The sequence below is a fragment of the Hydra vulgaris genome, chromosome 12 (genome assembly GCF_038396675.1).
Source record: "Hydra vulgaris chromosome 12, alternate assembly HydraT2T_AEP".
Lineage (NCBI taxonomy): Eukaryota > Metazoa > Cnidaria > Hydrozoa > Anthoathecata > Hydridae > Hydra > Hydra vulgaris.
In genome coordinates this window covers 38959432-39022500 of record NC_088931.1, presented here as the reverse complement: position 1 = coordinate 39022500, position 63069 = coordinate 38959432, and the positions used below count along the sequence as shown (strand labels likewise).

The following is a 63069-nucleotide window of genomic DNA, read 5'->3' as shown; positions in this document are numbered from 1 at the left end:
CCGTAGCCATTATTAAAATTCTAAATTATTTTTAACTCTACTGCGCTTGCGTATAATAACTTTCCATATATTTCTCAAGTCTAAACGACCGTGTGTGGCATTGAAGTTTGTCTGTGGCAATGTTTTCCAGGAATTATGTTATCATAATTCCTGGAAAACAACCTTTTTTTTTTAAATCTATAAACACTAGTGGTGTTTCTCAAACAGGGAAAACTATTGTTGAAGGTATTTTAAAGTTTGTAGAAGAATTAGGAAGTGATAAATGTGTTTCAATTATAACTGATAATACAAGTTTAATGAGAAGTGCATGGGATATTATTGAATGTAAGTTTCCTTAAATTTTTGCTAATGGATGTGCTGCTCACGTTATTAATCTACTCATAAAAGATATAATTTCTTTGGATTATTTTAAAGAAACAATGACATCTGCTTTACAAGTTGTCTTATTTATCAAAAGAATACAACTGCTTTCATATAGGTTTAATGAATTAAAAAAACAGTATAGAATTCAAAATACCTTAGTGATTCCTGTTGACACTCGTTGGTATACTCATTATAATTGTTTATCAAAATTAATGAACGCTAAATTTATTATTGAACTCTTAATTGAGGATCACATTATGTCAAATATTAAAGAATCAGAGAAAAAAAAATCATTTATAAAAATTGTTTCTGATTGTGAGTTTTGGAAAAAAGTAAAAAGCCTATCAACTTGTGCATGGAATTATTACCGTTTTTCATAATTACCGGTAACGGTAAAACCCCGGTTTTTGCCATTTTTATTACCGGTAAAACCGGTAATTTAACGTTTTTTCAAAGGAATAAAAAAAGGCTTGAAATGCAGCAAACCGACTTATAATTAACACAGATTTGTATCACATAAAGTTAATCTCATATTAGGCTCAAAACAATACATCCACTTTCAGATATTACAGTTAAATATCACAAAAAAAGAGCTTAAACAGTTTAAATAAATTCAAATTCTATAGATTGACTGATATAACATTTAACACAGTTGTTAGGCATTAAATATAGAAATTACTGCTGATTGCTGAGCTTTTTTCAACAGAAAATAAGCTCGTAAAATGCATAAGGCATCAAGAGTATTATCTGAGTTTTGTAACAAAAAGACCACTGGCTGAGAAAGAACGTTCAGCTTCAACACTAGTTACTGGTATACCCATCAATGCATTATACAGCATTTCCAAGTTGTTTGTGCGAGTTTTTGTCAGCTCAAAAACGGCCATTTCCTTCAACAGTGATTTGGAACTGGTGCCCACTCTCATCTTCTTTAAACTAGAGGGACACTTCAGAGCATCCTTGATAGACTGTTCCAATTTTTCTGCCAAGGAAGATTGTCCTTCATCAATATTGGGTATTTCTTGACATTCATCTTCCGATTTATCTTGATCTTCGTAGCTCTCCTCAAACAGACGACAGAATAATTTGGCAGCAGTATTTGCAAGGGCATTTTGTTTCATTTGTGGAGTGTCAAAGACATCCGTACTTTGCCCTTGCTTGTCCGAGGCCTCTGAATCGTTTAAATAAATCAATAGATTTATTATATCAGGATTTCTTCTTTCCTTTATTCTTTTAACTAACATTTCTAATAACTCTTTGCTGAAAGTTGAATTCTGCATGCTCAATTTAAGGCAAATAAACTTCAGAATCTGATCACTTGAAACCAATGTTGCATCTCGTCTACATAAAGCTTCTGTTCCCACTTTTACTGGTTCTAGGGCTGCAATCAATTCTTCAAGTGTGTTAAATTCTCCATCGGAGAAGCTTATTTCATTAGAAATTTCAATCAAGGACATCTTGATAGGCTTCTTTAGCTTAACAAATCAAGACATCATGTCCACCAAACTGTTCCACCTAGTTTTTGAGTTAAGTATAAGTGATAATTCTTTTTTAAACTCAGCTAGAACGTGCTTTTGAAGAATATCATCGTTTTTGACATGGGACTTGCGAAACAGGCGTACACAACATCTTACTTTTGAAATAATGTGTCTCAGATCTTGACGGACTTCAGGGGGTTGATCATCTTCAATTACTACCTGAAAGTGTCAGTAATTAAGATGATTTTTTTAATAAAAATAATCTTATTTAGATGCCTTATACTTTTGAATAGATCTTTTGAAGAGATCAGGAATGACTTCTTGGACCGGAGTTGTTTTGTATAAAACATCACAGACTGCTAAGTGGATGCCATGTGCCAAGCACAATTGATGGGTTGGTAAAATAGCTTTTCCGATTTTTTTCATTACAGCAGCTCCATCAGTTGTAGCTGCCACAATATCAGAGTCCAGACAAATTCCTAATTCTTTTAGCTTTTCTCTAACAATGGTCACAGCTTTATCCGCTGGCATTGAGCCAAAAATTCTTACCATTCCCAAATTCCAATGCCGATTCTTGACATGAACATTGATATTAATAGATATTACGAGATGATGTGTATTTATCAAGAGTAATGCTAAAACAAATTTTGTCTTTCTTCATTTCTTCAAACTGCTTTTTATAAATGTCTTTAACCTCAAGACAGTGCTTCATAATAATTGCTTTGATCGATTTTGCATCTTTTGGCAAGTGGTATCCTTGAGCTCCCAATGCCGCTCTTAAACGTTGACTTTTTGCCAGTACTCGAATTGGTAATCCATCAATGGCGACTAACTCGGACAAGACAACTGCCAAGGAATCTTTTTGGGTCACGAAGAAGTGATCAATTTTTCCAACTTTTTGTTCAACTTTGGCTGATACTTGTTTCATAGCATCGGCCTCGATATGATGCATTAATTTGAGATGAGATCTCATACCACTGGTAGATCCGCCTTTGCACTTGATTTCTTTGCAACAAGTTTTGCACTTTGCCAGCTGCAGATCCTTGCTGTGTAAGAAGTGCTTCCATACCTCGTAATTATTGTTTCCTGCAACGAAGGTCATCTTCGTGTTTATTGCTTTTTCATCAAAGAACTGCTTTCTCTCACTGTGTTGCGTCTTTAAGGAGTTGCCAAATTAAAATGAAAGCAAAATACCAAATTATTTAATTAACAAAATACCATTTTTAAAACCGCGGTAATAGATTGAGAAAAAACCGGTAACAGTAATTTTTGGGAATAAAAATTACCGGTAAAAACCGGTTTCTCATTACCGGTTTCCATGCCCTACTATCAACCATACTTGAATTTCCAAGTAATATAATTGGAAAATTTGAAAGTGATAGTTATGATTTAGCAAACTTTTACAATGATTTTAAAAGACTCCTCTGTCATTTTGAAAAACATGGTTTAGATTCAGGAATAATTGTCAAGTTGTTATATGAAAGGTGGGCCTTTCTCTATACAGAATCTATGGGATTGGCTTTTGTTTTATCACCAATATATGCTAGTGATGACATGATTGGTTCAGATAAATTAGACACTTAGAAACAATTAAAAAAATATTTTACAACATTTTATGATTCAGAAGAAGAAATCAGTTTAGCTATTTTTAAGTTGAATAAATATTTAACACAATTTGTTTTTATGTCAGACAGTATCAGAGAAGAAGTTTTTAAAATGTCAGATTTTCAATACTGGGCAGTTGTTCGAAAAAGCAAATTTCCAAATTTATCTAAAATTGCAATCAGGTTATTCACAGTTCCGACATCTTCTGCTTCTAGTGAAAAAGTTTGGAGCACAAATAATTTCATTCATGAAAAGAGAAGAAACAGACTATTAAATGAAAATGTGGAAAAGTTAGCTTTTTTTTTCATTAATTCATCTTTATTAGACAAGGAAGATAAACAAAATTACTTATGCGATGAAAGCTATATTGAAGAAGATGAAGAAGAAATGGCTTTATTAAGCTCTTTTTACGATTTGACTTAGTGACCACCTTTTTTAGCAGAGAATATATATTCTTGAAGTTTCAAAAATTTTCTTATGTTTTATGCAACAAATTAATCTTTGAAACTATATTTAGTGTGAAAAACAGGAAAGTTTAGTTATTGAACAACAAAAAATTATAACATGTTTTTATTCACCCACTTTAGTTACTCATTTGTTATTAGATTTGTTCATTGTTTGTTACAACATTTTTTTCTTTATGATGTTATAAAACATTAATTGTTTAGTTTTTATATTATTGTTAAATAAACATTTGTTATTTATTATTCATAATTAAAGTATGCGCTGGGGGAGAATTTTGTGGCACAAAAACAAACAAAAATGGAACAGAAGTTTTGGTCAGGGTTAGGGTTTTTCCATGTTTTGTTTCAAAATATGGAAACTAGACGGAAAAAAAAGACGTTTTTGACCGTGATTTGACTTTTCCGAATATTATTGGAAAGACAATTTTCTTTTGCAGCATGGCACCAATGAAGATGATCATTTTTATATTTTTACCTGTTAAATAAATCTCACATCGAATAGTTAATACTTTAGTAAAAAAAGATTTTTCAAAGAATCTGAGCTAGTTTTTAAAAGATTTATGTCCAAAGAAAAATATAAAAACGAGGTTTAAATAAAATAATGAAATGAAATAATTGAATTACTTTAAACTAAACTCGGCGTTTAACGCTTAATTGGTACAACATGTTTAAAACTTGTTTGCATGAAATTTCGGAAACTAAACTAACTGAAATTGTATATATATATATATATATATATATATATATATATATATATATATATATATATATATATATATATATATATATATATATATATATATACATATATATATATATATATATATATATATATATATATATATATATATATATATATATATATATATATATATGTATATATATGTATATGTATATATATGCATATATAAGTTAGTAAAAACACTTATCTAATTTTTGTTTTCTTTAACACTGTGTTTCACCATCAGTAGGTTCATCAGGATGAACCTCTTCTAATAAACCTGCTGATGGTAAAACATAGTGCTGAAGAAAACAAAAATTAGATAAGTGTTTTTACTAATTTATCATTGCTCTGTTCTTTAAGAACATTGAGCACTTTGTTTGTAGAATACACTAACATAATTTATATATATATATATATATATATATATATATATATATATATATATATATATATATATATATATATATATATATATATATATATATATATATATATATATATATATATACATATATATATATATATATATATCTTTCTGGCGAGGGACTTATTTTTGACCTTTTTCTCCTTTTTTGTCACTGAAAAAGTTTTTAAATATTTGTATGCAACGACAAATGAAATCTGCGCGAGTGTTATTGGTAATGTAAATTCTTCTCACAGTTTTATCAATAATAGTTGTAAAATTTTTTTAGCTTACTTTTTTAAATTTTAAAAAAGTTACCCAATTATTTGATAAGTAGTTAAGTTACCTTAAGTTACGCTCAAGTTACCTTAAGTTATGCTCAAGTTACCTTAAGTTACCCTAAAGTTACCGCAGTTACCGGTAACTAAAAGTAACTGTTTTGGTAGTTACCGAAATAGTCGAACGCTACTCAGAACACGCAACTAAACATTTACATAAAATTATAAATACATTTGTAAAACTTACGGCAAACTTTAACGATTCAGAAACACGTGGTATACAGTCGGTTAATGGTTGGCATGGAATGCCAACAGTTAGTCAACAATAGCCAATACTGGCCCGTCAGTTGGACCAACTAAAGTGTGTTTACTGGGGCATCTCCAATCAAAACAAACAATCTATCTTATTAGTTTAAAAACAACCTTTAGGCTGGGTGGAAATAAAAAAAGCTTTTGCTTTACCTCAGCATTATTAGAGTAACTGCTCAACTTTACGTAAATAAAAATTTAGCAATTTTGCTCAAATTTTTATTCACGTAAAGCTGAGTAATTACAACAAAAGCGTTAAATAAAAGCAAATGCCTTTTTTTATTCATGCGGCTTTTTAGACAACATATCATACATGGCGTTTCAACTTTGCATGCTTGGATAAGATTTACAGAATGTGTGCATATCTTTAACAAGATGTCAAATATGAAATGCCAGGCTACGACTGAAGACGAAAAATGTATGCATTGAGAAATTTGAAATTTAGCTAGGCTGAAGTTATCTGAATGCAACTGCGAATTTGTTTCGATTGAAATAGTTAATGATAAAACCAAAAATATTTTAGTAACCTGTTGTTACAAACCGCCAAATGCGTCCACAGAAAATTTCTCAAATCATCTCCAGAATATTATTCAAAAAGTTTCTCTAGAAAAAAAAAAACTGTTTGTATTAGGTGACTTTAATATTAACGCCCTAAATTATGACAATGATATAGAAAGTCAAAACTTTTACAATGATTTATTTCGATATGGTGTGATCCCTTTAATAAACAAACCAAAAAGAATAACAAGAAATTCAGCAACATTAATAGACAATATATTAACTAACTTTTTATTTGAAAACTCGTTAAAAAAAGGAATAATTAAAACACCAATTTCAAATCACATGCCAATTTTCATATCCGCTAATACGTCAAATAAACAAAAACAAAATAAAGTCACGTTTACTAAACGCCTCCTATCATTAAACAATCAATTAGCGTTTCAAAATGAACTAGGAAATATAGACTGGTCTCCATTAGAATCACTCAATGATGCTAATTCCATGTTTAATAACTTCCATCACAATTTTTCAAACTTGTATGAAAAACACTTCCCAGAGACAGAAGTAAAAATTAAAGTTAAAACCTTAAATTCGCCATGGTTTAGTAAAGGCTTAAAAAAAGCTTCGAAGCGAAAACATCGACTGTACAATAGATATCTAAAAAATAAGTGCGTAAAGACCAAGGCAGAATATAAAAACTATAGGACTTTATTTGAGAAAGTTAAACGAACTGCAAAATCAAACTATCATAAAAAGCAACTTGAAAAGTGTCAACTAAGTTCTAGGAAAACTTTGCAAGTACTAAATGAAATAATTGGAAAACCGAAAATCAATGAATCTTTTCCGAAAATCTTACATATTAAAAATAAAACTATTGACAATGAAAACAATATAGCAAATGAATTGAACAATTTTTTTGTGAATATAGGACCTAAACTTGCGGCAAAAATTCCAAATGTAAATAAATCATTTAAGGAATACCTTCAGTGCAATAAAAATCAATTTAAAAATGAGAATGTAACCTTTAAAGAATACGAAACAGCTTTTAAAAGCTTGAAACGTAATAAGTCATCTGGAATTGATGGTATACACAGCAACATTGTCATTGACTGTTTTAATAAGTTAAAAGTGCCTTTATTTAAAATTTGTAAACGTTCTCTGAATGAGGGTATCTTTCCTGATATACTTAAATCAGCAAAAGTTAAACCTATATATAAATCAGGCGATAAAACGGATATTGGAAACTATAGACCAATATCTATACTTTCCATTTTTTCTAAGATTTTTGAGCGAATTATGTTCAATAGGTTATATGCATTTTTAAAAATAATGACTTATTCTATTCAAAACAGTTTGGATTTCAGAAAAGCACTTCAACTGAACATGCAGTACTTCACTTAATTAGTGAAATAAAAAACTCATTTGTAAACGGAGAATTTACTTTAGGCGTGTTTATTGACCTCTCCAAGGCCTTTGACACAGTGGATCATAAAATAATGATAAAAAAGCTTATGATGTACGGCATAAGAGACGTACCCTGCAGGTGGATAGCAGATTACCTGAGTAAACGTACACAGTCCATATATAACGAAAATAAAAAACTAACAAATTCATCTTTAATTTCTTGTGGAGTGCCCCAAGGATCTATTCTTGGGCCTCTACTTTTCCTAATATACGTGAATGATCTCTGGAGAGCGACAAATATATCAACAATAATGTTTGCTGACGACAGTAACTTTTTTATTTCAGGGAAAGATATACCTCAACTCTTTGTACAAATGAACAACAAGTTAGATAAAATTTCACTATGGTTCAATGCAAATAAACTTTCTATTAATTCAAGTAAATCAAAGTTCTCATTATTCCACCCTTTAAAAAAAAAAAATTCCTATTTCTTTTCCAAAACTTGTTATTGAAAACACAGAAGTTAGTCGCGAAAGAGTCACAAAATTTCTTGGTGTTCTCATTGACGAAAATATTACATGGAATAAACATATTGCCTATATTGGAATCAAAATATTATCTTACTCTTATAAAAACATAACTAGTACAACTAGTACTAGTTATGTTTTTATAAGAGTAAGAGGCATTTAAAATCGGATATGTTAAAATCCATAAGTAATAACACCTGTTTTGATTCATTTTTAAACTGATATATACTAACTTTTTTCGTATTTGCAATATTAGGAAACTTTTTCCACTAATAGGGTTCACGATATTCAATTGAATATGTAATTTGTTTTCGATTATATTTAGGGACAATGTAGTTATTATTTGAAAATTTTGTCGGGTATTTATGCACTACTTTTTTAAAATAGGACTGAAATATTTTAGGAGATAGTCCCATTTTTGTTTTTTACATGAACATTAAAACTTGGTGTAAGTTTATTTTATAGATATTTAATGCGCCCAGTATACGCAGAAGAGGCTCGCATGGTACAAATTTATCAGCTCCAAATAATATTCTGCAGGCATGTTTTTGTTTACTGTACAATTTTTTAAATTTTTTTGTTTATGCGACACAATGGTCGCAAAAAGTGACCAACGGAGCCGTCCAGTTACGTAGACCTGGGAGATGTGAAAATAAAAACAGATTGTAGGTGGTGTCATTGAATAAAAAATAAAAATCATAAGAAAATATAAAATGTGTGGCAAGACTTTGGTGAAGTAGAAAAACGAAGAATAAACGATAAGGGGGTATGGGGAGGAACAACTAACGCTCTAGTCACTCTGAGTGTTGAACATATGTAGCAAAGAACAAATATTTGATATACTGATTTTAGAGACTGTTGATGTCTACAGGTGTGATGGTGTAGTGCATTAGTATGTACCGTTTGGTCGTCTCGTATGGTGTCGTTATGTTTTCGTTCACTTTCAAATCGGGTGAATAGAAAGCTAAACACACTCACTCCTTGTGCTTATGGGCTAGCACATCAGAGCCAGACGTAAGACCTACAGAATGGATTTCAATTGATCGAATGCACACATTAGTCAACGTAGGCCACAAGCCATCGCTCTTAGTCAAAAGAGCTACTGCCCCGTGCTGGTGTGGAATGATGTGCTATGGAGTGAGATTTTAGATCCGAGGACATAGTCAGCGAGCGCTGATCCGACGTGCATTGTGGAGCTTCCGAATGAACGTGTGCGTGAGTGTTAGCGTAGCCATTAGGTTATTGAGCGCCGTAACCACATCCAGCGGGATAGCCTAATGTCTGTTTTGTCGTTGTAGTGTACATTGGAAGAAGTCGGGGCTCACCAGCCACAAAGAATAAATTTGTTTGTTTATGCGACACAATGGTCGCAAAAAGTGACCAACGGAGCCGTCCAGTCACGTAGATCTGGGAGATGTGAAAATAGTAGTAGATTGTAGATGATGTCATTGGGTGAGAATCATAAATTAATGTAAAGACTATTTTGTAGGAGGAAGAAAATTTTAGGACTCAGGGATTAGGTGAACAATAACTCACGCTCTAGTCATACTAAACAAATGATAAAACAATGGTCAATGAGTAAACAAGTCAATATCGATCCGCTGGTTCATTAAAGGCAACCATGGCTAAAATTATCGCACCATACAAAAACAATAAAATAAGTAGATAAGAAAATATAAAGTAAAATGATAAAAAATATAAGTACGAGCAATATAAAAAGAAAAAATAGGCTAGTAAATGTGCTACTATATATGGTCTAAACTCTAGATAACAAACTGAAAACTGATAATCACCTGTGTGAGATAAAAGTATATAAATGTCGTTAATGTAACAAATTCATAATATAAAGCTCACAAAGCGCTATAATACGTGGGTGTAAGAGGTAAAAAAAATGTTAGTGCCATGGTAACCAATCAGAATTAAGTAGTGGATAATGGTGATCCCCCTCCTCAGGAATGCACTGCGATCACCAATGACGTTTCGGAGAGCCCGAGACCTGCACTAACGCCACTCGTCAGGGGCGTGTCCTTGCAACAGATCTCACCGCCTGCACTCTACGTCATGCTAGTCAATATTGCAATATAACAATATAATTTTTCTAATAAAAAAATACAAATTAAATTTTTTTAAAGGGTTTTGACAACCTTGAGTTTTATTAGTGAGTAAGAAATTAATTATTTTACTTACTAGGAGTATTCATAGAAATGTAATTCAGTTGCTAAAATTATACATTTATAAAGGTTATCTGTCGGTCATAAAGGTTATCGGTCATAAAGGTTATCTGTCTGTAGAGTTACGTAGTGGCCGGGTATTCAGCGAGCATTGTAGAAGTTTGGCAGCAGGTTACATAGCGGGCTATGTAAGGGACAGGTAGCCCGCGGGCATTTTAGTAGTTGTGTGGCAAGCAATGTAACTTACAATTTAGCGTGCGGTTAACCCGCAGGCTTTGCAATAACCATGAATAGGCCATGAGTTAGTTATGTAGCGGGCTAAGTATATCGACTTATGACCTAGAAATAATAAAAAACAATCAAAACTAATAAAAAGCATCAACCAATTCTTTCCGCGATTGCGCGGGATTCCTACTGATAAATTCTATACAATCTGTCATCAGATTTGTACCTTTTAAATTTATCTGATTTGAAACTCCTTATAATTGAAAGAGAATTTCCCTATAAAGTATATGAACTGTCAGGTTAAGACCAGGATTACCATGTTACTGATATCATGAAATCCAGTGCAATCTGCCAACATTGCTTTCTTCCATCTCTGTTGTGTTTATGTGTTATTGTGTGTTAATTGCAATTGAAACTATTTTTATTATCTTCTAATAATAATACTGCTTTAAAACTTGTTTTGATGCTTCTGATGCTGTTAGTAGTAAGATTTCTTTGTAGAAGCACTCAAAGAGACTGATTCCATTAACAGCTGTTTTAAACATTAGAGTATTTATAATAACATGCAACATGTTATTAGCATTGATGCATTTTAAAGAACAAATAAAGAGTCCTTTGTTGTAGCATTAGGTCTAACCAAAAATGATTCTGCATAGCTTACTGTTGAAAGAGCACCCTAAGTAAAATATATGTTTGTTGATTTGTAAAGTACATATTTTGCTATTCATTTAATAAAATAAAATTACAAACAAATGTTGACAATAAATAAAGGTTTATAAAAACATTTAAAAAAGGTAAAAAAGACAACAAACAAATAAAAACAAATAAAGACATAAAATTCATTTAAAGATAATTATTTATCTACTTAAAAATTTTCATTTTTTGATTTCACTCTTGAACGAGATTAACGACTTTACCATATTTAAACTTTTGCTTTTTAAAAAGTGCTCCATCATTTATGTCTGCAGTATTAGAGTTGATTTTATTTATTTTTCAATATAAAAAAGCGGAGATTAAAAAATAATTTTTTTTTTAATGATTTTCTCGAAGAGGAGCTTCTCGTTGTTGTGAATGAGGAAAAGACAAAATATAGTTAAATAAGAAAAATTATAAACAATATTTTTAAAAATATTTTAAAATGAAAAAAGACTATCATTGTGCTAAATTTTAGGAAAACTTTATATTTGGTCGAAAAAATCATAATAATGATCAGATATTGATAAATTTTAAAAAATAACTTCATCTAGTCATTTTTATGCCTTTTTAGCAATTTATTTTTAATTTAGCCAGAAAACGTGACCATCGGATGCAATGTTTTTTCCTGCTTTAGCCAAATTAAAAAAATTCTTAAAGACTTTTGAAGAGGCGCATGACAAAGTATATTAATTTGTAAAGAAAAATATTTACTAGTGTCTCACTATAATTTTAAAGTTTTATTTAGAACGTAAAGTTTTGCAACATCTTGCTGAATTATCTCCAAACTTGGTATCATCATTTCTATGCCCTCTAATCTCTGATCATCATTTCTATGCCCTCTAATCTCTGATCATTATTTCTATGCCCTCTAATCTCTGATCATCATTTCTATGCCCTCTAATATCTAATCATCATTTTTATGCCCTCTAATCTCTAATCATCATTTCTATGCCTTCTAATCTCTAATCTAGTCTCTAGCACCTTTTTCACTTTTGATTTTTGTTTTTTGTCATTGTTGGAATTCAAGAGAGTCTGAATCATTCACTAAATATAAATTTCTTTAGTGTTTTCATTGTTATTGTAACTATTGAAACTTGGAATGCGTCACCTTTACATGAGACCAACAAGGATAATACACATCGACTATAACCATACACAAGGTTTCTAAGGTATTTTCTGTTAAAAATTTAAAAACAAAAAAAAAACAAAAAAACGATAATTGCATAATCAACAAAATTGGTTTCTTTTAGTATTTCTAGTATATATTTAGTATATATTTAGTATATATATATTTTAGTATATATTTAGTATTTTTTGTATTTTAGTATTTCTCCTCCTTTAAATATAGGTGTTACTTTAGTTATCTTAAGTTGATCGGGAAATATCCCTTGCTTTATTGCGTACCGAAAAATCTGAAAGAGTATAGTTTTTATTATCTCATTATCCTGATTCAAACTATTTTAATAAAGCAGATGCTTTATTGTTTTTATTTTTATAACAACGAAATAAAAGAATTTCTTGGGCGAGACCACTTTGATGTTATACATTATAACATAAGAAGTTTAAAAAATAAGTTTGAAACTTTTTGCAATAATATTGAGGAAATGTTCAATATTTTTAGCGTAATTTGCATTACAGAAACCTGCTGTAGCTCTGACGATGTTAATTCTAATTCAAATTTCTATCTTCCAGGTTTTAAAATCAAACACTTTGCACGTCATACTAATAAGCGCGGAGATGGAGTTTTATTTTACGTAAACGAAAGAATGAGGTTTATTAATAGGCCTGACATGAGTTTTTCTGATGCCGACAAAGTGGTACTAACAATTGAAATTTTAGCTAAAAACCCCAAAAATATACTTTTAAGTTGTTGCTACCGACCACCAGCTTGGGACATTAACAATTTTAATTCATTTATCAATATAAAAATAATAAAGAAAAGTACTAATGAAAAGTATTAGACTACATAATAGGTGACATTAACTTAAATCCGTTTGAGTATTACGCAAATTCCGGAATTAAAAAATATTACAACGATATATTTGAAAATGGTGCAATTCCATTGATAACATCAGCTTCATTAATAGATAACATAATAACGACAGATATATTTAATGGATCTCTTAAAAAAGGTGTAATTTAAAATGACATCTAAGATCATTTTCCAATTTTTTTCTCAATAAATGTTGAAACTAAAGCAAGTTTTCTTTAAACGCTGTTTTAATGCAGCAAATGTTACGTCGTTCAAAGAATAATTACACAGGTCAACAAAAAAAAAAATTTTTTTTGGTGCCGAGCAAACAATTTGTTTTTTGTATAGCATTTCTCATTTTGATTTCAAATATGTAACTCTTTTTTTACCATCAGGTCAAGTTCTAAAGATATTTAGGTTCAAATCTTAAGTATTTAGGGTAAAGTCCCTAATATTGTCGAATAAAAAGTTATTCAAAAGTATGTCAACCTGGGTCTCAAAAGAAGCGTATCTTCATAGAGATTTTAGAAAACATTAATAATTTTTCCTTAAAATTTATTGACAAAAAAATTATGTGAAAAAATGCTACAGACTCTTAAAAAAAAGTCAACAGAATGATATTCACCAAAAATACACAAAATACTTATTTTTATTACAAATGAATAACATTTTGAAAATCTCTATGAAAATACGCTTCTTTTGAGACCCAGGTTGACATACTTTTGAATAACTTTTTTTTCGACAATATTAGGGACTTTACCATAAATACTTAAGATTTGAACCTAAATATCTTTACAACTTGACCTGATGGTAAAAAAAGAGTTGCATATTTGAAATCAAAATGAGAAATGCTATACAAAAAACAAATTGTTTGCTCGGCACCAGAAAAAAAATTTTTTTTTGCTGACCTGTGTTATCGTTGCTTCACTGGAACCATATTAATACTTCCTTTAACGTAAATTTATGTTTTAACTCATTTTATAAAACTTTCTTTGAAAATATGGTGCAAACTTTCCTAGGAAAAAAATAACTTTAACAAATAAATTTATCAAATCACCTTGGATTACAGAAGCTCTCAGGAAATCTACTAAAATTAAACTTTATATTAGAATAAAAAAATATTATATTATATTATATCAGAATAAAAAAAACTTTATATTAGATATTTGAAATAAAAATCAGAAAAAAGTAAGTTAATTTATAAAATTTATATAAAGCAATTCGAGAGTCAAAGAAAAAACTTAAAAAAAAAAAATACTACGCAAACTTGCTAGATAAATTCAAGCATAATTCAAAGCGCACATGGCAAATTTTAAATGAAATTACAGGAAATCATAAAATAAAAACTTGCCTAAAGTTATCAAAGTTAACAATAACTTTTGATATAATCCGAATAATATAATTCTGGGACAAAAATTCGGATGTTATCGTAGAGATACCATTGTCTTTCTGGTGAGAGAAGTTTAGGTTGTAATATTTGTGGCGTGGTAATTTTTGAGATGAGTTGATGTTGCGATATTTGGAATTCTACCTACGCACTGTCCGAATCAATCTTACAAGTAATCACTCCAGGTTTATCAAATTGAAATGTGAAAGAGTGCCATTGCTTAATATTAGGAATCGTTTTAAAATTAAGTGAAAGCTGTTCTTGCCAATCATATGTTGGAACAAAATTGAATCATTCTCGTCACAGACGATGACTGATTAATTCAATTTTAAAATTGGAGTACTAGCTTCGATGCATGCAGTAAACTCTTTGACCGAAACTGCTTCACTTCGCCGAAACTTGGATTTCAGAATTCCAAATCCTGCATCTGGAGAGAATTTCATGTGACCAACAGGCAAAAACATAATAGTTATTTTTTGTTTTAATCCAACAGCTACTCTCCAAGAGAAATACTGCATTACAATGTTGTTTTTATTTTGCCCTACGCAGTTGTCAGCATGGCAATACAGGGTATCTTTGGTGGAACATTTATGTTCAGCAAGGTAGTGATGAATCATACTTAAAATACAACTTGCACCCTTTTCCGGTTAACATGTTTTCCGGTATCACATAATTGTGCTGAACACAGGCCGATTCATTTGCAATACCAAAAATCCCAACTTTAAACGGAGTTAAGAAATTGATAGGTCCAGGTTGATCAGGTAAGTTTGGTAGAAAGATTTGCTGTGCATAGTCAAAAGAAATGTGTGAAATTTCATTTTTTTCCGCCAGTTTAATACAATCATGATAAACGGAACGCTCTTTCTCAACTAACTTTAGATGTTTTAACATCTCAGTAATACGCTCTTGTTTGACTTCTACTTCTAGCTTAACCATTTCAGACATTTTTGTAGTATTATTCTGACACACACTGCATAAGTCCGAGCACGGACGTTGAATAACAATAAAAGGCAAGGTCATTCTCCAAATCTTCGAGAAAGCTATAATTTGCAGCGAATGCATTCCAGACAATTCACATGCGGATTTATATTTTTCATGTATGCTTTTTTTTGTCTCCCATGACGGAAGAAGCATCATCCGATGAAATCTTATTCCTCGAGTTTTTCCGGGTAGAAATTTATTAGTGCATTATTTTCAGCATAATTCATTATAAATTGAACAACTGCTATGGCATCTACTTTTGTACAAGTATTTTTGGGTTGTCTTCCAGTATTGCCATGTCTATGAGGAGCAATTCCAAACTTAATGCGTAGTAGACGGAGACGTTTACAACCAATCCCATGCAAAAACAGGAATGTTTTCAAATATGTCTTGTATCCGTGAAACCGATAACCCATTTGTGTTTTTAATCGAAGTTCATTTTGATCTTCTTAACGATTACAACGAATTAGCCTTTCACTCGTGTGAAGCATTTAAAGCCACTAAATCAACGACAACGGTGTGATTTATTTAAAGCCACTAAATCAACGGCAGTAATGTATGCTGCTGACACTAATCTTTTTTTGTCGAATAAAGCATTAGTGCTCTTTTTCAAGATATGAACACTGAATTAGTAAAAATCTCGAACTGTTTTAAATCTAACAAACTTTCAATTAACATTGAGAAAACAAAATAGACTCTTTTATCTAAAATCAAAAAAGAGTCTGCTACCAAGGGATTTGCCTTCAATATTTATTGATAAAATACAGATAGAGAGAGCAAGTGTAATTCCTTTCCTTAGAATTCTAATTGACAAAAACCTTACATGGGGAAATCACATAACAACTCTATGTACTAAAATCTCAAAAAATATTGGAGTAATAGACAAGAAACTTTGTTAAAAAACATAATTTAATTAATTTTATTACTCATTTATCCATTGCTATATTAACTATGCAAATATTGCTTGGGGTAGTGCTAAAAAAAGTAAGTTGAACCCCTCTATCGGCATCAGTAGAATCTTGCACGTGTAATTAATTTTAAAGATCGTTATACTCATGCAAACCCTCTCTGAACTGAAATGAATGTTCTTAATTTATACCAACAAAATGTATTTAATGTTCTTTGTTTTATGTTTAAATGTAAAGTAAGTATTACTCCGATATCATTCCATAATTTATATTTGATCAAAAAGAAAACTATATATAACTTAAGAAATGATAATTTGATTTACAAACCTTATTCACATACAAATTTTGGAAGATTCTTTATTTCATTTCGTGGCGCTTTTCTGCGGAACAAAATAGTTTCGAGTTACGCAACTTATAAAAGTAAACTAAATAAAATTATCTCGCTAGATAACATACTTGTATATTTTTAAGCTTTTTTTGTTTTTTGATAATCAATATGTTTTGTAAACGATTTTTAAATACTGTCAACGGTTCTTGAGGATTTTTAAATATTGTAAACGGTTTTCGACGACAGGACCACTAGGCCCTCTACGAGAATCCGTGTTCTTATATTTGATCTATGTATTACGATTATTTTTTATTTTTACTTGAATATATAAGAGCAAAAATGAATAATAAAAAAAAGCCAATCTGTTCTTTATTCCTTTTAAGGAGATAAAGAACAGATCCTATTTTATGGTAACACTCCAGTTCTTATGTTAATAATTTTGCTAAGTGTGAAGGCGCAAGATAAACCAACGCCGCGACGTTTATATTTGTTGCATCAAACCTCGATAATAAAAATAACAATATTATGGTTCTATTTTTAGTTTCATAAAGTTAAAAAAAATTATGATGTACCATATGGAAAAAATTCCTTGAGGTATACTTTTCTTAGGCTAAGAATAAATACCAAACTTTATGTAAATAAAACGAAATATATAAAAATTAAAATTGTTTCTCTGAAACATTCCAAGCATTAATTCATATCCTAATAATTTCTAATAAATTAACTGCTAATTACTAGTTATAAACATATTATCTTCAATAAATACCAAGTTTACACTCTTGATAAAATGAACTTCTAAAATTAGAATGTTTTTATAAATCAAAACATCTATTCCCATTTGGGAGAAGTTTTAAATAAATTTAGTCGGTATTAGGTTTAGATAACGATCTTGAGTCTCCGCGTATATATTTATAGTAAATATAAAGTATTAAGATAAACAACAAATGTAAAAAAAAATTAAAAAATAAAACCAGGATTGTATAATATTTTAATTAAACCGAAAACATTGATTTAAAGCACGAAGGTGTTTTAAAAAGTTGTTGCAATTAACTTTTTGCAACTTTTTAAAACATTCACCATACCTACTTTGTTACCTGCTTTGTTAGATATTTATTAGGCTGTTTTTCGGATCTCAGCGTTGATGACTAATATGCTCTGATTTGGTAAATACTTTACGTAAATTAACAATGAAGACTTTATTGTTAACTTTTTAATTAAGTTTTATTTTCCAGAATATTTCCAATGAACCGCATTTTACTATGGTATCGTAACTATAGAACCGTTGCAATTTAGCAATATACAATAAAGTATGAATTTTGTAGGCTTTTTTTTTTTAATTGTTTAGTTATTATTCCCCCCCCCCACCCCCCGAGAATTCATTTGAATAAACAACTTTTATTTTAAAAATTAAATAAAATTGCTATAAATTTGTAATAAAGAATTTAAGATATTTATACAAAAAGAATATTAAATAAAATTAAATAAATAAAATTTTGTTTTTTCAAAATAATGTTAAATTATTTTTTTTAATGGGAAAGAAAAACTCGGCATATAATTATGCCGAGTCAGAATAAAGCGAAGGATCATAATTAAGCGAGTAACGACTATCGTACGAGGAGCAACTGCAAACAGAGTCTTTAGTCTTTTTTTTAAATAAAGATTGTTTTGATGAAGAACTGTCACTTCTGTTTGAAACAGTGGTATTTTTCTGATCAACTACTTCTTGTGATCTTTCTTCCGTGGTCAAATTCACTTTACTATCTGGATTTTTGTCTTCATCCTTACAATGTTCACTTAAGTTAATCGATGCATTTTCTCTTTCTTTATTGATTTTATGTAATAAGAAAGGATGATAACTGTAATAGCGATCTTCTAAAATCTAAATTAAAGAATAAATTTTAAGATTAAAAAATAAGACTCAAAGAATAAAAAACAGGATTCTATGCTAAAACATTAAGTTATTTTGATAAAAATAAAAAAACTGCTAAAAGATGCAACTCAATAAAGCTAGAAAATTAAACAGTTAAAACAACAAAATATTGAAGCTTAATCAAAACCTCACCATGTTTGAGAACAAAACTGCTGAATACACTGTAAAACTGCGTCATCTTACTGTCTTTCTATCAAAGCGTTTAACTAAACATTTAACCAACAAGATTAGAATCAAGAATATTTTTAGTATTATATTCTGCTATATATTATATCAACTTTCTCCCTAAAATATGCAACAAACGAACCTAATAACTAACTAAAACGTATTACAAGTTAAGGTAAACTAGTGACTAAGGTCAAAGTAACTTAATATAGATTATTCTTTTCAAAGATTGACTCTCCTTTTGAAAAACACTGACAATTATTTTTGATAATTAATTTTAAGTTTAATATCATATTTTTGATAATTTTGAATTTAATATTATACCTAATATAATTTTTACGTCGCAAAAAACTTAAAAAAAACGTATATAACTATACCCAATACCAAAGGCAAAAACAGGTCGTTACAAAAAACCAAATACATGATCAAAACCGGATGTTTCCATACAGAGTTGTTAGCAAGGCCAAGACCAAGGCTAAAAATTACAAAGCGAAGGCCAAGAGTTTTAAGGTCAAGTCCAAGATTAAGAGTTTCAAGCCCAAGGCCTACGCAAACATTTTCAAGACCAAACACATCAATTTTTGCTTTACGTTAAGGCCAATTATTAACACAACTGTAAGTAGTAAGTGCTGTGACAATAAAACCACATTTTGTAAAAATAGACCAAGGTTATGCGCAGAATTCAACAAAATCAATAAGGAAGTATGTTTTTTTAAGGTCAACAATTCTGTTTCCGTACGGCTGAAAAATCATGCCGATTTCCCAAATTCAATAAACGTTTTACAATATTCCTTTATCACAATGAACCAAAAAACAACTAATTTGGTATTCGCTTTTGTATTAACTTATCCTGATATAATTGTTGCAACTTCCAAACTACCTCGTAACTTATCTTAATATATTTGTTTTAACAAATCTGTAAAAAGATTCAAATATGAAAATACAAAGTTCACCTACCAAATTGAAATTAAATTTTCATTTATTAGTGGTATTTTCACTATCATTCCATTCGAAAATGACTATATCTTATTTAAGAAGTTTAAGCGAATTTAAAAACTGCACAAGAGAATCATTTAATAATTTAAATTTAAATACATAATCATAATTGTCAATCAAAAAGTCAATATTATGTTTATAAGTAGTTACAAGTAGTTCATAAGTAGCTACAAGTAGTTCATAAGTAGCTACAAGTAGTTCATAAGTAGCTACAAGAATTTTTGACCACTTATTTTCCAATTAGTTGATATTCCGTAAAAATTAATTTTTAGAGTTGTGTATTTTGACGTTAAAATAAACTCTAAAATAATTTTAGAAACTAAACTGATTCAGATTTTTAATTAAATCAGAAGCACATATGTTTTGGTTGCATTCTAGTTTATGCATTACTGGGATATAGTTATACAGCTTTAGGGTAAATTTTTTAAGTAAACGGATGCTTAGTTTTACACCATGACTTGAAGTCAATGTGTAAAACCAGAGTTGTTAACAAGGCCAAAAGTAGAAAGGCCAAGGCCACATGTTACAAGGCCAAGGTAAAATAAAGAATGAAAACTATTAATTCTTTAATTTTTTATATTTTTTCATGAAGGCCGAGGTCAAAACAATCAAGGTCAAGGCCAAAAATTTCTAGGCCAAGGCCTTAATTTTTAGCCTTAAGGCAAGGCCAAGGACTAACAACTCTGTGTAAAACTAACTATTGCTGACTGCTATAAAGCAAATCTAGGCAAAAAAATATATATATTTATTAAACCATGAAACTTAATATATTTATTATTTTCTATAATAATATATCCACAGTTTTATATTAACTTACTATATACCATTAGTATTTAACTTTTTATTTCCAAAACTTTTTACCTTTTCTTTATTTAATTTTATTAACATTAGTAAACATCTTAGCATGCTTAATTTTTTTTAAAGTTTTTTCATGGAAACATGTATATATTAATTCTTACTAAATTCAGAACAAAATACTAAAATCGTACCCGACGATAGTACTCAATGAAATCATCATCATAATTTTCAGACACATAAGGTTGCTAAACAAATGTTGTAAATTCTTTAAAAATGATAATTAATTGTAAACGAAACTAATTAAAAACAATATAAATGGAAAAAAACTAACATCTGCTGTTTCCAAAGATTTATTATGTTTCTCTTCAGTTGAATATAGGCTACAAAAAAAAAAAAAATTTTTTTTTAAGAATTAGATTGATATTTATATAATTAAGAAATATTTAACAAAACAGTTTTTGTTATGTATTTAGATAAAACTTTAAATATAATTTTCTAATAAAATCTTGCGAATTGATAAGGTGACAAACTAACATAATAAAATGACAAATTAACATATTAAAATAATGAGATTACATTGCACAATCACAAACTTAAATATGACAGAATATGAATAACAAGTTTACATTACAGAATAACTTACATAACAGTCAAATTTTCACACCATAAACACTAAATATTGAAATTTTATCATCTACTTACAATTCATTTCTCTTTGCTGAATTCTTTATAGAAGACAATTTATTATCTAATATGAAAAAAACTTATATTTTAATGACTATTCAAAAATACATTCAATAAATATTAAAAACTAAGAATGAATATAAAGGAATACAATCCAAATGAACTTCACAAAATTGACTGGAATGTTAAAAAAAATAGTTAAAATAATTAAATTGTAATGTTCTGGGGCAACTCCTAAAAAATTTAAGACAATTTTTGAAAAAGAATGATATCACATGTTGGGAATGTTTAGCATTTAATTTTATAAATGATTATAAATGTTCTTTAAAGACTTTGATATAATTTAATAGAATAAGCTGACACAATCTTTTAACATTGAAATAATTCAATGTTAAAACTTTTCTACCATTTAAAAAATGTTATACAAAATTATTTTAAAATCAAATTAAGATTTTTTACAGGTAAAAAAGTATGAACTATAATATAAATTTGAATTAAATCAGCCTGATCACGTTTAATTACTTTTGAAAACTAATTAAACATGCTCAGGCTGATATAACTCATATTTTTCTTAAGTATACATTAGCCAATTTAAAATAAAATTTTAACTTTTTTTCACGTCAAACAGCATAGCACATTGTTTTTTGCAAATAGGAGCCTGATTTATAAAAAAAATTACAACCTTGTTTTTGACAGAAAAACTACTTTAACTTTCATAAATGGAATCAGAAAAGATAAATTTAATCATCAAAATTCAACGAAAACTAATAGAGTTTATACATCTAACATTTAGCACTCCTAAGCAAAAACTAAGGGCAATTATAAAGTCTTTGCTGATATAGTTTGACATAGATACTTTTTCTAAAGAATAACTCTTTTGAGAACAAGCATCATTTTATCATTGCAACAAACAGATGTAAAATATATAAGGGAGAGGGGGTACTATGATAGATAGGGCACCATGAAACATCATGATTGTAGAAGCATCTTTAGAGTTGTGACGACCACTTTCATATGGCGAAACAGTTACTACTAGAGCTATGTTTTGTAAAAAAAAATTATAGTATTCAACATTATTAGGCCTGCAAGGGTTCAAAGTTTGTGTTTTTTTTTAATGAAAAAGTAATTTATTAGTTTTTAAAATTCATAAGTTTTAAGGTATCTTAATCAATGTGTCTATCGATAAGTAATATTATTTTGTAAACTATAATCAATGGGCTCTTTACTTCATTAAACAAAATCATTGAAAAAACAAGTTGATACTAAAAATAAAGTGATTATTTTCTATTAGCAAGTGTATGTAAGTTGATACAATTGTGGGGGGCCCTAAAACTGTAGAATAGTACTCCACTGTGTTATAAACAATTCTAAAAATCATTTTTTTAAAAATATTTTCTTTTAATTTTTAAAAGATTTGTGTAAATAAAATACAAGGAGATCCAATTTTGATACAAAGCCATATTTAATGGCCCTAAAGAATGACATTTTAAACAATATATTATCTGGTCTTCTGTAGTGTTATTTGGACATTGGATGCATTATTCGGGTTATAATTATTCATTTGTTTGTCTTCCAAGTAAAAATCTGCCATTTCTTTACGCTTTACACTTTCTACTTACTTTTTAATGATGCTCATAGCGGGTATCAATGGGTATCATGGGTGAGGTACATTGAAACAAATTTCTAATTTTACTTTAAATAGTCTCACAAGTTTAACTTGTTACATTTTGGTAATTTATAAATTTAATTTTGTAGGTATAAATTTATTCTACAAATTAAACCATTCACCTAAAATAAAGATGCATCAAAAAAATTATTACAAAGCAAAAACCAAAAGTGTGTCATGGTGCCTTAATCTCCCCTACTTGGTTTTTTTCACATTTATTATTACATTGAAGCAACCTAGTAATACCCATAATACATACCAATAATACCTATAATACTTTTAAACGTGTTTGCTATTTATATTAAATTCAAAATTATATGAAATTAAAATAATTTTTCATTTAAAAAAACTTTAAAAATATAACAACTAATGATCCTAACCTGTATTTATACTTTTTTTATAAGATCTAAATTTTAACTAAATGAAATGTTTTGAAACTTAAGTAGCAGTGTAATACAGTACTATGTTTACACAACCATTTTATAAACTTGCTATATTGTTCCTGCCAAAACCCTAAGTTAATGTATGTACAAAAACCCTTGCAGATGTCAGTACTCCATAAACGACACCTCTTGCAAGACATGTGAGAGACACTTTACTTATAGCAAAAAAAAGAAATAGTTTTATGTAGTAAGAAATATGTGAGAAAAATACTAATAGTTCATATTAGAAGACAGTCTGAAAGAGCACTTACAACACCCTGTAAGAACATAATGTAGTAATTGCAATTAGAAAAATGCATTGTTAATAATACATTGTTAAAATAACAAATTTAATTTTCTTTATAGCAAAGAACAAAAGTGATTTGAGAAATAGAAGTATTACTGATTTTACAAATTAAAAAAAACAAAAAACAACAAGAATACCTTTATCTGATAACTTTTTTTTCTCTCGCAACATTAAGTCTGCAGCAAGGACTGGAGACAACTTTTTCAATTTAGGGGAATAATCATGATTATAAGTTGTAAGATATTGGCCAGGAAAACAATTGACTTTATGAGCATGGTACTGAGACATTATTTCTTTTGTTTTTGAAGTTGAAAGATCTTCAATCCCCTTTAACCATAATAATACCAAGGTAATTTAATTTTTTTAAATTTTTTATATTTAAACCAGGAATGCGGAGTCCCAAAAGGACTTTGGCTTTAAAACTCTACTTTTTCCAAGTCTGTAGTGTCCAGAAGCTCTAAACATGTTTGTTGACTTATGATCTGCTATAAGAAAAAAATTCATGAGATTTAATGACTTGAAACTTATTGTTTTAAAGCCCAGAGTCCTGGAGTCCTTGTCGACATTATACCAAAGGACTCCGGGTTCAAAAAATGATTGTTTCTCTAACCTAAAAGTCTAAATTTTTTTCCTAATAGAAATCCATAAACTTATTTATATTTTTAGAACTCTCGGGTACCAAAAACTAGGATGAAGTAATCTTTTTGTGACTTTAAAATCCGGACTCCATTTAGGGACTCGGCATCCCTGATTTAAACAGATAACATTTTGTTTCTTAAATTAAAACCAAGAAATTTTTTTATTATGCTTTAATGCATAATATATTTTTTTAGTAAATTGGCTATACAAATATTTTTTATTTTATAGCTAATAAGAACTGGCATTACTGGCACCACCATTAATCCAATGGAAAATTGGTTAACTTGGAAACTTGGTTAATGTTTGACAATGCCATAAAATTCAATAACACACACATGTATGACTCGTACATTATTGAATTTTATATAAAATTAAGGATAAATATAAGGAATAAGGATATAACTGCATTACCATAAATCATTAGATTTTCAATTATCAAAGGCGTTTTTTTATGCAATGTAAAAACACATTAAGAAGGAATTTTAATTCTAGAAAAATGTAATGAAAAGCAAATGATAATATATATATATATATATATATATATATATATATATATATATATATATATATATATATATATATATATATATATATATATCTGATTAAACAAAAAAGAGTTAAAACTCTATCATTAAAAAACATTGTAAACCTATATACTTTAATTTAATTTTTACCTACTTTAAAATTTCTAATATGTTTTCACCAAAGTATGCTCTTCCTGTAGAGTTCAAACCATCTGTTGTTTATAAATCTGTATGCACAGGATGTAATTCCTGTTATATAGGCAAACTTCTTGCCACATTAAAACACGAATGATTGAACACTACAGGAGAGACAAAAACTCACACATATACAAACATCTCCATGTTAACAATAATTGTTTTAATAATTACAATAATAACTGTTTCTCAATATTGGATTCTGTCTCCAATAAATTTGAGCTTAAGATTAAGGAAAGTTTGTTCATTGAATGGAAATATCCTGATATGAACAAATAGTTAAACCATTATAAAATATCACTTTCCACATAAAAGTTACCATTTTATTAGTCGTTAACCTTTTGTTAAACAACTTAATAACTTAGTTATTGTATGATTTTTTTCTATTGTCTATTTTGAGCCAATTAATAAAAAATAAAAAAATTTATTTTTATTTTATTACCTTATAATACTTGTATATAAAACTAAATAAGCTTTTTTTAACTCAACTGAAGATGACTATAAATAGTCAAAACATGTATTGTAACTTTATTTTTTGAAAAAAAAAGTTTTTTAATAATAAGTGGAAAAAATTAGTCTTATTTCTCAATTGTTTTATATATATATATATATATATATATATATATATATATATATATATATATATATATATATATATATATATATATATATATATATATATATACATATATATATATATATATATATATATATATATATATATATATATATATATATATATATATATATATTTTAAACATCTTTGCTTCCAACAAGGCTGCAAGCAACCACTAATTAGAGTTGGAAGTTACTGGAAGAGATTACTTAACGGATTGCATATTATATGAATTAGGAAAGCAAGATGAAGGAAGCAAATTCCAAAGAACTGATGTTCGAGGAAAAAAACTATACAAATAAGAGTTTTTGGAGCACTTTGGAACAGTCACAGAAAAAGGATGAAACTTAATTAAATGACGAGTAACACAAGAATGAATTTTAGTAAATGGCACAAGAGACACTAGCTTTTTAGAGCAGTGCCTATTATATTATTTGTAGGAAAGAGAAAGAGAAGCAACATTACGACGATGTGATAATGGTTGGAGGTTGGCTACAAAAGCAGGTCCAACTATGTTTACAATGCATTTTTGCACCTTGTCTTAAAAAGAAAGGGCATCATTAGAAGATCCGCCCCAGATATGGCAACAATATTCCATACAAGGCTGGATTTGAGATTTATAGAGATAGAAAATAGAATCCGAAGTAAGAAAGTCTCAAGCTCGATAATGAGATGCAACCTTAGCAGATGCTAATTTTGCAACGGATTTGATATATGATTTCCAAGAAAGATCCGAAGGAAGAGTTAATCCTAGAAGATGAAGAGTGGATGACTCATCGAGTAAATTACCATTCATAAATATAGGAAGATATAAATTATTGCGATAATGATCGGCTAAAAAAAATTGAGTTTTATCTGAACTTAAATTTTATATATATATATATATATATATATATATATATATATATATATATATATATATATATATATATATATATATATATATATATATATATATATATACACACACACACACACATACATACATATATATATCAAGCTATCCCTGGAGGTCACATGCCTTGTATGTACACACCTAAAGTAATTTTTTTAAAATAAATTTAGGTGTGTACATACAAGGCGTTCATAAAATAAAGCTATAAGTAACTAGAGAATAAAACAGCAATACTTGAAGAAAAGAACTGAAGACTATACGAAATAGAAAGTCAAAATAAAATAAGGTAAAATGAATTTAATAATAAAAAAAGAAAACTGTTGTCAAAAAAATATTTTACTCTTTTTGTTTTTTTATTTTTAGGGCGCTTGTTATTTTCCAAAATTGATACAAGTCGAAGAAAAAAGTAGATAAGAATATAACGAAAATAAAAAGATTTTTTAATATACAATTTTTTCGCCACTTTTTTCAGTCAGTATTAAGTCAATTATATTAAGAAAATACTTTATTATTTGCGCTAGAAACATTGACAATTTAAAAATTTGTTTTTCAAATGTCTTTGCTAAACTTTAATGTTTTTATGAATGCACAGGAAAGAAACGAGAAAACTAATTGCTATTTATTTGTAAAAAAAAAAAAAAATTTTAACAAATTTTTCATGTAAAAAAATATAAATAATATATATATATATATATATACAAATAAATAAATAGATATACGTGAGTGTGTATATATATATATATACATGTGTGTGTATATATATATATATATATAGACACACACACCAGGGGCAGATGCAGACGAAAAAACATGGGAGGGGGGGCAATTTTTCAGCAACACCACAATTCTTTTTTATATAATTTTTATTTGAATTGTACTCTTTTTCTGTCATACTCTTATACTTATATAAATTACTCAATAATTTTTAATTCTATATTACCTAATTTAACTAGTGTAACTATAAAGTGACGTAATATATTGTTATCTCAGTAGTCAGTTTTAAAATTTGCGAGGCACAACTTAATTGAATCACTTTTAAATAGTACATAACCACGTTCGCTGCCAACTACGAGTATACTCATTGTGCTTATTTTTTGTCAGTTATATTCAGAATAAAAAATACTATAGAATTATTTTCGATTAAAAATATTTTATTTATTGAAATTTTGATATTCTAGCCTTGGCAACGAGAATGAAAGCCTTGGCAAAAATTAATCATTGCAAACTTTATGGCTTGGCAAAGAAATAAAGCATAATTTAAATTTCGGCAGCGAACGTGTTAAAAGGTTAAAAGCAAAAAGAATTTTATGAGAATTTCCAAATTTTAAACTTTTTTATTTAATTACTCACCATGTTTTTTATTTTTGCAAATAAAACATTAAAACACATTTTCTTTTCATTATTTTACTTTTCATTTAGTTTTTTATTAATGGTGCAATTTAATATTTTATTATTAATTTGATATTAGTAATGCTTGCTTCAAATATATTCAGTGACATAATAAAATGATGTTAGGGATAGCCGAAATGTAGAAACATTCATTAAGGTTTTTGGTTTTGCAACAGACTTTTTTTTTTTTTTAATGTTTTTCAGCTTTTTTCTGTCTTGTTCTTTAACTCTTTTAAATAATTATATCTACAATTATCTTAGTTAATCTTATTGTTTTTTATAATTTTGAAAAAATAATTTACCTTATACAAACCTGTTAAATTGAGTATATTGAATGATTAAGTAAAGTTTTTGACTAGATGTTTTTGACTTAAATGACACATAAACTAAATAGTAAAAAAAAATTACTCTCAAAATCAGAACTTTCAAATAATTTGGTAATATTAATTTAATATCAGTTTACAATTTTAAAAAAAAAAAGTTATAAATTGTTGCCATAGTTATTATTATTTTTTTGAAATGCAATGAAGAGAACTAATCCTTTTCGGCTGCAGAGTAGTTTTATTTATTCTTTATAGCATCAAAGAAAAAAAAGTTTGTTGAAATACCTTCAGCTTGTTTTACTGCTACTATTAAGGATACTAAAAGAATGAAGTTAAAACTGCATTAGCACCACCACCGAAAATTAGTATTAGTATTGTTATTAAACATGTTGAACATGTGAAATCAGAACTACAAGGCAAAGACATAAATAGAGAAAGGCAGAAAAGGAATGATATCCCACTTGACATAGTTATGTCTGTTTCAGAAAATGAACAGATTTTAAGTGAGCCTCAACCTGACTCTGCAATCAATAAAATTAGCCAAACATGTTCAAGTCAGATGACATGGGAAACTTTTTTGGTACAACTATTGATGATAAAACTATAAAAAACCTGTTAGAATTGCCATGGAAACCATCAACTGACTACAAAATGCGGCATTTAGTTCACATTAAGAAAAATAATTTAGAAAAGCAATATCTTAATCATTCTTATCTAGAAAAATAGGAATGTTTAGTATATTCAGATAGTAAAAAAGAACTATACTGCAAATATTGTGCATTATTTTCATACCACCAGACTGCAGGAACTCACAAACAAGTTGCACTTCAGATGCTAGTTAAACAACCATTACAGGTGTTTGCTAAACTGTTTGGCAAGGGGGAGATCTAGCAAGTCACGAAAAAGCAACACATCACAAGGAAGCTATTGAAGCAGGAAGGTATTTTTTGAAAAACCTGTAACAAACCAGCAATGGATATTGTAAACAGAGTAAACACTCAACGGCTTCAATAGGTTTAAGAAAATAGGTCAACGATTGACACCTATTGTTTTAACAATTGTTCCTTTTAGAGGCCACAGAGATTATGGCAACTTATTCGACATAGACGATGACAATTCTGATCTGATGACAAATAAAGGTAATTTATGAGAGTTGCTAAAATTTAGAGTAACTTTGGAAATTTAAATTTAAAAAATCATTTGAAAACAGCTAGAGCTTCTGCAACATACATTAGCAAAACTACACAAAATGCTTTAATTGAATGCTGTGGAGAAGAAATATGTGAACAAATTGTGAGTCGTGTTAGAGAATCAAATTATTATGCTATTATGTTTGTCGAAACAACTGATGCATCACATCAGTCACAAATGATAACAATATTACGCTATTTGATGCCTGATGGATCAGTTCAAGATGATTGGTTGGATTTGTTGATTAACATGATCAAAATCATCAAACTATCCATTTACAATGAACCTATTCTTGATAGCAAAGTTATTGGTCAATCGGTTATAAACATGTTGGAAAAGAATTACACTTTTCTTTAGAAAAATGTGTCAGTGTGGGAACAAATGATTGTAGTGTTATGTCGTCATCGCAAAAAAAGGCGGTAGTTGAAATTCAACAAGTTGTGTCCAATGCTGTTTGGTGTCCATGTTATAATCATGCTTTAAATTCAACTTTATCCAGGACTTCAAATGTACAAGCAACAAGAAATTGTTTTAAAGTTATTAGCGAAGCTGTTGCTTTTTTCAATGTTGCTTTTTTCTGCAATATGAAATTTTATTATTAAAAAATTATTAAATTCACAACTGCTTACACTCTGTGAAACACAATGGGTTGAAAGGCATGATGCTTTGCTGACGTTTAACGTTGAGCTTCCACAAATAATTGATGCACTGGACAATATATTTAAATGGAATGGCAGAACATCTTCATCAAAAGCAAGAATTGTACTATTATCAATTAGAGAAAATGATTTTGTGTCTTTAGACTGTGCAGTACATGTGTTCTCCTTAACTAATGGGCTCAGTCAGATGTTTCAAAAAAAAAGTTTACATTAACATAAAGCAAAAAATTGCATTAAAGACCTGTTAATTATTTTAAAACATAAAAGAGAAATATGCAAAGAAATGCTCAAGGATATTTTTAGAAAAAACAATAATTAAAAAAGATGGTAGTTTTACCTACAAAAAAAATAGTACAACGACATACATGTCATGAAAATATACCTTCAGATACAATAAAAGAATATTACAGGTGAATAATTTACATCCCTCTACTTGATGCGTTGATAATGAACATAAATACCTGTTTTTCTAATGAAAATTTACAATATCTCTAAATCTATGCTTTGATGCCAAAAAATATATTGTTACACTGAATCACAAAGATATTGAAACTCTTTCTGAAACCAGTATTGTCTATGGCGTCATTCTTGGCTATCCAAAACCTACCTGCACCTGAATTTACATACCAACTATAGCAGTGCAAATGTATAAGGATGTAAGATGAGGGAGTAATCACACCACTATCTATTGATCTTTCTATTACTTTTGGTTTGCGTGATCAGGTGCAATATCTAATCACTAACAAGTTGTTTCAAATTATCAAGTCATGTCCGGTAAGTGTCAGTGAAAAGTTGAAAAGCTACTTTTCACCAGTGCTGAAAGGAGCTTTTCAACCCGAAGAATTGAAAATTGGCTGAGAACATGAATGATAGAAAAGAGACTAGTCGGATTGACCTTACCAGGCCTTGTTTTACCAGGCGTTACGTGAAGAGCAATTTTACGTAAGCAGTAAGCGATTTCAGTTAAGCGACTTTTAGCAATTTTTAAATTTTAAATTATTTTATGTGGTAAGATAAAAGAAGTAATTAATTTTAAAAAATGTCACATTAACTTTTGAACGACATTTATGCATAAAAATATTTGTTACAAAACTTCGAATGAAAAATGTTTGATATAAGCGCTATTTACTAATGAAAAAAACTGAAACAAAATTAAAAGTTTGTTTTTATTTTATTGTAATGTTTGATTTTTAAAGTTTGAAGCAAAGTTCATAAAAACATAATTCAATTCTGATAAAAAATATTTGATTTAATTCAAAACTAACTTATATAATTATAATTAAAAATATATAATTTAATTTTGATTTAAAAAATATATTTAAGTTCATTAAAATTAAAGTTAATGCTTGGGTTTAACTAATCTGCTAAATTTATTTTAAAATATTACTAAATATTGTTCAATATTGAAATTTTATTTGTTATTAAAAAAAAATTAGCTCATTTTTTTTTTAAATTTTGGTTTTCCTTCCTAAACATTTTTTTTTACTCAAATTAAATTTTAAATAAACGGCTGCATCAAAAATTTGTTAAAAGTTAAACTTTTTTTATTTATAAAGCAAGTTAAATCACAGAGATTCTTTTTTAATAAACGATATATATTAATTTAACTCATTTTGCAGTAATTAATATTATTGGAGTAATTTAAAAAAGTTAATGTCTTTAAAGAATAAGAAAATGAAGAGAATTTTGACTTCAAATATCGCATTAAGTTAATGCATTAAGCATTTTTTATTTAAATCAAGGCGCGCCTTACTTAATGTGCACAGAGAACTTCCAGTAAATGTTGAAAACGTGATTGACCGTTTTGCAAAGTCGGGAAATCGTAAATTAGAATTTGTAATATAAGTTGTTAAAACAATCAACAAATCCAGTATGGTTTTTTTTTATAAAAGGCTGGAAATGCTAAATACAAAAAAACGACCCTCATTGCTCCCCCTCCTTATGGATCCGCTCTTGACACACACACCTAAATATACCTATATGATGCATATATTTTTATACAACTAGTTCATGAAGATTGTATGTTATTGTCTGAAACTTTAAGATATAGTTTTTTTAATAATAAATTAAACAAAAATTCTATTAAAAACAACTGCAAAAAGATTGCTTAGAGTATTATCTTTAATGGTATTGCAAGAAGTAATTTGAGTACTTCCTTTTATGGTATTGAAATGTATGCTTATATAGGCTTGTTTATTCCAAGCATACATACTAATAACACTTTATTCATAAAGTAACACTTTAAAACAAGCCCTGCAGTCCTTGATAGTTATTTTAAGAGCAGTTAAATAATCTTAGTTTAAATATTAGTCAAAAAAACAATGTAATAACATGATATCTCTATCTTATTAAAAAGTTATACACATTCCTTAATTAATGGACAGTCAAAACACAGTTTAAATTAAAAAACAATGATTTAAAAATATCTTATTTCTATTAAATTAAAACAAGTTAAATAAAAATTTTCAAGTAAGACAAAAATGTTATTTTTGCAATATATTATGCTATTTTTGTCTCTTTTATTTTAGTTATTATTTTTTTTTTAATAAATTAAAAAATTTATATTAGCTTAGATTAGGTTTAAATACTTAAAAACTTATATGAAATAAAACATTAAACACATATGTGTATGTCATCATTTTTTATCTTCCAGTATTGCTTTTCTAAGTATAAGCTTATTGTTTTTCTTAGTTTAGACACTAAACAAAGTCAACTCCTATTGACGTTTGTATTTATGAGTCCCCCATTCAGAAATATAGTCAAATAAAGTTGTGTACACAAAAAAATTAGAATTTTTGAGCCAGCATCCCCCTGTTTATTTATACATATATATTGATTTATGATATTCAGTCTTACCTCAAGATATAGATTCAGACAGCTATCAGTAATGTTTTTTTTGTCTTCTTCATTTTTATAACTACTAGGAAATTTTTTACGACCTTTCTGAAAAAAAGGTTCAGCTAAAACATTTTTAGAATAAGTTGGTAAAACAACTGGACTACTGAGTTCTTTTGTTGTATATGTACACAAGATGTTATGATTATTTTTGTACAAAGTAATCCTTTTCTTCTGAAGAAAAGGTTCCGGTTGATAAGTGTCATTTACCAGATCAGTGCGCATGTAACGATGTAAGCTATCATCTTGCTTAAGATATCCATCAAAGGCCATATTATCTCCCAATAAAATACAATCTCCTTGATGAGGAACAACTCTTTTTTTTTGAATATATGGAGAGTAGGTAAACTTAGCAGAAGGAATGCCAGCTGTTAACAAAATATTTAGATTTTGAGTTTTAGAATCTTTCTGTTCATGTAAGGATTTGCGTGAGCTTGATCTACCATATGATAGGTCTGGGGTTTTAGGTAAAGAAGATTTTGTCTAAAGTTAATAATAAAAAATTAAGAAAAAGAAACATGATTCTATTAGGTATAGAAATATGTAAACAACCTTATGATGATGACGTAGGTGATGTTTGCAATCCTTCTTTGGAGTATTTGAATCAACAGGATGTTTTAATTTGTCTTTTAATGGGGCTTTTGTAATCTTTTCTTTGTTATTTTTAAGAATTCCTTGTGGTGCCTCTATATTCACATTTCTGGAATGTGTGTTTGTTTGGTTGTTAAAACTCCTATCATACTCTGTTGAATATACAGTCTATGTAAAAATAATAATTTATCAATAAAAAAATAACTTAATGAAGTTTTAATTAGCTTTAACTTCATTAAAACTATATAAAAGTAATAATATTGAATATACAATAATAATTGTTGCTATAAATTAAAAATTTATCTGCAGTTAAGCACAAATCAATTGTAATAATTTACATCTATTAGTCTAGATTTTCGAATGAATTAAAATAATAATAAAAAAAAGCCCAGTAACTGATAGGTCTGATGCCATGTTGTTTATTTAGTTCAAATCAAAAATTTGGAAAAATCCTCTTAATATGAATTATAATCAAAAGTGTGTATAACAAAATAAACAATGCTAACAACAGCTTATTTAAAAATATGAAACCTTTTTGAATTCTGCTAGAAACTGAAACCAATTATGAATAAATAACCTTTTACACTAATATGCATACAATAATTCAAAAAATAATAAAATATTTAAAAAAAATCAGAATTCAAAACAAATGTTTACATGATTTAAACATTTTTATACCAATATATAAATAATGCTAGCAAATCTCAATTGCTTTTCACACCTTTGCAATTAGTTTTTTCTATTCTATTTATAGAATTATATTATATTTATTCTATTTATAGACTTATATTTATATTCTAATTATATTTATTTTATTTATGAAATATATATATATATATATATATATATATATATATATATATATATATATATATATATATATATATATATATATATATTATATTTGTTCAGTAAACCAATGGCCCGCCGTCTGTATGGAACTAATCTACAAATGTTGAGTCTCTTCTCTCTGGTAGAAGAATAAATGCCAAAAAAAATAGTATTGCTTAGGAAGCATTGCATTATTTACATAGGTATTTTCTGCAACTTTACTTTAGGAAATATTAAATTAAAAAAAAAAAATTAATTGTTTAAGCCTGCATTTTTTATAATAAACGTTATCAAAAATAAAAAAATTGTTTTGTTTTTATAAGCAATGACATTCTACGACAACGAAAGTCTTTTTAACGAAATTTAATATAATAATAATTAAAGTTAATGCATTTGAAAAGATAAACAAAATTTCGTTGAAAAAAAAATAAGACAAATGTTTTAGAAAGCTGTTACAATTAAATAATTTTGATCTTAAATGCTTTTATATTATCAAAACACTTTTTAATGAAGTAACTAAACACTTCTAATGAACTTTTAAAAAATAAGTATTAAAAACTGCTGTTTTTTTTAACTTGCATAATAATGTATTTTTTATGATAAATGTTCATCTTTAAATATAGTAAAAAACAAAAAACAAAGTACAAATGTTAAAACAAAGAATGAAGCGGTTTTTTATTGCATTAATTAAATAAACTAAGCATTTTACTTTGATGATTTTTTTGTGTGTGTGTTTTTGCTTTAGTAAAGTATTTTTTTATTTTCTCTTTCATTAAGATTTTTTTTTTTTTTTTTTTTTAAATTTTTTTTTTAGATAAGTTTAAGTAAATTTTTGTAATGCATTTATAAATTTTGATCATATGTCAAATCGTTAAAACAAATTAATTTTTGCGTGGTCATATAATTGCGTGCAATCGCACATCTTCCTGTGAAAGACTATATATATATATATATATATATATATATATATATATATATATATATATATATATATATATATATATATATATATATATATATATATATATATATATATATATATATATATATATATATATATATATATATATATATATATATGTATATATATATATATATACATATATATGTAGATATATATATGCAGATATATGTATATATGTATATATATATATATATATATGTATATATATATATATATATATATATATATATATGTAAATATGTATGTATATATATATATGTACATATATATGTGTGTATATATACATATATATATGCACATATGTATGTGTGTATATATATACATATACAGGCTTTGTTTTAAACCGTTATGCCTAGAGCAATTTACGTACGTCTTAAGCGATTTTTACGTACGCCTATAGCGATTTTGGTTAAGCTACTTTTTATCATTTTTTAACTTTTCAATTATCGGTAAGATAAAAGAAGCAATTAATTTTTAAAAAAACCACATTAACTTTTGACGACATGTAAAAATATTTGTTACAAAAGTTTAAAAGCAGTTACGTTAAAAATAATTGATGTAACTTTTTATTGCGATGATATTTTTATCTTTTTATAACGATTATATTCAACGTAATTTTACGCTAACCTTTTATCTAAATATTTTACAAAATAAAAAAAGTTCGCCAATCCTTAACTAAATATTTTTTGCAGATGATTTTAATAAAAAATACAGTAAAAAAACTCAATACAAATCAATATTACAAAAAACATTTATATTCTGTAATCTCTGAAAACAAAAATATGAAGACATTTTTTCAAGATATTAAAAAAATGTGCCAGTATATGAATAATTTATTTTTAATTTACATAAAATTAATTCTTCATTAATTATTACTCTTTGTTTTTTTATTAGTTAAAAGTATATGGATACCTTTAACTTTAACATATACAGTGGGAGGGGGCCGGTACATAAGAAAAGAAAGTTACCTGTTACTCAAAATTTTTGAAAGAAGACAATTTGTTTAACTGCGTGAGATTCAATAAACTTTTCTTCTTCTTCATAAATCAAGTTATATTATAAAGTTAAAGACATCACCAGTAGACTATAACATCCGCTGATGACACAAATATTACGTTAAATATATTTATACAACGGAGGTTTCATTATGCATGCGCACATTGCCGACTCCGTTAATTTAAAACTAAGGCATGTTTTAGTTTAATGACAGTCTTTATTCTTTACTAATGACTATGTATTTTTCTATATAAATCAAGACAAACTAGAATATCAAAACCTAGTATATTTTTATTCTCTCCAAATTGTTTGAAGTTCAATAATGGATTGTATTTTGAAGAACCAAAAAATTACTTTGAAAACTTTTAAGTCTTGGGACTTTGCTGATGTTTTTCAAATTAAAACACTCACAGAAAAAGGGAAGATTTATGTCATTAAAATCATATGTAGTTTATGTAAGCTTCATCAACAGAAAATCTTATCCAAAACCAAAGGTGCCGTGAGGGCAGCTGCTATACGGTTTATAAATGGCACCAATTATGTTAAAAAAGATAGTATTTGTAGACATTTGTCAGGAGCAACTCATCAACATGCAATTCAATTAGAAAATGAAGGCAAAAATGAAGATGGAGTAGCCAACAGTGTAAGGGTTTATAAATTAGTTAAATTTTTTTGTTTCATTGTCAATCGATTCCATTTTAGTTAAAAGCAAAAAAAAAATATTATATTTTTGGTTTATTAAATTAAATATTTATCCAAGTAAAGTTATTAGACTTGAAATAATTTTTAAATCTTGTAAATTGTGATGTTAGAATATTAGGGTTCTATCTCACTTTTGTAATGTTGAAAGAATTTAAAAAATTTGTTATACCCTTATAAATTTTTTAAATCAAAAGTAAAAATTTGTTAACTTCGTTAAATTAAATAATCAAAACATCAAATTTGTTTAATTGATTGCTAAGAACACACATTTTTTATTATTTATTAAGTAATATAAATTGGTTTAAGACAAAATAGCATATCAGTAGATGAGAATTATAAGGTTCTATCTCCCAATGTGCATAGTGAAAAAGTTCAATTTTTTGTATTTATTTATAATAGTTTTGCATTTAAAATTATATAACTTTAGTATATTAATCTTATTATTGTTATTTATATAATATTTAAAATGTATGTTTTTCTTTTTCATTGTTAATTTCAACCTTGTTTAATAAAGTTGGAACTATCAACTAATTTGTAAACAAGCAAGTTTAAAAATAATACAATTAATAATGTAAAATAAATTATAAAACATAAATAACATTAAAAAATATACATATTTGATCAATATAAACAACGGATAATTAAATAACTTAAAATCGCAAGTTAAATTGAAGGGCTTAGTGCTAAAAGTACTCAAGTCACAAAATTAATGTTTTGAGAAAATTTAGTTTGATCAGAGATATAACACTTCAAAACAAGGATTTAAAATGGCTGATCAAAGTAAATTTTCTCAAAACATTTACTTTGTGACTTAAGTACTTTTAGCACTAAACCCTTCAATTCTCTCAAGGGATCGTCCATAAATTACGCAACACTAAATTTATTTGAAAAACAGTAGTAGGAGTTCTTAAGTTCTTTAACTCGGCGATTTTCACTAAACTTAATACGCTATTTTCATTTTTTTTTTAACTTTAGGCGCCGCAAGTGAAAACTTTTGATTATTCTGTCTTGTTTATTAGTGAAAATTAGCATTGCGTAATTTATGGTCAATTCCCAACGTCAAAAAATGGAGATTGAACCCTATTATTCAAAAGTCACGAAATGTAAAACGTAATAACATTTTATAATTGACTAAAGTCGCATGATATGACAGTCACTTTAACGCAGTAATGCATGTTCTGGATAATACCATAATTTTGGGAACTAATAAATAACTTAATTTATAGTATATTTTTTCAATAACAATTTTTAAAACTAAAAATGTTTCAATAATATCATCTTATAAGTTCTCATCTCAAAGGTTCGATCACGTTATAAAATATATTTTGTTATTGTTAAAAAAAATTATTTTCACAAAACTATTAATTACATGTTATAATGGGTGACAGGAATAATGACGAAAAATTTTGATAGTCGCAAATTTGATTGTCGAAAATGTGAAAAAGGGATAGTGTCGCAAATTGTTGCATGATTGGTTGTCGAATAACAGAATAAGGAACAATGTCGCAAATGAATTTAATGAATTGTGTTGAAATATAAGAAGGAATAATGTTGCAAAGGAGTTTAATGAATAGTGTCGAAAACAAAAAAAAACGGAATAGTGTCGCAAATGAATCTATGGGTCCGTTTTTACTATTTGCGACATTATTCCTTTTATTATTTGCAACACTATTCTTTTTTTTTTTGCTATATTAGGCTTTTTTAATATATTCGAAACTATTTCGAAATTCATTTTTCGACATTGTTCCCGTCACCCGTTATAATTAAAAGCGTTATTATAAACAAGTATCAGCCATAATAAACATTGTTTTCAAAAAAATAAATTATTTGTTAATAATCAATACAGTAAAAATGTTGCCTTTTTATTATTATTAATAAAAAGGAAACATTATTATCATTCTTTTTTTTTCTTTCGATGCTTAGTAACGCGTTATTAAGTGATGAAAGATTGATTCATAGCCTTTGTTTATTACAGTAATTTTGTCGCAAAAATTTATTCTCCGTTGTGGTGGCGCTATTTTATTTTCTATTTCTATAACAATTTCAAATAATATTTAACAATGTTTTTTTAAAAACACATCTATTCAACACTTCCCGTTTTGATATATTTCTTATTAATGGTAAAAAATGGTTTTTAGTGAAAATCAAAACATTGTTTTGTCTGCGATGAAAAACGATTATCGTCCTGAAACTTTTTTCGTCTCGCGATAATCGCCTTTACAAGCAGAAAAAATAACCTTATAAAAATTGCCTATGAAATGGCGTGCCACCCAACAATGCCTCACGCACATTTTTCTGTTTTGGTAAGTCCTAAATTAGTTGCAATTTGCGTTGAAATACTTTGTTAAGTTTTACTTGTTTTATGTTGTTACTTGTAATTCATTACTTTTCTACTATGATTTTTTTTTATATATACAGAAGATGTTCCCTCAATGGTACCGTTCTTTTAACATTCTCTCAAAGTCGCAGTAGTGAAGCCTGATTGGTTGATTTAAAATATAATATATAATATATATAAATTACCAATTTATTTGACAACAAAATTTAAAAAAATTAAAGGTACTATACCATTGCGCAAGCAACAGCCTTTTTATAATTGGAATGTATTTGACTTTACTATTTTAGGTGAGGTGTGCAAAAATAACTGGTGCAAGCCTTATTAAACGCAACGAGAATGGGCACACATGCAGAGAAATAATTAAATGTTGTGCTGACTCTGTGCGGGAAAAATGCTTTAAAAACCTCCAAAGGTGCAATTTTTTTTCCATTCTTAGTGATGGAAGTCAAACAAGAAAAACTGGAAAAGAAAAGGAACTAGTTTTAGTTCGAACTGATAACAATGGCGTACCGATTTACATGGTAACAGAGTTGTTGGATATGTCACTTTTTGGTGGTAGCAACTCCAACTCCGTGACCATTGGTATAAACAGTATTTTTAAATTGGATAAATCATTATTTAAATTAAGTACCGAAGATTATACCACCAAAGTTGTATGTACAACAGCAGATGAGGCAAGTGTTAACTTCAGTATACATAAAGGTGTGCTTGCCCAGTTGCAGCAAAATCGTCCATGGTTGGACGATTTTGCCTAAAATAAAATGCCTGTATATGTGTGTGTGTGTATATGTATATATATATATATATATATATATATATATATATATATATATATATATATATATATATATATACACACACACACACATATACAGGCATTTTATATATATATATATATATATATATATATATATATATATATATATATATATATATATATATATATATATATATATATATATATATATATATATATATATATATATATATATATATATATATATATATATATATATGTATATATATTTATAAATATATATATATATATAAAAGTGCTGGCCGGACAGTAATTATTTGTCTGGCGTGCGTGATTTTAAAAAATATTTGTTTTTTGTACCTTTTTAATTTGAATTTGATTAAGAAAAAAATTTGTTTCAATTTAAAAATGTGCTTGAAAAATATTGACAACCGCTAAAAAAAGTGCTGACCAAAGTATTAGCTGACATGTGGGCGTGTGAAAAACTGCAAGATCGCAAAAGCGCTCACCAAACGGAGAAGATTGTATATATATCAAGCTCGAATTAAGCGTATCGCGATTAGTTTTTTCTTAAAATTTGTTTTTTCGCAATCTTTCTTTTTTCGTGATTATTCTTTTTTTATTTTAGAAGAATGTTACTCTATTTGTGAATATTTAGTGTTCTTTTATAGTATTAAACTGCAGTGACTTCTGTAACGATAATTTTTTTTTTTAAGCAGAGCATAAAGTAAAAGAAAGAAAAATAAAAGATTTAGAAAATCAATTAGCAAAAATGTTCAAATGCAGGAAAAAGACCGATTGTTTAAGGAAGGAAAAATTTATAAAAAACAAACGACTAAATACCTATTCGCATCAAGAAATAAAAGATTTTGATTGAAAAAAGAAATAAAAGTTAATTGATTGAAAAGTCACTTTCTTAACTCGAATTCTCAAGGGCTTTATTCTGATTTAGCTCATTCATTATGAACAAATTTAATGATATCTTTATAAGTTTATTTTGCGAAGAATAGTGGAAGGCAATATAGACTCTAATAGTTATTAAAAAAAACTCTAAAAAAACTTTAAAGTTTGTTAGTACACTTGCTAATTTTAAATTAATAGCAATAAATGGATGCAAATAAGGACCACAGTTGCAGATTATCTACAGTTAAAAAGTGGGAAAAACATTTTAATTGCGAGATAGAATACCATTTAAATGGAAATGAAGTTATAAGATTAAGATGCAATCTATGTAAACAATTTGAAAAACGGATAAGTCAAACAAAATTGTTTTCCATGTCCTGGATCAAGCCAGGAACAATATCAATAAAAAAAGATTCACTGGCATCGCACTTAAGCAGTGCGCAACATAAAGAGGCCATGCGAATTCATCAACAAACAACATTAGGTTCAGTTTCACTATCTAACCATATTATTCATAATACTCAAATCGGGCGTGGTTTACGTAAAATGGCTATAAAAGACGCTGACTCATTACGGAAAAAAGTTTAATATTGCGTATTACTTGGCAAAACGAGAGCGTCCATTCACAGATTATCCTTATTTGATTGCATTAGAAAAGAAGAATAAGGTTACAAATTTAGGAAATTCTTATGGCACTGACCGTGCAGCTGCAATATTTATAGATTACATTGGCACCGTAATTAAAAACAAATTAACTGAATGTTTAAAAAATTGTAGATTTTACTGTGTTCTCTGTGATGGAAGCACAGATTCAGCTGTATCCGAACAGGAATTGATTTACATTCTCTATTTAAAAGACGGAAGTCCGAAAGTAGAATTCTTATCTATTGAAACGGCAGAGAATTCTAATGCTGTTGGCCTGAAAAAATGTATGACAGACGCTTTTACAAGAGTTGGTATTACCAATTCTTATAAACATCTATTGGGTGTAAATCTTGATGGAGCTAACGTTAATCGAGGAGCTTATGTTGGTTTTGGCTGGAAGTTGTACACTGTTTTAACCATCGACTTGAACTTGCTTCAAAAGATGTGTTTGAAAATTTATCTGCCTTCAAAACTGTTGACAAACTACTTTTACAACTTTATCACTTGTATCAAAAGTCACCAAAGCGCTACCGAGAACTACAAGGATTAGCCGAAGCTTGGGGTAATAGCGTTCCGAAACCAGCAAAAGCATGCAGAACTCGGTGGATTGATCACAAGTATAAAGCAATGAAAATTGCTTTAGAAAATTATGATGTGTTTATGACACATATTGAATCATTGGCTATAACAGACTCCCAGGTAGCAAAGAGAGCATAGTTAAAGGGTTTTTTAAAGCGATTGGAAAAATACGTCTGTGCTTATTCATTTATCAATATATCTTGATGTTTTATCTCCCCTTCGGCGTCTGAGTTTAAGTTTTCACAACAATATTCATGATCCAGTAAAAGCTCTAAAAAGAGTTCAAGAATTTACATGGACAATGGCCAAGCTGCAAATTCTTCTAGAAAATTTAGACAATTTGCTTGATGATACAAGTGTTATGACCCATTATAAAAAACTGTCTAAAGATATTGAGACAATTGATTCAAAGCAATGTTATCAAAATATTGCACTTTCTCAATATACCGAAGTTAATAGCCATGTTCTTGACCAGTACAAGCTAATTATTGCAAATATTACCATATGTATGGAAGGCCATTTTCAATCTCTCCAAAAATCACCATTGTTTATACATTTGGTAGCTTTACTTGACGTTTATAACTGGCCGTTAAATGTGAATGATGGAACTTTTGGCAATAAAGCTATCGGTGAAGTTGTTGAACATTTTTCTGAATTTTTAATTGGTGTAGGATGTGATTTGAATAATATACTTCATGAGTGGATCATTTTAAAAGCATATATGTTTCCCATCATAAGTAACAATCAAAATGAGTATTATTTGAAAATTTGGGAAATTGTTTTTTCCAAATCAAATTTGGTCAAAGAATGCCGAAATATTCTTGATATTTTTGAACTATTTTTAATTTGTCCTTTTACAAATGCGAAAGTAGAACGAATGTTTTTATGTATGAATCGCGTAAAAAATGACTGGAGAAGTTGTCTTAGACGAGATCTCTTAGAATCTCTACTTCGGATAAGTGAAGAAGGTCCTGAGATTGACAAATTTGAACCTGATACTGCTATGGGCGAATGGTATAATGATAAAGTTAGACGATTGTCAGCAAATTTTCATCGTTATCCGGAAAAAAGAAAAATCCAGGAAAAACAGACATTGATCTAGCGACAGATACAATATCGGATTTGGAAGAATGTGAAAGCGAGGAAGAAAACTTAATATTCTAAGCATTTAACTAGTGAAATGATTACAAAACGATCAAAATATTTATGATTACAATCTAATACTTTTTTTATTAGCAATCAAAAAAAGTATTAGATCGTAAAAGATTCTATTATTTAGACACATTTTTTTCTTTCGCTTTATTTTATTGAATGAAAAAAGTGAATGCTAACTTTTATTAAAAAATACATTGAATGAAAAGCAATAAATAGAAATATCATGGAAATTTGATGAGGTTATTTAGATAAGAAAACTTACTTAATAAGAATTGAATTATCATTCTTGTTTGTGAAGGGCGGGTTTTCGTGAAAATGTTAAGTTTTAACATTTTATCACGATAATGTTTTCATCATTTTTAATAGTTGTTTATAACTGTTTCAAATTTATAGATTGTTTTGTTAGAGTTTTAAATAATTTTTTTTACTGTTAAAAATTTATAGAAAATTAAATATTCTAGTTGTTTTAAACAGTTTAAAATATGTAAATAAAATAGAAAATGAAATAATTAATTAAAAGTAAATTATATCAAGTTCATTGATTTTACAAAAATACAGCCGTTAGATTTAATGCAATATAATAATAGTAATAATGTAAATTATAACTAAAGCTACTTTACAACCGCTGAACGTAAATGTTATGACATCTTATGCAAAAATGAGACTTATTATATATGTTATTATAAATAAGTTAAAATAAATAATGCCCCCTCCGGTTCGGCGGGTGTGGAGGAGGAGTTATGAGCAACAAAAAAATCGCAATTAGATTTTTTAACGTTAATTCGAGCCCTGTATATATATATATATATATATATATATATATATATATATATATATATATATATATATATATATATATATATATATATATATATTAGGGTGGGTCATTATGACGTAAATGTTAAGTTGGGGCTGTTAAACATAACTAGTCACCAAGAAGATCAAATGTTAGTGTTGAAGAATAAACAAAGAAAAGTTAAATTACAAGCACTAGATCTACCAGACGGAAAAGCAGATTTTGTTGTTAAAGATATAACAGCTATTCTCTATGAATACAATTTATGGAAGATTATAAAGATAATTGTAGCAGACACTACTAATGTAAACACTAGAAAAAGGATTAAGATTGTCAGTCAGTTATAAAGTTATTTTACTGAAAAGAAACCAGAAAAACTATCCATTTATCCTGGAACTTGTAAAGAACTTTGAACAACTCAGGAAGAATTTCAAGTATGGGAAAGAAGTAATTAATAAAAGCAGGATGGCATGATGAAAGAAATTTCTATTTCAATTAACTCGGGTATTCTGCTTTTTAGAAGAATTTAGAGTATTTCCTAAAGTTGCAGAAAATACCTAATTAAATAATGCAATGCTTTTTAAGCAATACTATCTTTTTTGGTATTTATTGTTGCATTACAGTCTACTTATGAAGAAAACTCCTTCTGAACTAAAATGGAAGCTTGTCCGCTTATAAACTTTAAGAATTAAAATTACTGTATAATCGTATAATGTAAATACCTGTGGTTTAATGCTTTGTTCCATTACTCGACATCTTGTTACATTAAATTTAAAAATGCAAGCAGTTGTTGAAGGAGAAATAGTCAGAGTGTAATAGGCAATACATAACAGCAAACTGTCTCAGTTATTTGCTATTTGTTATGGCTCAAGAAGTCAGATTTAGAGTCAATTTTTGGTAATTCTGCTTGAGATTTGTGACGCTGCAAAATCATTCCATATAGTGATTTGTGTCCAAAAACTTTCATAGTTGTTGCTGAGATATTTTTAATAGTTCAACAGCCTGAAAATGGCATGGAATGCTATTTTCAGGCTGTTGAACGTACTATTAAAAATCAAGACATCAATGTGGAACTGGAAACAGTTGATAAAAGCGGTGGTGGTATTGAGATAGCAACAGACCAGTCGATCATCTTTATGAATGACAAAGCTTCCGGATCAAGCTTGATTGATCAAAGACACGTATCTTGCTGCTTTGTGATGTAGCTCATGCGCCAATTATTTTGTCACACGAAAACTGACGAATTGATACATTTTCATCTGTAACTCCTCCAAGAAGAATGTTCTCAGGATGAGCAAAATAACAGTTATTTTGCAACACTGGTTCCAGAATTTTTCAGTCTTCTTTCCCTAGTTCATAAGATAGAAGAAATTTCTTGCTCTGTCAAGGCAGGAAAAATGATGCTTTATGTTGAACCACGATGGTGCGTAAACATTTAGAATGAATCTTGTTATTCTATGCAATGGTTTTGAAGGATTTTCCTTTGACATTTACAAACGTAAAATACAATTGCCCTTTGTTAGCCAACTTGCATGGTTTAGATTTCCTGGCATAGCAGTCAAAAACAATATTTGATCACAAACAGTGTATCCTTTCTGAACAGCTAAGCAAGCTTTTAGAAGGTATATCTGAACCATGCTTAAATCAAACACTTACATCCTTAACTTTACCAGGTATCTGTTTAAAGTTCACAATAACTAAATCTTTTGGATCCAAATCTAGTGCAATGTCTATTTTACCTGTTGAGGTAGCTAGACCTGTTGAACGCCCACCATCCAAAACAGAGAAATATTTTCTAAAAGGTAGTTCATTTGCGTGCAACAAGCAGACCAACTGTTGAAATGTTCTCCCAAGACCTTCTTTTAATTTTCTGATTAATCCATTGTGTTAACCTGTGTTATTCGCAGGACCATCGCAAACAACTGCTGCTAAAGTGTCTGATGATTTGATGTTGTTGATGCTCAATAATATCTCTTGTGCAATATCAACAGCTTTACTACTTTGTGGCATGACATGATTGACATCTGTTTTGCGAAAATGACACTATCACATAATGTTCTTTTTTGAAATTTCGTTGGACGCCACTTGTTTTAACAGAAGTGATATCCTGCTTCCCATCAAATCCAATGCAAAGTACTTTTTAGACTTCAGCAGCATGATTTTTAACTTCCTTTTTCCTCCACATATTTCTCTGACGACGAAGTTTTGCTGGATCAATAGCATTGCTCTGGTGTTAGAAGATCGAAATTTTTTAGTACGGCATTTGCTATTTGGCAAGCATCCCTGGTACTGATTTTACACCTATCCATGGCCTTACACAACTCAGGATCTCAATTAGGAAAAATTTTTCATCTGAGTTTGACTGTTCATTATCACTGCAATATGTTTCATTTGGATCAATTTCTTTATCAAATTTCAATTTCTTATCTGTAATCGGTAAATTGCATGTTTTACTTCCTTTTTTTTCTCTTTTCTGTAGCTTAATTGTTTCTTCTTTGTCTACTTTTCCGATTACTATCTTCTGTACCATTTTTTGATCTATCCAGAATTTGCATTTTCCTGATTCCCAAGTGTTGGAATTTTTTTGGCAGCGTACATGAACAAGCTGACCTTGCTCAAACACTATTATCAAAACACCTACACAGACAAATACCGAATAGTTGGCCTAGCTATTATATATATCTAAAAGTCTGTAAACTCGATTTAAATGTTGCAGAAGACTTCTTGCCATCAGAGTATTTACCATGCTCATGTACTTTGTTAATTAGTCTCTTTATGAAAATAACTAAGCTGCTGACTGCAATGGTAGGAATACTTGCTTTGTTGTAAAGTGCTTTAATTTCATTAGCTATGACTGTTACTCTTTCAGTAACACTTGCGCAACTGTTATTTTTTAATAAATAGACATATGCTTTGAAAACATCAGCAGAAGAATAGAGGTGAATTTCATTCACCTCTATCAGAAAATTATATGTTTCTGATAGAGGTGAATAAAATTACAGTTTTAAAAATTTCAGAAGATAAAAATAGATATGTATATGTAATTTTATAATATGTTGCTATAAAATATCTTAACAGGTAACATTCGATTGCATTCGAATATAGAAATATAGAAAATGAAGAACATTTGAATATAGAAAATAGAGCAATATATTGGTGTCATTTTTATGGATATTCCCAATCGCAGTATTGCTGAACAAATGACTCATGAAATAGTCATTATATCAGAACTGCAATCACTAGAATGGGATATCAAAAACAATCATTTTACTATAAGATTTGACACTACACTACAAGTGTACACATTAATAGCGCTTGCATAACATCTAAAAAAAAAGGTAAAGAAAGAAACACTTGGTAGAATTTTATTATTTTATTGAGTTGATTAGAATGATAATTGTAAATAGAGCTAAAACTTTTTTAAATTTAGCTGCTGCAGAACAAATTAGATGTGGTATTTTATTAGTTACTTATTTATTTAAGAAAAAATTTTCAAAGGTTAGTATAAGATTTTAGTAATTTTACTAAAATTACTATAATTTTTCAGATTTACCTTTTTCATTGACGCCATCTTTACCATTGCAATTTGGTGCCAACAATTTTTGTGACCTCTATAGTAAGCTTTTGTCTTAATTTTTTGCTCATTTCCGTTTTTTGATTAATTTATTTAGATATGCTTTTTATAAAATATAGGCTTGTTTAGAGTAATTTGGTTTGTAAAAATGGTTTGGTACCAAAACCACTCTGTGCCTAAACCAGAATGGATATTTGTATATAGGTCCAGAATGGAAGCAAAGACTTGCCTAAATTTAAAATTTCAGACTTCTAGTGGCAGAAATGATGGCAAAAAAGGTGATAAATGGAAATGCAAAAAAAATAAATAAATAAACATATTTGTTAACCACATATCTGTTAATCTGTCCATACACTTATTAATATGTATATCTGCATCAACTACTGATAGGTGTATGTATAATGTGCATGCATATAGTTTTTTGTTAAATTTATATTTGTATATAGTCTTTTTGTGTATTAAGTTTTTATACATTTTATAGTAAGTTTTTTGTATATAAAGTTTATGTTTTATTATAAATATTACTTTTTAATAGAAAAGGTAATATTTGAGTTCTTATTGGCACCCACACCTCAGTTAGACATCTCCCCTGTCTAACTGAGGTGTGGGTGGGTTTGAAAATTTTCCTCTTGCACCCTCTTTATGCTCTTAGAATTATTTTAAAAAATCAAAGAAAAATTTCTAAATTTCAATAAAAAAATAAAGTTTTCTTTGAAAAAATTCTAGATTTTGAGTATATTAGAGGTTGTTGACACACCTCAAACGCGCTTTTTATATACACTTTTTTTTTATCCTTTTATAAATACTGAGAACTTTTTTTGATACCAAGTTGCATTGATTTTGATAGGAGTTAAAACATTGTTTTCAAGGTCTTTCCAATGATATATCGGTAATTCTACAGTTAAGCCGCCTAAAATAATTTTATTTTTTCGCTTGTTGCGCACTCGTCTGAGGAGGCTTTTTATACATTAGGAATATTAAGTGAAATAATAAAAGGAAAAAGATTGCTGCCCCATGCCAAACTCTTAGTCAATGTAGCAACACTTCCTTTTAGCAACAGGCTATAAGATAGTCAATGTAGCAGCACTCCATTGTAGCAGCAGGCTATAAGATAGTCGATGTATGTACTGAAGCCAATAAATATTCTTTTTGTTTATATTAAAGTCTTTTCTTTGAGCAAGTCTTTACTTTGAGCAAGTCTTCACACAAAAACCCAACGAGCGAAATAATAAAATTATTTTAGGCCGCTTAACTGTAGAATTACCGATATATGACAATCTAGTATTAGATTAATTTAAAATTTCATGTCACATACCTAACATATATTATTGAAAGACATTTAATATTTTATTCTTTATAATAATATATCGAAACCCAAAAGTTTGCACTAAAGACCTAGAAATAAAAGAACTTTCAAAGAAATAATGAATTTAAAAACATATTATTATGTTGAATATTGGGTTTAGTAAAAACTTATTCCCTCTCCAAGAAAGGGCAGTTTACAACAGCTGTAACACTTACCGGATAAAAATTAACGACTTTATTTCTGTCACCTAATGTCATCAATGCAAACAAAACTATTACGTTACTTCAACTTTTCCCACAAATATCATTCTTTTTATGATTCCATTTAATGTAAATTTTTATTATTTAACAAATTTAGCATACTCATAAAACGCTAAAACTCGAACGTTAAGAGTCTTAATAATGAATAGAAAATTTAAGTAGTTACTTCACGTCCGACTATGAGTTCACAAAGGATTGTGGGCTTATGCATCACAGGTAAATGTTACTGATCTCAAAATATAAGTGGATAGCGGATTCTATTGTTTTTTCCGAAAAAAGTTAAAGCCAAAATTGGCCTCCCAAGATGGCGGCTATTTTAGTTCTTAGCGGTGAAACCGATATACATTTTATATGGCTTTACCAAACTACGAAAGAAAATAATTAAATAAGCTAAAAAGTTTGTTAAAAATGAAAGAAAACAAACGAATTTTATAAATATTATAGAAAAAAAAAAAGAAATTATTTTTTTGAATAATTGAATTTATTATTAAACGGCATTTCTCAAATTTAGTTAAGTTTTATGTATAATTTATGCACCTTTTAGTTCTTAGTTACCCAACGCTGTATGCTAGATGGTTAATAACATAACTGCATGGTAAGCGGCAATCATTTCTACCTACAATATTATATTCTCTATTTTTTGTAGCAAAATGCCATTTTGTTCAAATGCTACATGAATTGTTAACTGAGTGTTGTCAGTATGCAAAAACTCAGGGGTTCCTTCTAGAATTATATTTTACTTGAATTCTAGTTTGTTTTGTTTTTTTGTTTTTTTTTATATATATAATAAACTATTTGAATAACATATTTAAAGTGTCACTTATACTGGTAAAAAAAAACCAGGTCTGAATATAGTTCTTTATAACAACTTTTAAAACAAATAAAAAGTAAATAATAGTTTCTTATAGTTTGAAGTATAATCAATCAATACAATTGAAGCAACAAATGTATGTAAAAATACATTTGTTTGAAAAAATGTATTTATATCTTTATATAGAAATGTTCAAAACATTACCTCCTCTTTTAAATTACCTTAACTTTAGTTACATATCCTGTTTACCTGCTGTTAAGTATTATGGTTATATATTATAGCTCGCTGATATATATATATATATATATATATATATATATATATATATATATATATATATATATATATATATACATATATATAATGTTTTGTGGTTTTAGTAAAGTACAACCAAATAAAATAACGCAAATAACTATATAAAAAAATTCTAGAAGGAACCCCTGAGTTGTGTGTACTCACAGAGCTCTGCTAATAGTTCATGCAGCATTTGTAAATTTGTGATATCGATTTGAAAAACTAATTTCATAATAGTTTATTTTAAAAAGATATTCAGCTGCCTACCATGCAGTTGTGTTATTAACCTTCTAGCACACAGCATTGGGTAGATAAGAACTAAAAGGTGCATAAATTGTACAATAAACAATATTAAACAAATAATTTATAGTAAAACTAAAATTAAAAGAAAGTAAATAAATGAAAAATAAACAAAATATGAATAAAATTATTTCAGTTTTTCAAACTTAAAATAATTATTTGAAAGTTGTTTGGAAATTGTTAACTTGGATAACTACTAGTTTCTTATTTGTTCTTTACTAATGTTAAATAAACTAATTCTTAATTAAAAAAACTAAAAATTTTTATCTTATTTATTATCATTTTTTTTTTAAAAAAAAAGCAAGATCTTTACAAACTCATTGTTAAGAGTATATTTTGTTAAACAACACATAATTTAGAAATTAACATAAATATGTATTATTGCCTTTTTTTTTTAATTATTGTTATGTAAAACCGAAAATTATATTTATACTTGAGGCATGTACATTTAAAAATATTTATATATATAAATGACATAAAAGTTCGTAACAAAAATTTCTTCATTTGTCAATCAACCAAAACCGTCGCCATCTTGGGAGGCCAAAACTGGCTTCAAAAAATTTGCCGTATACGCTATCCAGTTATATTTTGAGATCAGTGGTAACTATAAAATGTTGGCCGCCAATGCACAGTGGAATTCACTTTTATTGGACAAAATTCATAACTATTTTAATATTAGGGCTATATTGACTAAAATTAGGATGAGTAATAATATGATGTCTGCGCTTCTTATGAAGGTGTTATTTTTTTAATTCGTTGCTATGGATACTAAATTTCGGATAGCAAAACTCTAGTTCTGGTATTTGCAGATATTTTTACGAGTGCTATGTTTACCAAATTTTATATAAGTACCAATATGAGGCTTTTTAAAAACGTAAATATATTTTTTATTTAGTTGCTATGGATACCTAATTTTGCATAGCAGCAACTAACTTTTATTACTTGCATATGTTTTATTTGCGCTATGTACACTATTTTGCCCCTGTTTTATTATGAGACCCTTGCTCGTGAAAAGCAAAACTTATTTAAGTTTAATATGATTACACGTTGCTAGATAAACTTGTTTTCCTGTAGAAAAAAACTGTATTCTAGCTTAATTAATTAGTTTTTCTAATTAACAGATTTTACGAGCGTCTACAGAATTTTTGAAGATTGTATGTTTATATTGTTCCCATGCATTCACAATCATCAAAAATCTTTGACAATGTAATCTATAAGTAGTACAAGCTTAGCAAACAATAATTCACAAAAATTTGAAGTTGACAAAGTTGCAACTTTTCTTTGTTTTTAATGATGATTCTTGAAATGATAATGTAGGTCTACCGAGTTGTTTACTTTTACTATCCTTTATTAATGTGTTATTAAAATCATTTTCAAGCCAAGCTGAATTCTTTATAATAAATCTTGCACCGGTTAGTTTACTATGAACCCATCTCTTAACATAATTAAAATAAATAAACGAAAGACTGTTGAGTCAAATAAATTAGTGAATTTTGCTTCTTGTGATACTCATGAAGCCTTAATAATATATACATGTATATATATATATATATATATATATATATATATATATATATATATATATATATATATATATATATATATATATATATATATATATATATATATATATATATATTATTGTTCAGTAATACGTTTTGTATGACTAAGACCGTATTATATGTTTTCCACGTTTTTTAAAATTTTGTGCAAATAAAAATTTTTGAGCGCAATTACAGATTTTTTGTTAGGTAAAAGATTTCAAACGTAAAAGAAAACCTAAGTAGCGCCTAGTGGCAGCCAGATTTATGAAATTATTAAAGCAAACATATATAAGCTTTAAAATATCTGAGTATAAAAGCAAGATGTAGCAAAAAATTTTTGAGCGCAGCGGTGGCCAAAAACTAAAGACCACTCATTTTTTAGTTGGTCTCTTAATCTTTGAATTAAAATTAGGAAGATTTTAATTGACATATTAATTTTTTTTTTTTAATATCTTGTTAATTAAAACATACGGATTAAAGTGGTATAATTTTTTTAATCTAACTCTAATTAAATAGCGTTTAACTTATTAAAAAACTGATGAGTACTTATAAATCTTCTTTAAATAAATTGGACAAAATTTAACGACCACTTTCAAATCTTTAATTTGCACTTATTAAAACTAATAATCCATTTTTTTTTTTTAACTGTCTTAATTGCTTATTACGTTGGCTATAAAATAAAATGTCGAAACCTGAGTTTCGATATCAAATAAGTATTTTTTTTTTGAATTGCAATAAGGGTATAAAAATATTGCAAAAATGCGTGCAAAGATCGAAGAAAAAGACAGATACGCGGCTCTTGTATTAAAAGAAGAAGGCTATAGCATCAGACAAATAGCGGAAAAGCTCGGAAGGTCTCACTCTTGCATTATTAACATAATTCAACGATACAAAGAGACCCGGTCAATTGATGATCGTCATAGGACTGGACGCAAAAAAATTTCAAATAAACGTGATGTTCGCTCGTTAGTGAGATTAATGAAAGAAAACAGACAAGCATCATCTACAGACTTGTCTACGAAATGGACTTTGTCAAATGGTCTGAAAGCAAGCCCTAGAACTGTGCGTAAGGTCGTCCACAATTGAAATTAATTATGTCGTGCTGCTGCTAAAAAACCACGCTTAAATAAAAAACAAAAATTTGCCAGGAAAGAGTGGTGCAAACTAAATAAAAATTGGTCAACAGATCAGTGGAGCTGTCTGGTCTTTAGTGATGAAATGAACGTTGAGGTAGACAACAGAAAAGGTCACGTAATGTTGCGTAGACTTCCAAGCGAACGGTTCGATGAATCATGCATTTTGAAACGAACAAAACAAGGCAGTGGTTCAATAGGCATTTGGGCCTGTATGAGTGCCTGTGGAGTTGGCGTTTTTCATTTATTCAATGGTAGACTCAACAAAGAAAGGTACATCGAAATTGTGGAAAACTCGCTTATTCCTAGCATTGATTTATGGCAGTTGCAAGATGGATTTATTTTCCAGCAAGATAATGCGCCGTGTCATAAAGCGCATGTTGTTAGCGACTGGTTCAATTCTAATACAATTCAAGTGCTTCCATGGCCTGCCAATAGTCCAGGCTTGAATCCAATAGAGAATTTATGGTCGTGGCTTGATCACAAGCTTGGTAAAGAACAACTTTACAATCTCTCATCATTTGAAAAATGTACCTGATGAAGTAATCAAAACTTTAATGAATTCAATGCGAGAACGAGTACAAGAGTGCTTGAAAACAATTGGAGGAACAACACGTTTCTAAATTATTTTTTTATTGCTTTTTAAAATATTTTTGAAACTGGTCTTAAAATTTTGTCCAATTTTTTTTTACATATATATTTTTTACTAGTCAGTTTTTTACTTTTTTAACATTATTTTGTAAAAAAAATTATAAATTCTTTTGTAATAAATATAAAATACAATAAAAATTCTTTCTAAAAATGTTTTTCTTTTTTTGATACCTTTTTCCAAAATAAAATTATACTAAGGTTAAAAATAAATTTTGAAAAAAAAATGAGTGGTCTTTAATTTTTGGCCACCGCTGAATATATTATTGTTCACTAATACGTTTTGTATGACTAAGACCGTGTTATATGTTTTCCACGTTTTTTAAAATTTTGTGCATATAAAAATTTTTGAGCGCAATTACAGATCTTTTGTTAGGTAAAAGATTTCAAACGTAAAAGAAAACCTAAGTGGCGCCTAGTGGCAGCCAGATTTATGAAATTATTAAAGCAAACATATATAAGCTTTAAAATATCTGAGTATAAAAGCAAGATGTAGCAATAAAAATATATATTTAAACAACATTTTTCTCTTTATAATTTTTTTTTTTTATTTACATGTGCGTCTACTTCAACCACAGCATTAGTATATTCATTAAAACCAGGGCTGTGGAGTCGGAGTCGTGGAGTCGGAGTCGGAGCTCTTTTTGGCTGGAGTCGGAGTCGGAAAAATTATACCAACTCCGACTCCAGCTTAAAAAAAATCTTTCAAAGTTTCATAAATTTCATATGAATTTTATATATATTATTCATTAAAATATTTTTTGTTCTGTCAGTCTAAAGCTTAAGTATCAAACTCTAGCCCTCAAATATATATATATATATATATATATATATATATATATATATATATATATATATATATATATATATATATATATATATATATATATATATATATATATATATATATATACATAGATACGTTTAGTAAATACATTTAAAAAAAAGATCATAGAGCTTGTGGTAAAAGATGATTTGCCTATATCATTATTTTCAAAACCAGCTTTTATGGGTCTTAATGGTGAAATGGCCCTCAAGCTTAGCGTTTCTCTGGAGAGAGAGAGTATTAGAAAATCAGTGATTGAAGAAGCTTTTAAACAAAGAGAAGAACTTAAAGAATCTCTCAAAGGACGCTTTGTGTTTCTTAAAATGGACGGCTGTACACGTCACAGAGTGAACTATTTTGCGATCAATGTCCAATTTGTTTGTGAAAATAATGAAATAGTTACCAAGACATTGGCAGTAAAAGACACCAAAGCTCATCACACCAGCGAATTTCTCCAGCTTTATTTCAGGCAGCTAGAAGAACATACTGGGTTCAGAAAAACAGATATATTTGGAATGGAGGAACACAGTATAGAGACAGAGGAGCAAACCGAAGTTGCTTCAGATGAACAGCAACATGACAGTTTAGATGAGCTTGTTGAAACTATGTCGATACGTTTTCGCATTCATCACATGCGCTGTGCTATGCATACGCTACAGCTGGCTATACGGGATGGTCTGCAAGAAGGACATGCTGCTGCACTTGTTGAAAAGTTGAGAAAATTGGCTACTGCAGCCAGAACTCCTAAAGTTGACTCAATTTTGAAGAGACGCGCTGGAAAAGGGGCAATTATTGATCAAGTCACACGATGGGGAAGTACCTACTTAATGATTCAACGCTTGGTTGAACTGAAACCCTTTCTCGTAGACATGGCTAATCCTCAATTGATGCTACATGAAAGCCAATGGAAACAGGTGAAAGAGCTTGAAGAATTGCTACAACATCCATTTGCAGTGACTAAAAAACTGCAATAAGAGGACTTAACTCCAGGCATTTTCCTTAAGGAGTGGAAAAACTTGATGTTTTGCTTGTCTCAAAAAGGAGCGTTATTTGCAAGTGGCGTTGCCGCTTCAATGAAACAGAGAGAAAAAGTACTATTAGAAAATAAGATTCTTTTGGCAGCTGTTTATGTAGACCCAATGCATCGGATACTTCTTGATGATCAACAGCTGACTAAAGGAAAAGAAGCTCTGTTTGAAATAGCTGTAAGAATGAACAAGTTACAGAACTGTCAGGAACAAGAAGAATTGGGTCATACTGCCACATCTTCAACATCATCTACTGATGAAGATTTTGATTTTGAGAAATATTTGGACCATAAAGACCGTACAAAGCGTTCCCGCATGGAAAAAGAGTCATCCCTATCAGAGAACACCGCCAGTAAATTTCAACTCAGTTTTTCATGTGCATTAAGTAGTGGAACAATTTGACCGTTCATCAAAAGTAACAGTACTGCAAGCAATTGATATGTATCCTGAAATGGTCAGAGAAGTTGCCCGAGTAGTTACTGCCTTGCCACCAACTCAAGTTAGTGTGAAGAGGTTGTTCTCGTTATATTATAGCGATGAAATAGGCAATCTTAACATTTAAACGCGTTAAATTTGTTTTTACAAATTGGTGACTTTTGGAGGAGTCGGAGTCGGAGTCGGGAGTCGGAGTTGGAGTCGGAGTCGGAGTTGGTCCATGATAAGTTAAGGAGTCGGAGTCGGAGTCGGAACAGCGGTGTACCGACTCCGCAGCCCTGATTAAAACTTTAAGTGTATATAAACGGTTTTAAATTGTTTTATAATGTCTTTATATAGGTTCGACACCATTTAGGCATCAAAATTCAGATTTTGGTTTTTATGCTTTTGTCCAGTCACTGGCCCACTGTGCAATGAATTAAAATTTTAAACTGTCATTTTAAGCACGAGTGATAGTAATCACTTCATATAATGCAGATAATGAAGATGAATTATTTGACCCAGTGTCGTGCCTAGTGGGTCGGAGAAAAAAGTTGCAATTTTGTTCCCGCCCCACAAAAAGACTAGTAAAACTTTACTTTAGTTAAGTCATTAAATTTGTTACTTTAGTTAAGTAATTAAATTTGTTACTTTAGTTAAGTCATTAAATTTGTTACTTTAGTTAAGTAATTAAATTTGTTACTTTAGTTAAGTAATTAAATTGTTACTTTAGTTAAGTAATTAAATTTGTTACTTTAGTTAAGTCATTAAATTTGTTACTTTAGTTAAGTAATTAAATTTGTTACTTTAGTTAAGTAATTAAATTTGTTACTTTAGTTAAGTAATTAAATTTGTTACTTTAGTTAAGTAATTAAATTTGTTACTTTAGTTAAGTAATTAAATTTGTTACTTTAGTTAAGTAATTAAATTTGTTACTTTAGTTAAGTAATTAAATTTGTTTTAAAAAGTTACAATTTTTACGTCAACTTTTCTTGACTTTTACCTCTTTCTCTTGTCAACATTATTTAAAACTTTTTAGGCCCCGATCCCCCTATTTTGTTGACAATTAACGAACAGCCCGAATGGGCCCCCAAAAATCGTTGCTCTCTCCCCCAATTGAGGAGCGTAGGGAAGCCTTGCCACAAGACTAATTTGACCAAAGATTAATAAAGTTCTATAAATGAATTTATTATCATAAAAACTACAGATAAAAATAAAAAAAAGAAGCACAAATCATTATAATTTTTTCAATTAAATTTTGTTGTATACTTTTAATTTAATTGTTACAACATGCGCTAGCAGTTCTTCCAATTTTTTTCTTCTGTCACACACTGGAAGAAGCCAAGAGTGTTACATATAGAAATAACTTCATTTTTAAAAGATTTTATATTTTTTGTTGCCAATAATTGCTTCAATATCAGTGAATAGCAAGTTTGATTTTTCAACAGCCTAAAATATAGATTTACTTTGTTTCGAAGGAGAACAATTGAAATATTCTCTATTTAAAAAAAAAAATGCAGGTAGTTTTCACTGTACTTTGAAATACAAATAAAAGATTTTTATGTAGCTTTTCCAACAGATTCTATGTTGCTAAGAAAAATGATATTATATTTGTATAGGTCAAGACCATATGTAAGCTGTGAAGCTGTTTATAAGTTATATAAATAAACTAGTGTTTTTAAATTAAAAGAACTGCATATTGCAGCTCTGTTAATTTGAATAACGTTTTTCGAAATAGGACTTGTTACAGAAATTATAAATTCCATTTTCTCAGTGTTTAATTTAATAAAACATGCAACCCCATAGGTTTGAAATTGGTCAATTAGTTGTTGTAGACTAGAGATTTTTGGCTTAGCAAAATTACATCATCTGCGTATGTTTTCATACCTGTATAGATACCATTTATTGACGATTCTACTTTTCAGCGATAAAATTGTGTATAGAATTGATAACAGTTGGGCGAATTGTTGAAGTTCAACTTCCCGTTTGTTAAAATACTGTTATAGAATTTAGAGAGCCACAAAAGGAGATTGTTACTACCACAGTTTTAAGATGTTCAGCACTTATCCCATAGCTATCTGGAGACTTTACTATTTTGCAGTGATATGCTGTTTATAAATCAGCTGTTGTAGAGGTGGAACTTGAATAGGGTTTTGGTTGTTATTTATAATAAGTAGCGTATTGATTAAAGTTTGTAAATGTTGTCTGAATTCCTTAACAATATCTTTTAAGCTTTGCAAATTATTATTTTAAAATAACCAAGTACTTGCTTTGGTTTTGAATTTACGAATGTTGTCTCAGAACTTCTAAAAATTTGTAGTTTTCAATTTCACTGTTTTTTTCATGGATCTTTTTGTTTGGGCTGCTTTAATCGCTTTATAAAAGTTTTTTTATAAAGCGATTAAAGCAGCCCTATTTTTCCAAAATAATTAAGATTATATACATCTCTAAAAAGAAACGCCACAAAAAAACGTTTTTCTGCCGCTAAAAAAAAAGTTCAAAAAACGTGGCACAGAATTTTAGCAACTTTTTCGGCTCTGTAAAACGCGATATTTGCGTACCTAACTATGGAATTAGGTCAAGGTTGTCACGTTATTGTAATGTTATCACTCCATTCGAAATGGTAGAAGCCGTAAATTGTTCTGAAAACGTAAACATTAAAAAAACCTTTAGTAAATCGTTTTAATTTTTTTTTTTCATTCGAGTCTTAATAAAAGTGTAACCATTTTATACGCTGTTTTTTATTTCTAAGTACCTAATTGAGCCTCAGTAAATAACAAAATATTGTTAATTAGTAACTCTTTAAGTAAAATGTTTTAAGCATTGTTGAATGGATAATTTGTGGTATCATTGTATTTTAGCAATAATAAAAAATAAACGATATAAATTCTGTATAAAACTTATCTATACTTTATTATAAACAGTTTGGCAGTTAATTTACGCAAAAAAGTTGTATAGAATTCAAATTTAAAAGTCAAAAAAAGTAAAGAAGTGATTAAGATAAATATTTACATTACTTTACATTATGTTTTTGTTTGAACAATTTTAAACACAACAGGTTTTTAGCATTTTTATTATCAATTCTTAACAACTTCTTGGTTTTTTTATATCCACTTCTCCGCATAATCTCTGTAATTAAATTATAACAATTTTATAACCACTTCTTCACGTGATACACTCTTTCTTAACATTTTTATAACCACTTTTTTACTTGAGACAATCTTTCTAGCTCTCGTACAGCTACCCTTACCTCTTTCTCGCATAACCTAACTGAACAACAGCCTATTGCAAATCAATTTTCCAAAAATGTGTTTAGCTAAATTTATGTGACGCAACATGTATGTAGAATTTGTTAAGATAAAAGAAATCAAAAATTGCAAACATTTATTGACGCAATATTATGTATGAGCAGATGTGTTTAGTTTAATTTAATGTGACGCAATATATTCATATGCAGATGTGCATAAGACATTTTTTTTTTTTTGCCAAAAAAATTATAGCACTTATTTGTCACTTTTTAACATTAAGGTTTTATGATAAATTGTGTAGGTATAAACTGCATGTAAACCTAGTTATATAATACTTGACAATTACAGAGTTTTATAACTAGTAGAAAATAAAATGTGGATTAGTCGTAGAGAAGCCATTCATTTTTTAGATGATTGTCTAGAAGCAGCTTAAACATTTTTAAAGTGTGCCATGCTAGACAAGAATAAAATGAGGATAGAAAACTAAGAAAGAATAATTTCAGAATAGAATGTTTTATGATCTAAATAAAGAAACCTTACTAGAAAAGAATTTTTACATAAGAATATTTTTTGGCAGAAATTTTGAAAAGAAACTTGAAATACTTTCTAAGAAAGAATATTTTTTAATAAACGTAAACAACTTGCTTGGAAAGAATTTTATTTAATAAATGCGAAAAACTTGCTAGGAAAGAATTTTATTTAATAAATCTAAAAAACTTGCTACGACAGAATTTTATTTCATTAATCCAAAAAAACTTGCTAGGACAGAATTACCATTTATAATAAAAGTGAATCACTGATGAATGATTCAGAAATTTCAGATAATCTTTATTGTTTCACAAAGATTTTGTTAGAATTAGATTATACTTATTTATTCAAATTATTTTATTTGAATAAATAAGTATAATCTAATTCTAAGAATTAGATTATACTTATTTATAAAAATAAATAAGTAAATCTTTTATTATACTTATTTATTCAAATTAGATTATATTATTTATTCAATTAAAAATCATAATTGTAATTACCAAATTGCGCGCAAATTCTTTCTTAAAATTTCTTTGCTAGCACGTTTTTAAAATTTCTTTTCTAAAATTTCTTTGCTAGTACGTTTTTCCAATTTTCTTTGCTAGAAAGAAAATGACTTGTGCGATTTGGTACTTGTGCGATTTCTATCCTAAAAAAGTCTTTGCTAGCAAGTTTTTTATTTTTCTTTGCCAGAAAGGATATATGTATTTCTTTCTTCTTTTCTATCCTTCAATTATTCTATCCTAAAAAGTAATCATGTTTTTTTCTATCATAGCAAGAATTTTCATGTTTCTTTCCTAGAAAGGCTTTCCTGAATTCTTGTCTAGAACCGGCTACCGTTTTTAAAGATAATGCTGATACAATGTCATTAGGAAGAGAGTTCCATTTATTTATTATTCTTAGAGAAAAAAAGTTCATTCGTAAATTTAACCGTGAAGATTGTTTTTTTAGTTTATATACATGATCACGAGTAATAAATTGGCTATCTATTGCAAAATAACTTCTATCACTATTGTTTTATGTTGCACCATTTTTAGACGTATATTAGGTCTGCACGAAGTAGCCTGTATTTTACAGTTGTCATATTTAACGCCAAAAATCTTTGTTCATACCGTAGATCATATAATCCATTGATTCGTTTCAAAGCTCTTCTTAACACATTTTCCATTTGCCGTTTGTCTTTGAGAAGTTTAGGGTTACATATTGATCCACAGTATTCTAAGTGAGGGCGGACTAGAGCTGAAAAAAGTTTTTTGAAGGATAATAAATCTGGATATGATGTAAATGTTCTTTTTATTATTCCAATTATTTGTTGACTTGAATATTTGTGTTTGGAAAATAATAAGTTTGAATCTATGTGAACATCTAAATCTCGTTCGCAATTTGTGGGTTTAATGTTTACTTTTATATTGTGGGTTTAATGTTTATTTTTAATGTTTATTTTATATCGTTAACATACGTAATAAAAAGTAACGCTGAAAGGACGGAGCCTTAGGGAACTCCACTTTTAACGGGTACCCAGTTTGAGTAATACCATTAACAACAGCTCTTTGTATACGGCTTTTCAAAAAATTTTTATCCAATATAGTATTAATCCATTTATACCATAAGCTATAAGTTTAGAAATGAGAAATTTATGTGCAACTTTGTCAAAGGTTTTTTCAAAATCGAAATAAATGTTGACGATGGGAATATTATTATCAGGGGATGATATCCAATAATTAATTACATTTAAAAGGTTAGTTAAGCAGAAATGATCTGGACGAAATCCATATTGGTGTGGACTTAATAAGTTATTGTTAATCAATTGTGTCATAATATAGTTTTTTATAGTTTTTTGAGATTTTTATTGTACAGTAAGTATTTTGTAAGTACAAGTTATACTGATAAGTCTATGATTAAGTGCTTTTGATCTGTCTCCTTTTTTGAATATGGGTGTAGTTGTTGCGTCTTTCGATATTTGAGGTATTGACCACTCTCAAGGACTTTGTTAAAAATAGTAGATGTTTACATTTGAAAGCATTCATCAGGCCCTGGTGATTTAGATGAGTTTAGACTTTTGAGGTATGCTTCAATAGTTTCTTGACTTAAATCAGTATTGTTTGTTTGTGGATTGACATTTTATATGTTAGGTTAAATGGTGGTATTGCTATTATTTTTTTGTTTGAAAAAGTATTAGCAAAATAACTATTGAATAAATGAGCTTTATCTAAGTCAGTAGTTGCAGCAATATTATTGTATTGGATGTCAGGGAATGCTTCTTTGTTTTATCTTTTTGATTTGACATACGAGTAAAATGCTTTTAGATTTTGGTCTATGTCTCTAGCAAATTTTTTTTCAAATTCAATAATTGCTTTTCTGCACACTACTTTTGTTTTGTTTCGTGAAATGCGGTACTCATTGTATGTTTCTTCATTTCTGTTCAATATATATTGACGATATTTCTCTCGTTTAAGTTTAAGCTCATTGATTATTTGAAAGTCAATCCATTTTGAACGTTATTTTTAAAGTTAGATTTTGTTATATTATTGTTGATACTAGTTTTAAGTTTATTGAAAAAGATACTCCATTGTTGGTTTGAGTTGGATGTTGGACAGAGTTTAATATTTGCAAGGTCCCTTTCATAGATTTTTTTTTTTCATATTTCATAGTTCCCTTTTGTGTATAAATGTTTTGTATGGTATGGCGGTAAATTTGCAATAGATTCAATCGACGCAGCAAAGTAGAGTAGTTGATGATGACTTTTGCTAATGGGTGCTAGATGAGTTAAAAAGAAATCACGTTTTCATCAAAAGTAAATAAGAGGTCAAGTGTGGAAGGATTTTGATTTTGTCTGATTTGTGTTGCTTTTGAAATATGTTGGGTTAAAAAAGAAACTCGAAT

The 63069-nt window shown here is 28.3% G+C and overlaps 3 protein-coding genes across 4 annotated transcripts; 2 read left to right on the top strand and 1 right to left on the bottom strand.

Moving 5' to 3' along the window:
- Positions 1–6464: 6464 nt before the first annotated feature.
- Positions 6465–7523, top strand: LOC136088102 (uncharacterized). Its single transcript, XM_065811764.1, has one exon. It carries the CDS (start codon positions 6465–6467, stop codon positions 7521–7523), a length of 1059 nt encoding a protein of 352 aa, XP_065667836.1.
- A 10615-nt stretch (positions 7524–18138) lies between these two features.
- On the bottom strand, positions 18139–49555 carry LOC100213080 (uncharacterized). 2 transcript variants are annotated; one of them, XM_065813168.1, is made up of 9 exons: positions 49368–49555; positions 33568–33774; positions 32977–33498; positions 23827–24016; positions 21313–21358; positions 20942–20990; positions 20802–20855; positions 18784–18857; positions 18461–18600 (listed from the first exon to the last, which is right to left on the bottom strand). In XM_065813168.1, the coding sequence occupies exons 1-8, from the start codon at positions 49407–49409 to the stop codon at positions 18831–18833; spliced, it is 1137 nt and encodes a 378-aa protein (XP_065669240.1). In that variant the 5' UTR covers positions 49410–49555; the 3' UTR covers positions 18461–18600; positions 18784–18830. The 2 variants fall into 2 exon arrangements, with proteins under 2 accessions (XP_065669239.1, XP_065669240.1); XM_065813167.1 differs by lacking the exon at positions 18784–18857 and having other exon boundaries at positions 18139–18600.
- A 3565-nt stretch (positions 49556–53120) lies between these two features.
- On the top strand, positions 53121–53447 carry LOC136088101 (uncharacterized). The gene has a single exon (XM_065811763.1). The coding sequence runs from the start codon at positions 53121–53123 to the stop codon at positions 53445–53447; it is 327 nt and encodes a 108-aa protein (XP_065667835.1).
- Positions 53448–63069: the final 9622 nt, after the last annotated feature.

What these genes read in the sequence shown, in the direction of transcription:
- LOC136088102 (XM_065811764.1), top strand. Translation starts at nt 6,465, where the DNA reads ATGCCAATTTTCATATCCGCTAATACGTCAAATAAACAAAAACAAAAT.
- LOC100213080 (XM_065813167.1), bottom strand. Translation starts at nt 49,409, where the DNA reads ATGACATTAGGTGACAGAAATAAAGTCGTTAATTTTTATCCG. An exon ending in ACCTACGTCATCATCATAAG is followed by an intron (nt 33,499 to 33,567) that starts GTTGTTTACATA and finishes TATTAACTTTAG; the next exon opens with ACAAAATCTTCTTTACCTAA. An exon ending in TCATTGAGTACTATCGTCGG is followed by an intron (nt 18,601 to 20,801) that starts GTACGATTTTAG and finishes TCTTTAATTTAG; the next exon opens with ATTTTAGAAGATCGCTATTA.
- LOC136088101 (XM_065811763.1), top strand. Translation starts at nt 53,121, where the DNA reads ATGCGTGCAAAGATCGAAGAAAAAGACAGATACGCGGCTCTTGTATTA.